We start from the raw sequence: 72,089 nt of genomic DNA on the forward strand, positions 1-72,089 counted from the left end.
AATAAGCTATTCCCCATCAACATTACGATGTTATACAATGTTATAAAATGTCCTCATCCGAGAAGTCTTTGAAATCTTCCTTTCTTTCCTTGTCTTTGAAACCATTAATTTCTTAAGTTTGTTTTGCAGTATCTATTGAAACTTGAAGCTCTCACTCTATACCCTTAAACTATTGTGTGAAGTCCACATCTTCCACTCATTCTTCCTCTGGACTTACTGCCCTTGAGAACCGATGTCTATGGTTCTCACATCCCTATACCCCTGGGCCTTGGAAGTCTTCTTCTGTTCATTTGTTTGTGCATTTATGGGTCTATGGTGGTTACCAATGATACTTTTTTAAGTAGGTCACCAGTACTATATTTTTTATAAAGGGATAACGATATTATGACTCACTCATAGGTCTTGGAGACTTTGTGTGTGGGGTCCATACTAAGTAAAAAAAGGAACTTCTGCAATGGTAAAAACACGTCTTCCTTGTTCTCTCATTCTCTGAAACTAGGCTATGAGGAGAGTACATGTGATGGTTTCCTATTGCCAGATCAGGAGATATTTTAAGTCTTCTTGCCATTTATAATCATAGGCTTTACCAATGAAGCCAAAGAAATGTAGCCAGCCTGCTGTTCATATTCACATAGTCTATAAGAGGCTTGAATATATTAAAACTGATACATCAGATCAAATGGGTAGCCTATTTAATAAATATCAGACTCAAATTCACTCATTATGTTTTCCTGTAATTTAAGAAACTTATAGGGTTTTGGAGAAGAAAAAAGAAAACTCAATATGATGAAGCCAAAAATTTATCTTTTAAGCTATTTTTGCATATCTAGGATACAAAAGTAATTCCGTGGATGATGATTGCAATACCAGTGATAATTGCACATGTTCTTGGATAGATATGTTCTTGGTTAGATCAAAGTCACTAATGATTTTAAAATAAAATGTTTCAAAACACAAAATTGCATTTTTCAAATGGCCTACATTTTTAAAAGCAGTGTAATAAGTAAGATTCAAATAAAAAACAACCTTGAAATTTTTTGTTTTTCTTAATCGATGGCAATTAAGTTTTACGACTGTTCCAGGCTTGATATGCTTCTGCTTAATTATCCTCTCCTTGCCATCCTCTCTACATGTATTATTGCTCAGAAAAAAAAAAAAAATTATGTATGTGCCATAAAAGTAATGGCTGCCTCTTACTATCTCCCACACAAAGACTGTACTAGACACATTACATATGTTATTTCACAGTAACCCCACAAAAGTTTTGTTCTTCTTATGTCCATTTCATTGTTGAAGTTTACACAAGGGTAAGTGGCAGTCCCAGGATGCAAACCCAGTTCTTTTGTATCATTAGAGACTCACTTGATTGATTTATACTTACCTCAAGAGTGGTTTATCAATAAACAGGATTAAAATGGCACAAAGATTTTTCTCCTCCTTTTCTATAGTCCCTCCTATTCTTCTTCCCATCTGGAAGATGTTTCCAGCATAAATTCCACTTCTCTGTAAACTGGAAACCCTTCCCCTCCTCAGCTGTGAACAGTACTGTCAGGAGTCCCCACGGAACTTCAAGGACACAAGCCAGCAGAAATCATTCCGCAGTTGTCAGGACAGATAAGCAATTCTCAAGTAGCTGGCTGTGTAAAATATCACTGAGGAGGTATTTCCTTAAAAGCAGATTTTTGGGGACCTGCCCTCAAGTAATTCTGTTTAGTTGAGCAAGATGAGGCCAGGAATCTGTGTCTTTAACAGCCTCCCAAGGAGATTCTCATTCACAGGCAGGTCTGAGAATTATTGGTTAAATCAAAAGCAGAATTGATAGTCAATAAGTCCTTAAGGCCAAGATTAAGAACAACTCAGCTGCACACTAGAATCACTTCAGGAGGTTGTTTTGGGTTTGGTTTTTCTTTTTTTTTTTAAATCTGATGTTCAGGCCCCACCCCAGACCAATCTCAGCAGGAATGTTTGGGGTGGCACCTCATCAGGGTTTTTCAAAGCTCCCCAGATAACTGCAAGGTGCAGCCAAAGAGAAATCCCTGGGGGGAAATCATCAGAGCCGTTTGGTTTAGTTTTCCCCCAGTTCAGTGCTCTCTCTGTGCCTTCTTCCTTTCTCTGGGCTGCAGTCATAGAGTTATCACCTGAATGATGACATATGGATATCTGTCTGCAGCTTGGGTGTAGCCCCCACAGGGAGCAGAGAACTGGGTCGGCAGCTGCCAGAGAGCCTGCCTTCCACTGGATCAGACGCTAAAGTATCCAAAGCGGAAGTGACAAACAGAAATGTATCCTAATTTCACTCCTTTGCCCAACAGATATAAACTAAGAAAAAGCATTTCCTTTCACTCATGTAAAAAAATATGTGGATGATTTTCTATTTCTAACTTACTTACACACATCCACGCACAAATGCTGAAACACACCCTCACACGCTTACTCATGGAATCTCCATTACAAACTCTTGCTTAAAACTTTGCCCCCTTGTGTATTTCAGGACTTCAGTGTGGGGAAGGAAGGTAAAAATGTTAGGAGCTCCAGGCTGGACTGGATACAAAGTAGATGGAATTAAAATCTCAAAGGTCATTGAAGCTTAGAGGTCACAGTGCCCCAAACAGAGCCAATGTGTTTACATAGTATTTCTCCACTACTCCAATTCCCAAAGGATATTGTCAATAAAAGCTTTAAGATGAGTGAGCAGGAATGATTCAGGTTCCTGGGAGAAACTAGAAAGCCAGCAGCCGACTCTGACATAGCCATAAGCACCCAGGGTCAGGCAGTCAAAAGCTAATGAGGTGAAAAAGGACTGAGGACTATGCGTCATCGACACCTGCTGGCATTTTTTTCCTGGAACAAGTTTGAATATACTTTTTATACTAAAATCTACCACTACTCCTTTTTTTTTTTTTTCTTAATGTGTTTGAATCCAGCCCAAGGTTTTCTAAATCACCTCAAGGGTTGGGAAACTTTCTTCAGTTTCTGTCATAAGAACGTAGAACAGGATAGCGGAAGTCTGACTGGTGATTGGGAAGTAGAGAAAAATTGGAAATTACCTCCAGTTTATGTCTAAGTCAATTTAAATCAGGGGATGGGCCCAAACTCAAGCAGGACAAGCTCACAGTTTTATGAGCCAATTTGAAATGAGTTTTAAAACAAATTTAGAACCCAAAAGGCAATTTAATTCAAAATTCCTCTAGGCAGAAAACCAATGGGGCTTTAAAACATGGCAAAACGCAAATAAAAGGGCATATTCAAGGGCAAAAATATTTTACAAGTTCCAGTGACAGCACAAAAATTCTATTTAAATATGAGATAATAGGAAGATGACATCGTACAGCATAAAAAAGGGGGAAATAAAGCACAAGACTGGAAATTAGCAGATCCTGATATAATTTTTGTTCTGCCAGTAACTAACAGCCTTGGGCAAGTCATATAAAATTTTCTGGGCCTGGTTCCTCATCCTTAAAAGAAAGGTGAGGAATAACTGGTATCTTTCACATTCCTAAAATGTTTGTTCTGTATCTGCTTGGAAGACTCACACTTTGGATTTTCTGAAAGGTCTACCTCATTTGATCATCATGTAAGTGAAAATCTCTTTAAAATCAAATTTGATATTCATAATTCTTCCCCCCACCATACACTAAAACCCAATCTGAACTCACCCTATTTAAATTTAGTCTATAAAATTAATAACATTGTGCCAAAAAGGCATGAAGTTTTCAGAATTGAGAAAATATTTCCAGATCGGTTAAATATTTTCTCCTGAAATGTTTTTTCCCTAACCCCTAAAATATCCTAAATAAAAAAGAAACTATGGAATCAAGTAACTATTTCTCTCTGGCAAGAAATAATAAAATTTTTAGTAGTTGCTGGATGGGATTTTCAATCAATGTTTGACAAGCATCCCATTCTCTCCCATTTTACAACTTCTTCATTCTCTGTGAATCTTTTTTCCCATCATCATCTTATCCTTAACCAACAGAAAGATTTCTTAGCCCTTGGTTTCTTCATGAGTTTGTGGTTCAGAAAATTGTATTGCCCCTTCCAGTAAGTTTTGCTCCTTTTGTCCAAATGGCCCCAATAACTGACATCCTAGAAACGCCTACCTTTATTCTTGAGAAACTCACTAACTTGCCTCATGATCTTGAAGCAAGTCTTGGAAATAAGACTTCATTCTTATCAGAAATGTTATGCCTATAGCTATATTGCCTAATGTAATAGCAACTCTCCAGTTTTAAAATAAATAAAGATACTTGATTTACCATGCAATTCATAGAAGCTAAAAGGTGAATCCTATTGTGAATCTCCATTGATTTAGAGTAAAGCACAGGGAAGCTTACCATATAATTCTGTTGTAAAATGCTATTGATTTACTGTACGATATATAGAAGCTCATGGTGTGGGTTTATCGAGAGACTCTTATTCACTGTGCAGTAGCATGAAACCAACTGAGTCACTTGATAGTGAAACCCTCTGATTTAATATGGATCCCAGAGGATTTTATTGTGTCACTCTATGGTAACAAAACTTGAAATTTCATTAATTCATTGTGAATTTCTCAGTAGCAGCCCTTCGTAGCCTGAGATATGGCTCTAACCAACCATGAACAATAGCAAACAGTGTTCTGTATGGAATTCATGAAAAAACAACCTCAGGAGAACAGTTCCTGGCATAAGATGTGTGTTGCTAATCTTCCTCCTAGGAAGAAAGATGAAAGATTTTGTTCTCACAAAAAACAGTGTTAATACCAAAGTTCATAATATAAATTTGAAAGGAGAAATAACAATGTGATCATTCGTTTTAAGATTAACTATATTTTATAAATACTTTGAGATTACTTTGAATATCTTAATTTGCCCATTTTTTTCCTATATAGAAAAGACTGTTAATTACTATTTGAACCATGTAGAACTAAATGAGGTAGCACAAAATAGATTACTAGACTGAAGATGATTTTTTTTAAAGTCTTCAGGAAAGAAAGTCTTACAAGGTTTTCAGATTTGAAAATTATATAGGAAACATAAAATGTGTAATATTATGTTTCTTGATCTCAGTGCTGTTGTTAATTCATAATATTTAATTTCTAAATTTATAGATATTCCTCACTGAGAACAATTTTTGTTTAAAAGGCTACTCTTCAGAATGAGCTTGATTTCCTTGAAATCTAATAAAATGAGCTCTTTTCAGAGAAACCCCAGTGTCAAACATTGTTTTTTGTGTGTTTTTGTCCTTTATATAAATTATTCAAATCTGCCTTTCTCTTAACCCTGCGTATTTCTTCTTTGACTTAACACGAAAATTGTACTTGGTAGTAAGCAAATGAATGAATAGTCTTGCATTTCATTCCTTTGTATTGTTCAAGAAACACAGTGTGATTTGGTATGCTAGAAAGATTCCTTTCAACTTCACAGGCAGATGAAAATCCATACTATGTGGGATTTCTTCCAGAAAGTTCCACTTGCAAAAGTCGTCTTCTTCTTACATGTGTATAAAATATAACCATGAAGAATAATGTTTGGAAGGCAGCTATGCTCACCACTATATCACCAACGCAGACCCCAAGAATAATGTTTGAAGGACCACTTGAATCTGATATACTATTATATTTTCTGTCAGTCAAAGACTACCTCTGATGGGGCACCTGGGTAGCGCAGTGGGTTAAGCCTCTGCCTGCAGCTCAGGTCATGATCCCAAGGTCCTGGGATCAAGCCCCGCATCGGGCTCTCTGCTCCGCGGGGAGCCTGCTTCCTCCTTTCTCTCTCTGCCTACTTGTCATCTCTGTCTGTCAGGTAAATAAGTAAAATCTTTTTTTTTTTTTTTTTTAAAAGGATGACTTCTGAAGTGTATTACAAGTAATAAAGTAAATTTTTAAAAACCATACACTAAGAAAACAAAGAAAGGAGAGGAGAAAAAAGAGAAAAGAGAGGAGGGAAGAGGAGGGCACTCCCATAATCCTGTCCGGGAATTATTTACAATGGGAAAGAGGAAAACAAACACAGAGGCCAGAAGACATCAGGGTTAAAGCCTAAAACTGGTCTCCATATGTGCTTCCTTTTTTTTTTTTTTTTTTAAAGAGAAATCACAAGTAGGCAGAGAAGCAAGCAGAGAGAGAGAGGGGAGGAAGCAGGCTTCCTGCAGAGCAGAGAGCCCGATGCAGGGTTCGATCCCAAGACCCTGGGATCATGACCTGAGCTGAAGGCAGAGGCCTTAACTCACTGAGCCACCCAGGCGCCCCCATATGTGCTTCCTTTATACAAACCTACCATAAATGTCTCTAAGAAAACTCCTTTTTTTAAAACATAGTCGCCAGCTGGGAAGGTCTCAAACCACAGGAACAGGGTAAAAGGAAATCCGTGTTTTCTCTGTCACAAGAAAAAATAATAATACTATGATTTGTTTGCAAATATTTACTTCATGTTTAACAAATATCAGGCACTATTTCAGGGGCTTTCCATGCATTAACTAATTTAATCCTCACGTTGACTTTTGAGATTTTATTTTGAGCCTCCTTTTACAGATGCAGAAACTGAGCACAGAAAGTTTACAAAATCTTCACAAAGATACAGAGATAATGAGAGATAGGGCTGGGACTCAAGCCAAGAGTCTAATTCCAGACTGCATCATGGAAGATTCTGCACTAGACAGTCCCAGTAGGCATAATGACTGCACTTTGCAAATCGCACATTTGTGTATGTTTTTACGTAGAGGCTTAGATCTATTGTGGATAAATACACATCTCTCTCTCTTTTTTTCGTGTGTGTGTGTGTGTGTGTGTGTGTGAGAATCTGATATGGACAATGCATTTCAGAAATTTCAGAATCTTTAATAGGAACGTGGACAAATGCAATGTATACAATGTGTTTCCTATTGTGAGTGTATATCCTGACCTAGCTGTTTCTGTCCTATGAGAAAAATGTGCTTATTATCAGAGAGAACTAAGAGGCATTGAGAGAATTAAGAGGCATTGCATAACCCCAACTAGTACCAAACAAATGCCATGTAACTTCTTGATCATGCAAGAATTTTGCCTGCTACAAATATCAGATAGCTTAACAAGGTTAAATATCCAGCCAAACTTGTATTCTTAATATCCTAAACCCAGTAAGTTGGGAGCCATTCAATCAGAGTCTATATATATATTTTTTTAAAGATTTTATTTATTTATGATAAAGAGGGAGAGAAGGAACACAGCACAGGGCAGTTGGAGAGGGACAAGCAGGCTTCCCACTGAGCAGGGAGCCCGATGCAGGGCTCCATCCCAGGACCCTGGGATCATGACCCACGCTGAAAGCAGAGGCTTAACAACTGAGCAACCCAGGTGCCCTGAGACTATTCTTCATATAGAGTCTCTCTCCATCCTTAAAGAAGGAAGTGAGGGACTGAAGTGAGATCATTCACCTGTCAAGAAGCTTTTCACTGTCTTAGCTGCAAACGTGATTAATAGTCATCACATTGGACCTAATAGCACAGCAGATAACGTACTTTTTTGAAGCGTGTAAAAGCCTTTTTAGAGTATTAAGAAGATATCCTAGGTGTGAGAACAGCTGTTTGGCTCTGTAGCAGTTTAGAATAGCAAATGTTAGCCTCAGGGGCACGAGGAACTAGAAGCAGGGGAGTAGCTTCTCAAAAGCCACAAAGACTTTGTGTATTTTCCCCTTGGATTTGGGCCTTACGGAAATCTCCCGAACTCCTGGGCAGGTCTCGCTCTTGCAGGTCAGTGCTTTTCAAACCTGAGCTTGCAGAGAGATCGCCTAAAGCGCTTATGAAAACACACATTCCTGGGCCTGAGAGCTCGCATTTCTGGAAAGCTCGGAAATGACGCTTCTGCTGTTGCAAGGATCCCTTTGAGCAGCTCTGGGCAGCACTGTTTTAGGGCGTCCCTGTAACCAACGTGATTCTCAAAGCTGCCTCACTATTTTTTTTTCCTCCTCTCTCATACCGTCAGGGAAGAGTAACAGCTCTGGGAACTGCAGGACTAGCAGAAACAATTACTGTGCCCTGACCAAAACAAAGTAGAAGGCCACCATGCAGGATGAGATCTCTTTGACTGGGTACATGAATATGAAAAATGAGTATCCCTGAAGTGAGAGTATCATTCTATCCCACTGTCTCTAGGAGCTCCAACTGTGGCAAGCGACCTTGCCAATCGAAGCCTTAGGTTGTTGTTTTGTACTAGAAAGAGAAGCCAAGAAGATTTGAAGTAGGCGGCATGTGGGGTCCAATTCAGATGCTCTCTGCAGATTTCAGTCAAGACATTTCTTTATTCTCCACTCAGCTTTAGGCTTCTGTTCATCTAAGTCTTAGCAAAATTTTCAGTTAACTGTTAGAAGACCAAGCCATATGATCATTCATTTAGTGTTTTTCTTTAAAGGGATTTTTAAAGGAACATTTTTAAAAAGAATAAATTTTTATTTATAATAAATAAATATTTATTTATTATTTATTATAACATGTATTATAATAATAAATAAATAAATAAATAAATAAATAGATAAAAAGAAACATTTTTAAAGGAATATACAAAGAAATCCGGAGATCAAGAGTCGGATGCTTTTTTCTCTTTTAGAGAGAGCATGACTTGGCGGGGGGAGGGGCAGAGGGAGAGAGAGAATCTTAAGCAGGCTCCATGCCCAATGCAGAGCCCAACATGGGACCAGACACAGGGCTCCATCACACAACCCTGAGATTCATGATGTGGGTTGAAATCAAGAGTCAGATGCTTCACCACCTGGGCTGCCTAGGCACTCCTATAGTCTTTTTAAGTTAAAAAGGTGGGCAGGAGGAGGAATTATTGTAACAGGCCTCCTGCTGTGGTGAAGGAGGATATCCTTATTTTATTAACCAAAGAAACGTGGCTCGAAGAAATTAGGTTACTTGCCCAGGATCACATGCCAAAAGCATAGAAAGAAATGGCAGACCAGCTGTGAACCAGTGTGTGGGATAGGGTGAAACCATAGCTGACTCTGCCCAGTGGACTGTGTAGGCCCATCGGGGATGGAGGACATGACAGACTCAGAAGACCCTTTAGACCAGAAAAAGGTGAAGCAATGCTAATGTGGACAGATGAGAGGGATCAGCGGGGAGGGGGAGCCCTGACTATTTTAAGAGAAGAGACCACATGTCTCACCAGGTCTCCTGGGCTTAAACTATGGATGGCAGCAAATGACCAGTAACTTGGCGTGACAAGGAGCTCTTCTAGAAGGAGACCAGTGAAGACTGAAAGAATAATAGAGGTCTGATATGGAGATTTTTAGGCCAAAGGTCATGAGTTAAATACTGGATTTTGAGTTTAAGTTGGGGGTTGGTGGGGAGGCATTCGAGTGGAAGTGCCTTTTGAGGAATCAATTTGCCAGCCATCTGCTTGTAGATGACAACGGAAGTGATGTAACTTACCATGGACAATCACTGGGTTTTTCCCATCATCCTGCAAGGATTCCCCCTTCTCTGTGCCACCCCCCCATGTTGTAATAGAGAAAACAGTCATGATTGTACACTGTCACTTCTCCCTTGCAGGCCACAGTTATCTGCATGTATGGGCACATTGGCCAAACTGAACCAGACAATTTGGAGTTGGAACTGGAAAGTTCAGCTTCAGGCAGGGGCTTATTGAACATAAGAGATAAGAATCTGGTCTGTGGTCCCAGAGCCATTCTCCATTGCACAGAGAAAGAAACACAGAAAGCCAGGCTATGGCAAGAGAGAAAGCACAATGCTGGCATGAAGAGAAACACAGATGAGAACAGCTGTCCTGGTTTATCTGCAGTGTTTTGGTCCCTGATTAGACCCATTTCTGGGACCTCACTGCATCTAAGTTTTTATGGCCCATGAGGCATACTTCTACATCTACCAGAAAAAAAACCAAAACTCCTCTTTTATTTAATCAAGTTCAATGTGGTTGCCATTACTTCAAACCAAAACTGTTAATCAATGAAAAGTAAAACTAATAATAGATAAGATGTTACAGGGACACATTTTAGAATGAGGAGAGGACTTTTGAGAGAGAGGATAAGGATCCTGAATAATAGCCAACAATAAATATCAGACAGACAGAAGTTCATAGGAGATTAAGAAGTGAGGAGAAAGAAGAAAACCTGGAGCCTCTTACAAGTCAAGAGAAAACCATTTCAACGAAAAGGCAGAGGTCAACTGTATCAAATTCTACCTGCCTTGCAGGCTTAAAACATAAAGGAGACATGGCCATCAGGTTTAACAAGAGGGAGGGAGGTCACTGTTGACGTGGGTGAGAGCAGTCCGTTGGTACGGACCTGTCAGGAGTAAATGACAACAGGAGGTAGAAAGAGCAAGGGCAGGGCACCTGAGTGGCTCAGTCCTCAGCCTTCACCTTGGGTCATGACCCTGGAGTCTCAAGATCCAGCCCCTCATGGGGCTCCCTGCTCAGCAGGGAATCTGCTTCTCCCTCTGCCCTTCACCCCACCCACATACTCTCTCTCTCTCTCTGACAAATTAATAAAATCTAAAATAATTTTTAAAAAATTTTTTTAAAAAGAGCAAGGGTATGTAACCTAATCAAAAAGTTGATTTAAAATTGGAAAGTAGGAATGGTACTTGGGATTGATTGAGTTTCTTCCCACTCCTGGGATGTGTGAGTATTACACCCATTAGAAATGTGTCAACATGTTTAAATTCTGGTGGGAAAGAAACATCAAGAATGGGCCACATACCGCTGCCTCCGGCTCGGGTCATGATCTCAGGGTCCTGGGATCGAGGCCCGCATCGGGCTCTCTGCTCAGCAGGGAGCCTGCTTCCTCCTCTCTCTCTGCCTGCCTCTCTGCCTGCTTGTGATCTCTCTCTGTCAAATAAATAAATAAAATCTTTAAAAAAAAAAAAAAAAAAAAAGAATGGGCCACATAGGTGATACAGTAAAGAAGGGTAATTGGTAGCATTGGAGTCTGAGAAGGCCAGAAGAACAGGGCCTTGAGAATATCTAAGAGATGTCTCTTACATTATTAGGTGACAAAGCAGAGGTGAAAAGCCAGTTCCCTGTCAGGGAATGAAGGAAGGGGAAGAGCCCAAAGCAGGTGCTGTTTCTTCTTTCTTCCCAGCCACACTTCTTCATGTCCTGGAGACATGGATCCTGATAACCCAGTCTATCCAGGTGAGAGAAAGATTGGAGTCAGGGACATACAAACAAGATACAGACAGACTTTAGTATTACTAGATCAATGGCGTTCTCCTCTATGCTGTTTTGTTCTCTTCTGCAACACTATCTGTCCTCAATTCATAGACATTGAAAAATACGTCTTACTCCTTCAGTGAAGTTGAAAATTCTTTGTGAGAATGAAACGTGTATTGTTCAGTTTTGCACCTTTCTCTTCAGTAATTCATGGACAAAGATCTCTCCAAAACAATTTTTTAATGAGTTAAATAGAAAGGCTGTTTAGGATCTAAGTCAATAACAATCTAAAACTGAGCCACCTTTTTTTCACTTCTGACACTTAAGTTTAATCATAAAAGGTGAGTTGGCATGTGTTTTCTAGTAATCTCAGAAAGAAAACTCTCACTTTGGGGAATTTATTTAATTTATAGATGTTTTAGAGGCTTTTATAGTCTGATTCATGGAAATGAACCTCCAAATAAGTAACAAATTATAGCTAGGTTTTTTTTTATCATTCCTTTCATAGCTTATTAAATATTAAACATTTCTTCTTTAGTCCTTTTCAGAACTATTTATTCCAAATCCATTGCAGAGTCATCCAGAATTTTAAAAACCTGGATTAATTTCAGGCATCACATAATGAAGCTAATGTTTCCATGGTTTCATATTTCTAATGGCTCTTGAATCTACCCTTCAGTGTCAGGAATATTATATCCTTCCAGTGCTCTTTTCTTCTCTCCCCCCGACCCCGATATTGAGCCTGTACTTAATATCTGTTAACCTGAATATATTCAAATGCAAGTCATGTGATTGGAAATGCATTTCTACTGTTAGTATGTCTAATACATTTTTTTTTCAATTTCCATTCATTTAAGGTCTGGTTACTTTCATGTTTAATATTAGGTTTCGTGATGAATTCCAAGCCACCGGTTCTGAATGTTTGACGGTACGCTGCCGCCCTCTAGCTTAATTTTGCAAAGTTCTCCACATATAACAATTTATTCAGCAAATCCCTTGTATATGTCCAATCCACAGACACTCATTCATTTTCAATGAATTGCATATTGGAAGTTCTTTGTACAGCTATTAATTAAAGTCATTCATTTCTTTCCTTTCCAGATAAATGTTCAGTTAATCAACTGGATCAAATTATAAAAGAAAGAGAAGTCTTAAAGGAAAAAAAGAAACCTTCTCATCATGTGCCAGATACTCAGCGGATTCTCTTTTCACCTTAATTTACACCTTTTCCCTTCAGGTGAGCTGACTGTTTTAAAAATCAATGTGCTTTCTTATCCTTTATTCCTTAAGCAGCCAGAGAGAAGTATCAAATCTTCTGTGCTCTCGGTGAATGCTGAACACTTGTCTGTCAAAGGATATTTCTGAAGATGGAACAAAATAATTTCAGTTCGAATTCTAAGGACTGTGCGAAACCTGTTATTTACGTTCAAAAAATTATAAAACTATTTAAGGCTTTGATTACTATTCTTCTTTAAGAATAGTTCTGAAATAGATGCTGTGATGACCTGATACTCCTTTGTGATGAGATCTTCTGGCCTGGGTAGAGGTATCTGCTATCTGTTACCTGAACAATTCCACATCTGGTTTGCTGGGATTTATTTGTTGTCGAACATATTGACTAAAACTTGGTGCAATGACGTTAAATTGAACCCATATTAACGAAAAGGGAAGGCACGTTTATTTAAGGGTCTACCTGCACTTTGGTGCCCCAAAGCCTTAACATTAAAATATGATGGGCAGCTTCATTTTCAGGGTTGTTCTCAGCTGGAACTGTGTAGGGAATGACATTTGGGTAGAACACAGAGACCGTGATGCTCCAAGCATGGAAGGCTGGATTGGATCCTCAGTTCTGCCAGCACTTAACTCCTGATTCTTACCTCTCTTACACCTACAACAATGAGCATACCATGCTCCTGAAATTGTAGAGACCGTCAAATGAGGCAGCAAGTACAAGAGCACCCGGATGATGCTTGGTACACGAAGCCTAATAAAATTTTGTTTAGTCGAAACCTAATATAAACATCAACTTGTTCTACTCTTCAGATTAAGACGTACTCTCTGCCTTTTATACCTTTTCCCCTTATCCAAGTTTTCCCCTTATGTACTGTCTCTGGGTCTTTTTGCAAATTCTAGCTATTTTAAGCAGAAAAATGACTTTATTAAGAGATATTAGGTAAGTCACAGAATCTGGGAGGGTCAGAAAGTCAGGTTTAGAAGCTACGCTGACTGTTGCACGAGACCCTAAGCCACTGTCACCCAAAACTGTCCCACCAACACCACCCCAGGATGCTACCACAGGAATTCTGGCCACTGCTCCCTCCTCGGATTTACCCAAAGTAGAGTCCATGAGGGTTGAATGATTGCATCTGATTGGCAGAGTCTGCACCACGACTGCAAGAAAACCTGGAAAACTGAAGTTCTAACTTCTACCTTGGGTGACAGGAGACAAAAGGTGAGGAATTCTCAAAATAAAACGAAGTTACTGAAGGATTCAGTGTGGCCAAAAAGCATGATTACTACTCCACTCTGCTCTCTGTTTTTATGATCTAATTGTTTACTCAAGAGTTCCTAGAAATGGAGAAGCTGAGGAAGTTCATCTAATGGCAGAAATTTCAGAGCTAATAACAAACCACAAATCAGGGGGCACTAGGTGGCTCAGTCGTTAAGCGTCTGCCTTTGGCTCAGGTCCTGATCCCAGGGTCCTGGGATCGAGTCCCATATCAGGCTCCCTGTTCTGCAGGAAGCCTGCTTCTCCCTCTCCCATTCCCCCTGCCTGTATTCCCTCTCTTGCTGTCTCTCTCTCCGTCTCTCTGTTAAATAAATAAAATCTTTAAACACACACACACACATCATCGACTCTCAGCTGTCCCCATTTCTACTTGCTACTCTCTCTGGGCACGAGAATATGTGTGACCGTATTATACTGTACAAACATAGAACTGTATTCTGCTTATCCCATATACATTGATTGATTGATTGGTTGGTTGGTTGATTAAACATGTATTGAATTCCAGAACATTTGCAAGGAATAAGAAATACAAACACAAATAATAATAAGATCTGTGCCCTTCATTCTTGGAACTCACATCCTACTTGGGAAATCCATCCTGCCAACTCCAGGCAATCTGAGAAACACTTTAACAGAATATGTAGGCCATTGTGTACGTATGTAATGTTTGGAGACACTTCGAATAGGAAATCCAAGATTAAAGGTATTGTCCAATAATACCTATATTGCAAACATATTGGGAAGTCTATTTTGTGAAACAGGAGACTGGAGGTGAGTCAATAAACTGTTGTACATTGCTGATAAGTTCAGACCTTACGGTGCACTTTCAATTTTTATTCATATTAAAGTTTTCAGATCTTTCATTGCCTTCAAATCATCATTTCAAGCTTCGTTATTATTCAGACACTGTAAAATGAAATTTAAGATCATGAAGTGTCCTTGAAAATAGAAACTTCTCACTATGATACTAATGTTTTAGTTTCTAGTCTTAAAACATTATAGTTTTTCATTTACATTTCTTATGTATACTCATTTAATAACCAACTTTAAATTCAGTAATCACATTTTCCCCTAAGCTTTGATTAGAACAATTATAGTAAATGAAAATAAGAAAGTAATTTCTGTAAAGAGATTCATAAAGCGTCCTTTTCAAGCCATAAAGCAGCCTTCCAAATAAATAGTTTTTTTCAGCATTAGGTCTACCAAGAAAAAAAAAAAAGAAGATTTTATTCTGCTGAAGATAAACAGATCCAAACGCTTTCATTGTCTGCTCATCTTTTTCTGAGTCTAGCCTGGTATGAAGGCTTAGCACACAAAATGTACCCAATAAATGCTGTTGAGTGAGTATCTGGCTCTCTTGCTGAGGCTAAAAAGGTAGAAGCATCAGTAGAAAGTCCCCCTTCGAGGGGCGCCTGGGTGGCTCAGTTGACTAAGTGTCTGCCTTTGGCTCAAGACATGATCAGGGTCCTGGGATCAAGCCCTATGTCAGGCTTCCTGCTCAGCAGGGAGTTTGCTTCTTCCTCGTCCCTCTCTCCCCACCTTGCCCCTGCTTGCACACCCTCCCCTCCACCGCTGGCGTTCTCTCATTCTCTCTCAAATGGATAAATAAAAAAAATTTTAAAAACTCCCCTCTGAAATAGAAAGCTTGTGAACAGATAAATGAAATAGAAAAAACAGGTGATTGAATGTTTTACATCTACACAATATTTCTTTAGCCCCCTAACTTTGGCCCATGTTTACTTTGGGTTTACCTTACAAAACAATATGCATCAGCACACAAGGGAAATCTCTGCAAAGATGGCCATACCAACTTATTGATAACACATGACTGAATATTTTCTGTCAACTCACTACGGCACAATTAACACTGAAGGTATTATTCCTAGCTACATAATTCCCACACACCGCCATCCTGAGTGTTGTGTTGTTTCAAGTTCTGCCAATAGGATGTAAGGGGGAGGGGGTTACAAACAACTTGATTAGCAGAATTTTTATAACATCTTCTATTTGTTGTGGAAAAAACAAACCAAAGCACTAGCCATGTTTCATGAAGGCCCATGCATGACCAAGTTGCCTGTATAGTTCTGTTAGGCTGGGAGACAGTACAGTTTTTTTTGTTGTTGTTGTTTTTTTTAATGTGTATGGATCCCTCTAATTCAGATTCTCTCTCAAAAAGCAGAAAGACTGGGTGCCTGGGTGGCTCAGTGGGTTAAGCCACTGCCTTCGGCTCAGGTCATGATCTCAGGGTCCTAGGATCGAGTCCCGCATTGGGCTCTCTGCTCAGCAGGGAGCCTGCTTCCTCCTCTCTCTCTCTCTGCCTGCCTCCCTGCCTACTTGTGATCTCTCTCTGTCAAATAAATAAATAACATCTTTAAAAAAAAAAAAAAAAAAGGCAGAAAGACTGAGGGGCACCTGGGTGGCTCAATCAGTTAAGTGACTGCCTCTTGATTTCGGCTCAGGTCATGATCTCCAGATCCTGAGATCAAGCCCCGCATCGTCAGGCTCCATGCCCAGCAAGAGCCTGCTGAAGACTGTCCCCCCTTCTTCTGCCCACCCTCCTGCACACGAGGGCATGTTTGCTCTCTGTCTCTCTCAAAAAGAAAAAAAAAAATATGGAAAGATTGAGGAAATGGTCTTTCCCTGTTTATTCTATCTTTATTCCTTCATCTCCAAATGCCTCAAATGTTTCCCCACACACATACATACACACACACCCAGACACACGTGCACACGCAGACACACACATGCATATACACACAGTCACAGAAGCAGGAAGGAAGGTAAGTTTTGTCACAGTAACAAAGACACAAAATCACTGTGCCTTAAAGCAGATAGTTTATTTCTCTCCCAGGTAAAAATCTGAATGTAGGCAAATCGAGTTCTGCTTCACAAGGCAGAGCTTTTTCCTTGTTACTCCACTGTAGATGGGCTCCGTTCCCAAGGGCATTACTCTAGACACAACACCTGCAGGTTAGCCAACTGGAAGGGCAAATGCAGAAGGATAGAGAAAGGGCAGGAGACAGAGCATCTGTCCTTCAAAGAAGTTTCCCAGAGCTTCCATACAACACTTCTACTTACAGCTCTTTGGCCTGACTCTAATAACACAGCCACACTCAGCCACAGTGAGAACTCAGAAATGTGATTTTATTTTCCATAGTGTGTTCCCAACTGACACATTTAGATGGTATTCCTGAGAACAGAGGGAGAATGGGTATTGGCAAATAACTAGCAAGCCGTCATGGGCTTGGTTCCTCCCAACTATCCTTCCCATGACAGAATGAATGGAATTTCATACTCAGACCACTCAGGGCAAATTCCTTTCCTTCTCCACCCACTCTGCTCTACCTTTTCCTCTACTTTTTAATCCACCAAGAACATTATTCTTATGTATCCAGACACACTTCTGCTCAGAGGAGCAAAGAGGGGAGCAATTAGTGAAGGACAGATTACTTTTCTTATTTAAGCTACTGGGTACTACGAATTCAAATAGGAGGATCTGAGCCAAGTCTAATCCTCTGCTTTTGTGTTTGCTATCTAAATTGAGACCACTGTCAGTTTTAATTGAACATAAAATCTCCTGTTTGATCCTAAGCAGGAGAATAGGGTTTTCATTTGCTAGTCAGTGGATTTTGGATTTCTTCCCCAAAGAGGCTAAACTTTAGTGATAATTACAATATTATCTCATTCAAATGAAGGTCTGGAACATTTAATATTCTTGGGGACATAGCGACCTCTGTGGGCAGCAGAACCAGTCATTTAAATATATATTTAAACTGCAAACATAGCCCTGGTTATGTAGACTGTTGTTCTCACACTTCACAAAGCACGACAGGTGCCTTTGAAATCATAGCTCTGAAGAACAGAACAAAGCATGAAGAGCCCACGTATCCCCAAGCACACACCCATTCCACCTGTGTTTTATATCTGGGGCTTTTTATGGGCTATTGTTTAAAGAAAAATTTTCATGACTTTCAAATATTTGACCTCATTGTTCTCCATCAAATTTTATTTCTTATGGATTTGTTTCTTGTGGACATTGTAGCCTTGAACTTCCCAGGACTTTCAGGAGCTAGTAAAGAAGGGTACAAAGAAGTTGATGTACTGGGAAACCTTCCGCTCACTTGTCATCGTGACATTATTTTTGAAACCTTACGTATTTAGAAAGCACAATGATTCTGGCAAATTTTGCTCCATAAAGCAGAGCTTCCTCCTTGTTATTCCATCTTGCATGAGCTCCATTCCCAGCAGCGTTCCCCTAGCCACATTCCTGGCAGGTGAGCCAATGGGAGGGGTAATGGCAGAAGGATGGGGAAAGGGCAGGTAACAGAGTGGCTGCCCTCTATTTATCTAGATTACTGATACTGTATAAGTAAGCATTTTTGTCTCCCTGGCTGTGACAATGTATGTGTATAATTGAAATTCTTTTTTTCTTTCAGTCGTTTACATTTTGCTTTGTAATTCTTAAGACTACTTTATTATTTTATGAATGTATCTGTTGCCTGAAATAACTGAATATTTCTCTCTAGGTCAACATACATAGCGGAAACGATGACTGACCAACAAGACCTGGGAAATCTGCATATTACAGCTGCACCACAACTTTATTGTTTGCTTCTACTATCAGAATCCTCTCGGCAGTCCCACTTCATCCGTCAAATATTCCATGGGGACAAAAAAGAGCGAAAGCCTATGTAGTCCTTTTGTCGTTGATTATAAAAATCCACTCTTTTCTCCCTGGGAGATCAGCTACTTAAAAAACACATCTCCAAAAGAATAGTTAAGGGTTCTAGTCTAAATAAAATATTCTAAGAATTTATTTCTCTCAGCATCTGTTTCTTCATTTTCCAGCTCGTATTTTTTCATGGCAACAAAGTAGCGAATGAAAGTTTCCCCCAGGGCCTGTCTCAGACACTGATCTTGCTCCAGTGCTACAAGAGCGTCTTCCAGTTTCAAAGGGATCTCGGCAGATTTGGCCTGACAGAAGTCCGTGCTGTCATTGGGACCGGCCAGGACACCATCACTGCTTTGAAGTCCATCCAAGCCCGCAGCAACCGTCGCCGCCAGCACCAGGTATGGATTTGCAGTCGCGGAGCCCAGTTTATTTTCTATTCGGCTGCCTTTCTCACCGTGACACTTGATATTAAAAGCACAGCTGTTGTCATTGTATCCCCATGTTGTAGGCACACTCTCCTTGAGGTCTTTACTCTCCTTGGAATATCGCTTCCGGCAGCTAACAGCAGGAGCCATCAGGCAGCTGAGAGCAGCAGAGTGCTTCAAGAGCCCTGCCAACCATTTTTTCCCAGTGATCGTGAGCTCTTCGACTCCAGAATTGCTGCAAAACATATTTTTCTTCCCCCCAACATCCCAGAGACTGTGAGACAAAATTCCTGAATTGCAGAATCCGGTCTCGATGAAAAAGCTGGCGATGTAATTATATTTCCTCGCCACTTCTTTGACACCTGTTCTGAGGGTGAATGCATTATCAGCTGCACTGATGCCAAATTCAGGCAAAAAACAGATTTCCATCTGACCGGGCCTGGTGGAGGAGGAAAAACTCTCGACATTGGCTCCAGTGTGATACAAACCATCAACGAGCTCCTGGATGAAAGGCTGGTCATGATTATTTAGCAGTGTTGAAGCAGGGAAAGAGATGGTCTTTGAATTGATAATTTCGGGCACAGCAAAAATGCAAAAATCATAGATGAAGGCGGAGAGCAGGGAAAAGCCAGCGTCCTGCAGCTGGCTCAGCTGCCTTTTGGCGATGTACCGAGGGGAAGTCAAAAGAGGCTCACCAGTCACAGTGAACGTGTCACATATCACTCTGGCAGTTCTCTCAGCCCATGGCAGAACCCGGAAGGTTGAGAGCTCCGGCATCAGGACGATGTCACTATTAAAACACGTTGCTCTTATGTGATCCACTTCATCATCCTTAGGATTCGGTATCAGTTCCAGATAACCTCGGGGCATGCAGACGCCGTGGATCACTTTTTCCTGAGGAAATTAAAGATCAGAGCAATCAGGTTTTGACCCTTGAAAGCAAAGGAAGGAAAGGGTGGGGGTGGGGAGACACATTGCTCATGAGGAAAAAAAAAATGTCTTTAACATCCATTGGTTAACATTAGCTTAATATCAAATACATTCTAAATATTTTATTTTTTTCAGATGTATTTATTTAGGGGAGCCTGGGTGGCTCAGTGGGTTAAGCCTCCACCTTCGGCTCAGGTATGATCTCAGGGTCCTGGGATCAAGCCCCTCATCAGGCTCTCTGCTCAGCAGGGAGCCTGCTTCCCTTCCTCTCTGCCTGCCTCTCTGCCTACTTGTGATCTCTGTCTATTAAATAAATAAATATAATCTTTTAAAAAAAAAAAAAAAAGATGTATTTATTTATTTGAGAGAAACAGAGAGACGGTGAGGGCCGGGGCAGAGGGAATGGGAGAGAGAGCTTCCTCAAGCAGACTCCCTGCTGATGGGGAGCCCCCCACTCAGACTTGATCCCAGGACTCTGACATCATGACCTGAGCTGAGACCAAGAGTTGCCTGCTTAACCAACTGAGCCACCCAGGGGCCCCCAAATTTAAAATATTTTAAAATAAATCCCGAGTTACTTTTATAAACAACTCTTAATATTTTTAGCCTGGAAGGCTTTATATGTTTGAGATCTGAAAATAGCAGTCATTAAATAAAAGGTACAATAATAAAGGAAATGTCTTTATAGCAAATGACAAAGGTAAAGCCTTGTGAAATTGTTTGAAATGATCATAACCTAGTCCTTTTTAAAGCACTTTTTATTTCATGGCATAGTTGCTAATATCTCAGCTAAGGTTTTATTTATGGCTTATTTTGTTGTAATCCCTATAGTTAATTGAGAATCTTCAGTCCTTCCAGGAACTTAACAGTAGTTAGTCCTAGGACACACACAACAGTCATCCTAAGGAACCTGGTCTGTCATCCAGAGGTCCCAGGTCTGCTGACAGCTGCACTCCTCTCTTCATCCACTTACCCAACCCACTAAGAATGAATACATAACAGCCTCACTGTCCCTGAAACTTGGCCTGTGAGCGTGGACCTAGATCTCCAAAGCTATGGTTCCAAAATGTGTTACCGCCTTCAAGTCAGCCACGAACTGAGTGTCAACAAGTCTGACTTCTAGGCCTAACTCTTTCATTCATCACTGGGGTGAAGTTAGGCAAATCACTGAGTGAGCAGCCTCCATGTCTGTGTAACAAACGTGTTAGGCTCGACGGTTGCTAAGGCACTTTCTAGCCATAGACCTCTTGGGGTCAGTGTATTTGGTCATTCATTTAACTTTTGCTATGTTCCAGACAACAGGGACATGATGAGGTTATAAAGGTGAGCAGACACGTTAAAACAGTTTCTAGAAATTATGTCATAGTGATATAACAAAGCTTCGTGCGTTGAAGGTTACATTAATGGTAGGGGAGAAGCTAACTGTAAGGTTTGGTTTCCATTATGTCAGTGCGTATCATGAGGTTCATAGCACATGCTAACATTCTATAAGCCAAATTGTTTCTTCTATTACCTCCAGTCCCAAAGAACATGGCTACCAAAGATAGATGCTAACAGGGACCACACTATTGATCCCTCTTCTGCCTTTGACCGTGAGCCCCCGCACTTCCTCACATCTGTACATATACTTTCAAATGTCGTTTGACTTGACTGATCAAATCTGCTTTTGCCAGTAATAAAGTTGAGAAAGTCAAGCACTATTCAGTGCCTGCTTAATTTTTTCAGTTCCCTCAATGACCTGTATACACACAAACACACACACACACACACACACACACACACAGAGGCATTGTGGAATTTCAGAGTACTTTAGTATGAAATCCTTTCGTTTGAATTTTTACTATAAGAAATAATGATATGTCCTTACTTTTCAATTTTTTAGTTTGAAAATCCATATGTTAGTTCTGTATATCCCTAAAACAAAGGGTAACATATTTTATCCAGGAGATTTCCAAGAGTTCCTGCAACTGAAATCTGTGTTTGTATTCACCTGGTTGTGAACAATAGGGAAGAACTTATTACATGTCATTCTACTAGGCCTCCACAGATTTAAACAATAGGAAAAAGTCGCACTTTGTTCTTCAAACGATTTAATCTGTATTTTTCTGAGCACTCTTTTTTACCACTGTCATTTTCTTTGTTCTTTTTTGAACATTCTGAATTCAAACGACTCTTTATTAGTAGTGAGAAATATATAAATATACATAAACATGTCTTGCTCATAACAACTAATGAAGTTATCTTCACAAGTGTTTATTAAATACAAAGTATTGGGACAACTTCACACTCTAATATAGATCACCAGGGATTCAATAAAAACTCTAGCAAAATAGCTCAAATCTCTATGATAACTGAAATTTGGATCACTGTAAAGGCCACCAAAGAATTAGTTATAAATTCTGTTGCAATACATCATGTTTTGATTAGATCAAAGATAGAAAGAATCTACATTATCTGCATATAATTTAAATAAAAACTAGTCTTTTGCTAGAACAGAGACAGTTGGTTGTAAGGTTTAATCAGCTAATGTTTGGAAGGCATTTAGCACAGTGCCAGGCATATGATAAGTTTTCTTTAAAAAGTAGATACCATCTGGGGCGCCTGGGTGGTTCAGTGGGTTGAGCCTCTGCCTTCAGCTCAGGTCATGATCTCAGGGTCCTGGGATCAAGCCCCACATCTCATCGGGCTCTCTGCTCAGCAGGGAGCCTGCTTCCCCTCTCTCTCTGCCTGCCTCTCTGCCCACTTGTGATCTCTCTCTCTGTTAAATAAATAAATTTTTAAAAAAAGGAAAAGGAAAAAAAGGAGGAGGAGGAGAAGGGGAAGGAGGAATACTGTAACTGGAAGTGAAGAATCAGAGGTGGACATCCCAACTCTGCCTGTAATTGCCTGTGTAGTTTGAGAACACCTTCCTTAACTTTTCTGGGCCTCCCTTCACTCATGTATAAATGAAGATAGGTTATGTTACCTCCTGTATTTCCCTGCATGGTCTAACAATAACAATAATTTTTAAATTGACATTTTATTTTCCACAAATAGAAAAAGTTTTAAAATTACTTTAGAAAGATTGAAATTACTTTCACTGTTATAGGCAAATTCAAATCATGGATCCACTCTTCATTTAATGAGTTCCCCATACAGAATTGTATTTATATCAGACTCATGTTGTTTATATTGTTTTGCACAGTTGAACTTATTTTTTATGTCCATTTGCAATGAATTTCACAAAATGAATTATTTAATTTTTAATTACAAATACTCATGATGTAAATATTCACTATTACCTATACCTTCACAAGTTCCAAAATGAATTCAAAGTGTTTTGTTAAAAAATAAATAGATACTCTATAATCATTAAATAAGAATAAAATAATGACTAGGTAATGAAAGGAGAAAGTGAGTTTGTATTTGCAAATTAAGACAAAAAATAAATACAGCGAATGAGAAGAAGTATGATAAGTTATATTAAAATTCTTATGGTAGACAAACTTTTTCCCTGCATAAACTCCAGAAGAAAAAAATTGATTCTAATACATTGGACATTGAATGAGATAATGGAAGGTATTTTCAATAGTATTTCTAAAAAGAATTGCAGACATTTTCTTTTTATGTCAATTTTATCAATCCCTAGCAAGTGGAGGGAGCATATTAAATTATATTCTCATTAAAGAGTTTCTTTGAGGAACTAGAATAATACTCTAAATATGTAGCTTTGAGATGCCATTAGTGGAATAAATGATTAGGATTTGACAAAAACTGAATAGCAAGCAGTTTTATATTGAGGTCTCTGGCAAGTGCCTGAGGTGTCAGTTGTGTTTTCTTATTGATTGAAAGAAATTCATATAAATTAGATTCTCGGCCTTTTCACAGGAAATTTCACATTTTCTTGTCAAAATTAACCAACATGTATTCTTACATGGATGAAGAGAAAATAATGTCTGCAAGCAGGTCTAAAGGATTTCTTAAGAGACAAATTTGGGGGGGGGGGGTCCATTTCCTTTTTTTTCATTATTATTATTAAGTAGAGTTGACATAAATATTTTATCAGTTTCAGGTGTACACCACAGTGATTTGAAAATTGTATATGTTTATACTGTGCTCACCAAGATAAGTGTATTCAACGTATATCACCATACAATGTTAATACAATATTATTGGTTCTATTCCCTTTGCTGAACTCTTCATCCCTGTGATTTAATTCTAACTGGAAGTTTTGTACCGTTCAATTGCCTTCGCCCATTCTGGAAATGACCAGTTTGTTCTCTGCATTCATGAGTCTGTTTCAGTTTGTTTGTTCATTTGTTTTGTTTTGTTTGGTTGGTTCCACATGTAAGTGAAATCATATAGTATTTGTCTTTCTTTGTCTGAATTACTTCACTTAACCTAGTACCCTCAAGTCCATCCATGTTGTCACAAATAGCAAGATCTCATCCTTTTAATGGCTGAGAAATTTTCCATTGCTTATATACACCACGTCTTCTTTATCTATTCAATTATCAATGGACATTTGGGCTGCTATCATATCTTAGCTATTATAAATAATGCTGCAATAAACATATGGGTACATATATCTTTCAAAATTGGTGTTTTCATTTTTGCAGAGTAAATACCCAGTTATAGAATTACTGGATGGTATAGTATTTCTACTTATAATTTTTTGAGAAACCCTCATCCTGTGATTTTCCATAGTGTTTCCACCAATTTACATTCCCATCAATAGTACACAAGGGTTTCCTTCTCTCCACATCCTTGCTAACACTTGCTATTTCTTGTCTTTTTGCTACCAGCCATTCTGACTAGTGTGAGGTAATACCTCATTGTCATTTTGATTTGCATTTCTCTGATGATGAGTGAAGTTGAGCATTTTTAAAAAACAAATTTGAACCTGTTAGAATTCTTTTAAAAAGTGTTTTTGAAGGTGCCCACTTTTTCTCAACATAAATGAGAAAATTACAATTTTATATTAAAGTGGTAAAAATAATCTATACCTTAGAAATAAACTTAGAGGTGGCTTAATTTTTGTACTTTCATATATCATACTGACTGATGTCCCTTCCTTCTAAGAAATGTTTCAGTGACACAATAAATCGGTCATTAAAACAAATACATGACATAAACTGGAAAAAAATTTCAGAAAGTCTCAAAACATATCCAAAAATACAATATTCTCAATATCACTCTTTTCAAGAATTTAATGATATTTATTAAGTCATCCAACAAGAATAGGATATTTTCCTATCAGAATTAGAACCTGAAAGGGATATGTTTTTTATCTAGCAAATTCTTTCTATTTAATCTTTTTTTTTTTTTTTCATTTTATATCTGCTCTTGGGTCTTCCGTTGCAATTTTCTCACGTCAACCCAAATATAATCTCCATAATTGCAATAGGAGAGAAAAGATAATTCTATGGAGGGAAACTATTCAAGGCAGAAAGACTAAAATTACCAGTCTTAATTAGTTTTATTTTTCTATTGGGTAAAAGAATTGCTATCTGGGCCCTGAAAGTGTATGTTCAGCCCCTTAGGGAGCAGTAATGTGTTTTGGGAGGGACAAGGGAAAAAAAAACAAAATAAATTACTGGTTTTCAGCTTTAATTACTGTATAGATTATAAGAAAATAAGAAAGAGTAGTAAGGACCATTTGCTTGCTCATGGTCATGAAATGACATTCACTCATAACTCTACCTGTAAAACTCACTTGGAAAAAGTGTGCAGGGATACTCTTAGATCTGGACACACCATGGAGGTCTGTTGCTTCAAATCGCACAAACTGAAGGTGATTTTTGGCCATCTCTTGTTTAATGTGCTTCATTCTAGAGGAGAGATGAGGTGTGGTCGGAATTTGAGTGCCGTCCCTGGTGTTATCTGTAGGATAGAAGATGGCCCTAAGTCATGACATCATGATGAATGGAAAAGCAAAAGGAGACTACAGAGAGTGACTCTGTCATCATGATTGTTAACAAAATCATCCTATACTCTTGTCCTTGACTTACAGGTAGAGATCTTACCTTTCTTACCCTGCCTTTACCATAGTCCCAAGAACACAGTCTCTAAACAGCCTAAGCGATTATTTATAAAGCACTTGGGGTTAAGCAAAAATTAACATTATTTGAATAAGCATAGAGCAATATCATATGCAAATACTTACTGAAAATGTCTTTGCTTATGGAAATTAGGATACATTTGCATAACGTGACAGCTTAGGCACCATACAAGTCTGTGTACAGATAACTATCACTGAAAAGACTAAGCTTCTTGCACTAACTGGTACTACTTAAAGGTTCCTGTATGATTAAAGGCAAAATTGTTTGGTTTTGTTTACCTTGTGCAGATTTGCATTTTTTTGTTTTTGTTTTGTTTGCCAAAAGGGATTTATGGCATCTGAATCTAAGACATCTACATGTCTCTGTCAAATTTAAACTTAAAAATCAGTATAAATGAGCAAACGAAATTGTTTTTCAAGGATGAGACTGTAAGAGATGAAAAATCTAGACTGAAAACCAGAAACCTAAATATATATATATTTAAGATAGACTGTAAATTCTAAAGCTTCAGAGCTAGAAGAGAGTTTGGCAATAAATCACCTAAGCCAACCAGTTTGCTAGCTTGCAAGCAAATTGCACCCAGAGAGGTGCAGTGAGGTAGTCCAAATCACTCTCAGTTCATTGTCAAAAATCGAAGTTACAAACCAAACCTCTTAACTCCCAGTGGGTGGCTCATTACCAGAAAATGAATGAATATATCCAAAGCATTTAAAAGGTCAGGCACGTAGTACACACCACAAATGTTAGCTACCGTCCAAACTTTCAGAAGAGGTAGCAGACTGTAGAGATTCAGCATAAACACCAAAGCCATCTGCCTCCCTCAGAATCCTGCCTGTGCCCTAGACACTTCCTTACTTCTCTGAGCCTGGGTTTTCTCATTGATACAATATTATCCACTTTATAGGCTTGTTGTGATGATTAAACAAGTTATTTAACAGTTCCTGGCAGACATTGAGCACCATGTAAGTGCTTCTTAAATACGTAAAGTGAACACAATTACTCTAGCCTTGGTAATGGTACCATGATCATGCCTGATATCCATCAATCTGAATATCCATCAATCTGTCACATTACTGATGCTGAGCACCTATAATTTTAAAGTGATACCTGAATATCCTTTTCTGAGATATAATTGGCTTTAAAAATAAACATAAAGATTGACAGTTTAAAAACAGAGATTAAGTAGATTTTAAGTACATGAAGCATGAGGAAAACAAATTACTGGTTCCACCTATACAAATATATTAGAGATAATGTCCTGTCACTGATACATTTGGCTACTCTGAGACTCCTGAGGCTTTATAACTACCTTCCATTTAACACAAACAATTAAGCTGTAGCAATTTCAATGTTTCATGCTAAATTAGCAGTTGCTGTCTTCCCAACCTATCCTGAAGTATTGGGTGTTCTGCTGAAGTTGAACAATTCTCTTTAAAGAAAATACAATTTATACGCATTTTAAAATATGGAAAATTTCAGACAGGCAGTATTCTAAAAATAATAAGGAATTACATACAAGCTATAAATATTTTAACAACATAAAAAAAAGTCAGTAAGCGTCTCCTACTAAAGGAACAAAGTCATTTTATTGGCTCACTAGTAATACGATCACAGACAGTCTCATTAGTTCTTTGCTTTATCTGTATCTTCTAATGTTTCTACAATAAATATGCATTCTTTTAAAATAAGGAAAATATGCGTCCACTCAAGATGGATTGTTTAGTTACTATGTACTATTTATATCAGACATATATCTAAGAAGAAGCCAGAAAAAGCCCTTTCCTCATAGAGCTTTATATTATTGAATGGAAGAGCTATAGACAATACACACACCATCAAATGCAAAGGCAGTATATTTTGCCATTGTTAAAAGTGCTGAAAATAAATAAATATAATCATCTGGAGTATTGATTCTATGAGACTTAATCACAATATAAACAGGTCTAACCTCTGATTCACTTGAAGATTGTCAAGTCGCACTATAGCTGGACAGTAAGTACATGAATTAGTTTGCTAGGGCTGCCATAATAAATACCACAGACTGGGTGACTTAAACAGAAATTTATCTTCTTACAGTTCCAGAGGGTAGAAGTCAAAGGTCTAAGTGTCAACAGTGTTGGTTTCTTCTGAGAGTTTCTCTCATTGGCTAGTAAATTGCTTTCTTCTTCACGTCATCTTCCTTCTGTGTGTGTTCTAACCTTCTCTTCATAAAAGAATACTAGTCATGCTGGATTTGGGCCCATGCTATAGACCTCATTTAACATTAATTACTTCTTTTAAAACTTACCTCCAAATACAAACACCATGTGAGGCATGACGGAATAAGACTCGAATTTAGGAGAGACACAATTCAACCCATAATAATATAGCATCCCATTTCCATTTTCTTCAGAGTTCTCATCACCACCCACCATATTGTAAAATCATGTGCTTATTTTCTGGGCTTCCCCACTCGCGTGTCAGTTCAAGGATGTCAGGAGAAAAGGAGCTCAACTTTACTCGCGGCTATATCCCCAGTACCTGCAGCCATATAGACATATCATAGATGCCCAATGACTATTTCTTTAATAAGGGGGTGTGTGGTTAAATTAATTAGTTAATACACCCTGGGTGATTTGACCTTGTCTAATTAACAAGTGGAATTGGTATCACATATTTCAGTGAGTATATTAAGTACCATCTTTCACCAAATTCTTTCACCAAATATGAGCACTCTATCCAATCTAATTTCATTTTCAAGGAATCAACTAATCTTACTGAATCATTGTCTGAATTTCTTTTCTTCCAATAAATCATACTTGTTAGTTACGATTAAACCTTTGGGTCAGACCTTCCCAGATGCACATGATGAATAGCGGGCAGATAATTGCTAGTTCAGGGACTCATTTGTTTTTCCTACAGTATGGTTCCTGGGAGGTGCTCTCCTTCCCCATGCCCTCAGAGAACCAATAAATTAAATCAGTCTGCTTTTACAGAGAAAATTTTCCTACTGTGAGTGTTTATGGGGGAAAAAAATAAGAAAACACTAACCAAAAAAAGTTAAAAGTTAAAATAAAACCTCAAAGCTCTATAGCATGGAGAAATGTTGTCTGTGTTCAAGTGACAATAGGACCCATTTCAGTCATAGAGAACAAGCCATGGTCACTTATAAAAGGCAGATTAAATAGGCATTTGAGCTTTCAGAAATATCAACTCAAAAAGAGAAAAGTGCATTCAAGAATATACTCTGCCACACACTGAGTTTATGGAATGCCTGGGATGATCCGCCAAACTCCTCTCCCAGAGCCTGCCTTCCTTCATCCACGTGGCTAGTCTGAGAGACACCCTCTTAGAGCAAGTGTGACCCCAGTCTCCAGCCATATCATGTTCGCCCAGGTGGCAGAATTACCAAGTAAAAGCAGTAACAAAAGCAAAAACAATAAAAAAAAAAAAGTGGGGAGGGGGAGCTTTTCTTTGAAAAAAAAAGTGGGGAAGGGGAGCTTTTCTTTGAAAAACAAAATTTTTTTTAAGTCAAAGTGGTATCACCAAGAAGAAAACACAATGTCAAAATTTTAACACTGATTGAGGAGTATATTTTCATATTTATCTTTAAATTCTGTATTGGTGACTTGTTTGAAGCTATCAACTTGTTGGTGCTGTGGGCCTGTAAAAAGCTTAATCTAGCCTGGGGCCAAAGGAGGAAGCTTCTGGACGAACCAAGTCAGGTTAATAATGATACCCATTATCTTAGTCACAGTCAGTCGGTGCAAAGAGAGCTCACCACATGAGTTCGTTCTTCAGATTCTTTTGATATAAAACTAAGAAATGGTCAATTTCATCTATTTTATGGCTGAGTCTATATAAAACAAGGGTCACAAATGGCAGAAGAACCAAGGTGGTCTGGAGATACTTTCTTACCAGTTGTCCCAGTGTTTGAAAACATTTCTAATAGTCAACACCTATATATCTGAAAATTTTGTACAAAAATCTTGAGTTCAAGCTTCTCTTAAAGAAACTAAATTTGGTAACCCTGGGTGGTTGTTTCTCCAGAGTGACCACTGGCTAGAGCTCTGAGGTGGCCTGAAATGGGGCATGTATCCTCTAATCCACGGATTGGCAAACGTTTTCTCTAAAGAGCCAGATAATAAATATTTGCACTTTTGTAAGCCATTTGGTATCTGTCTCATCTTCTCAACTGTGCCATTGTGACACGAAAGCAGTCATAGACAATACATAAACTTTATTTACCAAAAACAGCCAGCAGACGGAATCCGGCCTGTGGGCCTGTCGTCAACCTCTCGATAGTTTCTTACAAGCCAGCCTCATTGACTGGTTCCTTAGATGAGCCATCTCCGTCCATCATTCGCATTATTTACCTGGCCCCCGCGGCGTTTGGATTGGGAGCATCTGATGCTAGGCTGTCAGTGCTCATCTCCATTTCATGGAGAATTTCACAAAGCCAACGCACACCGAAGCGCACAGATGAGAGACGCTGTGGTAGGCACAACAGCCCACAAAGATGTTCACATCCTAAACCCTGAAACCTGTAGAATATGTCAAACTGCAGGCCCTAAGGGACTTCGCAAATGCAAATAAGGCTATAACCCTTAAAATAGGGATATATTGTCTTGGATTATCCAGAGTTCTTAAACACAGCAAACTTTCTCCAGGTGTAGGCAGAAAAGAGGTGTGAAGAGAGGAGAATTTCAAGAGGTTCCAAACATTAAGTATTTGAGGGATTGTCTTGGTCCTGAGACACCAGACCAGAGCAAGGTTTCCAGGAGCTAAGCGCCACCCCAACAGTCAGCAATCCTACAACCCCAACGAACTGGATTCTCCCAACAATCTGAGCACTCCCTAGAGTCTCTGGATAAGAACCCAGATGGCCAACACCTTGACTTCAGCCTTGCAAAATCTGAATCAAAGAAACCAGCTGAGACATCCCAGTTGACATATGGAATCCTGACAGCATTCACTTCCCAGGCTCTAGCTCCTCCTGAAGCCCTGGGTGTCATAAAGAAGTTAACCTTGCCAAAGGAGACCTCTTTACCCTTAGCTCCTGGAAGATAATCTGGAATGTCCTGCCTGACAAGAGAGCCTTAGTTTACCTGGGGCTTCTGGCCACACTAGAAAATCTAATAATGTCATTTATTCTGGGAGCTTTGAGTCATGTGATATCAGCTTGACTCCCAAGGAAGCCAGACACTGAGGTCAGCCACATGAAACCCCACTAGGGAGTCCCCCCCCCCAAAAAAAAACCCCACTCTGCACACCAAGACTCAGGCTAGCATCCCATGGTTGTCAATACTCCACATATATTGTCACATATCACTGCCAAAAGAGTGGTGCTGTCCATGACACCACTGGGAGAAGACAAATGGAAGCTCTATGCTTAGAACTTTCCTGTACTCTCCCTGCTGGGTCTCTTCCCTTGGCTGATTTTCATCTGTATTCTTTCACTGTAATAAACCATAACCTTGAGTATAAGACCTTTCAGCGACTTCTGTGAGTCCTTATAGCAAATTATCAAAACTAGGGTTAGTCTTGGGGAGTCCCCTAACTTGCAATTGGTGTCACCTGGCGGACACTGTCCTTCTAAGTTCACACGCTGCTATATTTCTGTCTTTCCAAACCTTGTTTATTCAACCCTTTCATGATGGATTCCCTTATGGAATAAATACCTCATTTTAACTAGTGTCTCTTAACTTGGATCCCAGAGATTTTTGACCAATACACTGATAGGCCAAATTGTTGTATTACTATTAATAAGCAAGAAACTTAAAATAACAAAATTTCACTTTTAGAAAAGACTAGAAAGATCATCCATGGCAACCCTTCCATTTTCTAGATGAGCAGCCTAGTAGTTAAAGAAAACTACATAGCCACTTATAAACAATAGGTGTATAAATTCTTCTGACTCCCAGATGACCATTCCTCAATCCATGCCACATTAACATTAATTTAAATACAAATTTAGGATTAGTGGCTAGAATCTCATGTCAGTTTGTTTTTGCACCCTTACCGGTATGGTTGGAGTTTGTGTTAAATTCACGACAAGGAGCACTGGCTGCAGTTTTGAGGGGTGATGGTTTTATCCCTGTTGTCTGATTCTCGGAGTCCTTGTCATCTTGTGGTCGATAGGAGTCTGCGGAGCCAGCTCCCACAACTGGTTTGCTCACATCCTCCAACTTGTGGCACACCATTTGGTTTCTGATCCTTTCTTTAATAAAGAATGGAAAAATGTTAAAACACACTGCCTTTGTTTTCAACTGTCTTTTAACATGAGAAAATAATTTATTCCTGGGCAGTGACATACCAAACGAAGGGCAGTGGGAATGACCTGCACTGGTCGTGGGCCATAAAGTGGTGTGTTGTCTGTAGAAAATTTAAACTCTGGTTGCTTTTTACCATTACCATGCACTGGCCATTCCTATTATCCCTGCCTTGGAACACCACTGTTCCTGGATTAAGTCTCTTGTTGTTTGATTATCTCCTAGTTTCAGCACTGTCTCAGAATCTACTGAGTTTAGTTGGAATTCCAACACGTGATACGAAAACTTGTTCCACATCTTTACTATGGTCTCCCAAATCCTTAGTAATGATCTTTACACTCGGTCTTGGAGCAGAAATATGCTTCCCTTCTTCCATATATGTTCCTTCTGTTGTGTTCTTTCTTTTTTTTCCCCCCTTCACCACCATCCTACTTCTGCTCCCTTTCAATTCTGAATATTTTGATTGGCTAATTTTATATATTTATGTTATACCTTGACATTTGCTATCTTTTATGTTGTCTATGTAGAAATAAATTTTAGGTCTTTGTTTTTGCTTCTCCCTTTGATGAAAAGAAAATGTTTTATGAAAAGGAGAACAAAATAGAGATTGTTATTGGCATCATATTCCTGAGAGATCATAATAGCTAAGATACCTTTTGAGTTGGATATATCCATTTCTCCTACTTCAGTTGAGAAAACATGTTTCGTGACTTTCTTTCTTGTTCTTCTTAATTTACTCATCCTGCTGGCTTCAGTCTCATTACTTTCATCTCTCGTATCCTGTAATAATTCATAGACAAAAAGGCAAATAACAGATCTTGCATGCAACTAAATTTGCATGTCAAGAAAGTATGACAATTGGAGAGCTAAGTTTTCAAGTGCATATGAAAGACTTTGAAAATGAACAAAAAAAAAAAGACTTTGATAATGAGGTAAATTTTGTCACCTTCACGTGCTCTTGAATAATTCAAAATTAAGAAGCCCAATATTCTGCTTATAGTCAGGATATTTTGCATTCCTTTTATATATAGTATAGTAGTGTCATTAAATAAATTAAGATCTTGTCCAATAAGTGAAGATTTCTATTCTTTTTTTTTTTTTTTTTTTTACTCTGGGATATTTTATATTATCAATTCCTAAAAATATTTTAACAAATCCATTTCAGCTGCAAAGTCCTTTTTTTATGAGTTCCATCTTTTTTAGAATCTCTAACCTTTTGACCAGAAGCACCAGTACCTGAAGAATTTAATTTTATTCTTTTTTCTTACCCCATCCTTAGTATATCAATATTTACTTTACTTCAAAAAAGCAGTTGCATTCATAAAATATTATTTTGCATATGTAAAACAAGTGTTATACTCAAACAGTTTTATAGCCTAGGAAAATCTAAAAGATATTTTAAAACAAAACAATCTAACTTTTAAAAATCTAGTTCTAATCCTTGACAAAATTCCCTGGTAGACAGACCTGTCAAGGACTATTCCCAGCAAGGAGCTGGGCAGTGAAGCAGGAGCGGAGAGTGAAGAGCAGAGACATCTCTGCACCAACAGTGGGCAGAATCACCCCTGACGTCCCAGAACACAAAAGCTAACACTGAAAAAAAAAAAAGAAGAAGAAGAAAAGCTGACACTGGTATTTTTATGTTTTTTTTACAAACTCTCATTGTAGTTTGAAGACAGCAGAAGAAAGGGGAAGAGGCAGGGTCAAAACTATAGTCTAAAATGTTTTGAGCTATTATCTTTTTGAAGAGCAGATTCTGAAAGACTCCATATCTTAGAGCAACTTCTAAATACTGTCCAGAGTGGTTTCTGGGGAACAGCTGTACTCATTTGTCAATACCAATTCAGCCTCCGAAAGCTAAAAGGAGAAAAAATAATTTAACTGGCATTTATGTGTAATTAGGACACTTTGTTATTATTGTTACTATGCTTAAAAAGATATATTTCATAGGACAAAATCTTTTTTTGTCATTTTAAAATCTCACATCTTAGAAAATTGTGGTCCTTTTTACTCCAAATAATTTTATATTTGGATGATGTGATACTTATTGTGAGATATAGTAGTTCATTTTTTTCAAGCAGTTTATTATTTTATTTAAATATTTTTCCAGGGGCACCTGGGTGGCTCAGTGGGTTAAGCCTCTGCCTTCAGCTCAGGTCATGGTCTCAGGGTCCTGGGATCGAGCCCCGCCTCAGGCTCTTTGCTCAGCAGGGAGCCTGCTTCCCTTTCTCTCTCTGCCTGCCTCTCTGCCTACTTGTGATCTCTCTTTCTGTGTGTGTGTCAAATAAATAAATAAAATCTTTTTTAAAAAAATAAATATTTTTCCAATACACTTCTGATAGAATTCTGAAATTGATTTGCTCACCTATTGTACATAGTTACCATTTCTAAAATGACCTTGCCAGAAATATACATTAAGTAATTGCATTTTTTGTGTCTTTACAAATACATGACTCTAACTTTATTAATAAGTCTTGTTTAAGGGTCCCTGGGTGGCGCAGTCAGTTAAGATTCTGCCTCTTGGTTTTGGCTTGGGTCTCATGGGTCCTGAGATGGAGCACAGCACTGGGCTCAGCAGGGAGTCTACTTGAAGACTCTCTCCCTCTAGTCTCCCACCTCTTGCACGCACACTTGTGCTCTCTCACTCTTTCTCAAAAAAAAAAAAGTCTTTAAAAAAGAAGAAGAAGAAGAAGAAGTCTTGTTTAGAAATGAAATACTTGGTCAGGTATATAAAAATGAAAGGAAATTAAACAGATTAACATTTGTGTTTGTTTTACCCATTGGGGATCCTCTCACATACAGATTAGAGGAATCAAATGAAACAGACTTGAAGATTTCTCTCAGCTTTAAAGTCTAACCTGTAATTGAATAACAATGTGCTAAAACTGAGCACTTTGTCAGGCACATTTCTCAGCATAACCCTAAATAGAATCTCTATTTTACAAATGAGAAAAGTGAGACCCAGAATGACTTGCCCAAGGCCACAAGCGTGAAGGAGAGATGCAGTTTACAAATAGGTCTTCTGGTTTCAAAATGTTGTTCTACTTCCTAAATGCCAGAGATTCAGAGTTTACAGGAAGTTCATTTTAATAACATTCACCTGCTTTCATAGAAACCAGATCAAAAGGGAAAGTTTAAGAAAAAAACAAAGACAATTCAAATTCACCTAGTTACTAACCTGAGATGTTCATCAATAAAAGCCCAAGAACTAAGTCATAATACATTGCCTCTGACTCTGTAATAGATGTTCAAAAGAATTTTTTTTCAAACGAAGAATACATTTAGTTCAGTCCTTTGAATTTTTTTTTATATACAAGAATGATCAAAGTATAGACACAGTTCTAACAGCGGAACCTAATTTATTGTATCCCTGAGTTACCCTGCCCCCAGTAGAATGTTTTCATTCTCCTAAATCTTTCAGTTATATTTGGTTACAACATGATAATGTTTCAGTAAAAAAGCCTACTAGCCAAGATTCACAAAGTTTGGGTTCTGACTTTTCCACTAAGTAGCAAGTACTTCTGGAGCCTTGTTCTTTTTATCTGTAGACACTGCTATAAATATAAATATACCCAGCAAATATATTCAAGTTTTATAAGTATTTTCATTACCAGGCAATACTTTATATGTCATTTAATATAACAACATCAAGAGAACATTTATAATTACCTACATTTTGCCAAAGCAGATATAGGTCCACAGAGGTTAAGTGATTTATTTAAGATCATATGACTGCCAAGGAAGAATGGGAATTCTTTAAGGAGGTTCCCACATCATTATTACCAGAATCGGAGGAAATTTCACTTCTGTTAGTTGATGGATCCGGGAAAGGCCCAAATGCCCAAGAGGATTAGTAGGATAGTCACAGAAGTTAAGAGAGTTGGGAGGAACCTTAAAGGACTCTTATCAGCACCTGTTTACTGACTAGAAAGTTTTCACCAGGGGCGCCTGGGTGGCTCAGTGGGTTAAGCTGCTGCCTTCGGCTCATGTCATGATCTTAGGGTCCTGGGATCGAGTCCCGCATCGGGCTCTCTGCTCAGCAGAGAGCCTGCTTTCCTCTCTCTCTCTCTCTCTCTCTCTCTACCTGCCTCTCTGCCTACTTGTGATCTCTGTCAAATAAATAAATAAAATCTTTAAAAAAAAAATTTTTTTTTCACCATTTCTCACGCATTCAGTAATATAGTTCCAATTTACAAATCTCTTGCTTGCATCATTATGTTGGACAAGCAGTGCCTTATGTATAGCAAGTACTAAACAAATGTTCATCCTGATTATTATTACCTAAGCACCATGCATTACTGGGGATCTCTGTTGGGGACATACCTCATTCTAGGTTACCACATGGGCCCCTGACTCATGGGCGATGACTCTTACTGAGTCAGGACCTAATCCTTTACCTGAACAGCTCTAGATTCTGAACAATAAACTAGGAGAACCTCTCAGAGAGGTTAGGGTATATCAAGCAGTCTGAGGGTTCTCAGAGAGGGTACTGTGACCGATATGCTCATGCTCGGACCCTAGTATTATTATTAAACAGGCACAGTATTTTATAAAGAGTCTTTACACAGCCAGGGAAACTATGGCAAGCTTAAAAAGAAGAAGGGACACTTAAGCTGAAGATAGAGGTGAAGTAAACCAGGTTGGAAGAACCGGAAGCATAAGCACAGTTATGCAATTTTATTTTGATAGCATGGCATAAATATGCAAATCTAATTCATGCTTAATTTAGACAATCTCAAAATTCTACTACAGCAGGTTGATCCCGACTTGATTTGACATTTCCAACAGAGAAGCTTTTCCTGCTTCAGAAATGTTTCTGCTCTTACTCCATTAGATGACTCCTTTGTCTCATACATGGGCCTGGCCTTAAAGAATGTTTCATATCACAAGAATTTTCATTATTCAAGTTTTTCTCATCACATTGTTTCTTTTGAAAGTTATTTTATGGTTTAATACAAGTTTGTCATTTTGCAATTCAACGCAGTGGTTTGATCAAATTAACTAAAAAAGGCTTCATCTAAAGGGATCCTTCCAACTATTAAATTTAGACCCTAATTTGACCTAATAAGTTTCCTTTCAATGTATTAACTGGTGTTATTCAGAATCTAAATATCACTGATTTTATTCATTTGTTTTTAATTTTCTCTAACAGCTACCTTTTTACTATCAATACTTTAAAAACCTTTGTTTTGACCTCCGTATGTTGGCTACAGTCTGAAATATAATCATTAAAGCATTTACCAAACACTCGGATTGGGTGCTTGACAGAGAAGGCAACCCAAAAAAATCTCATAAAGTTTTAACCTCTGTTAGAAATAATGGTAAAAAAATGATCAATGATTATCAGGTGTAAAAGAATATGAACGTGCCTTCAGTTTCCCTAATGTGTGCTCTTCAAAGAAAAATGGAGGAAAATGTATTCAAATATTTACAGAAGAGATCCTTGAAAGAACACATCGCAAACTCCCATCGACTAATCTAAAAATATCCATACCTGTTAACTACTAGTTCTACTTCTGGCAATTTGTTCTAAGACTATAATACAAAATATATAAAGTTGTATGCATGTCCAATACCGCCTTTGTTATAGTAAAAACTTGAAAGCAGCACACATTGAAGTGGGAAGGGCTAAATGCATTGTGGTAATTGTGTCCAATGAATTCACCATTTAAAAATGAGTGATTCCATTGCCTATCCATGTCACCTGGATTACCAGGATGGTTACACCAAACTGTCCTCCCTCTGTTCCCCACTTCTCCCCATCCTCCAGACTACTGCCCACGGTGCTTCTCTAAATCACAGTTTGGGTCTTATAATTTCTCTGCTTGGGATGCTTCCACCATTTTGCATCACCTTCAGGAAAAATTCAAATTAGTATTCTCTGAGGCCCTGCCAAGGCCAGTCTCACCAATCCCTGCACACTTTCATGCACAAACTTCATCTCCATCCATGCAAAACTAGTGTGCAAGAAGACCCACACCCTTCTTCTTTCCTAGGATCTTATCAGTTTTCTAGTCTGTCCCAGGGAAACAGTTATCTACTCCTCTGGTCACAGCTCAAAATTAACCCCTTAGACAATTTGCTATAGCCACTCCATTCAAAGAAGTTCAATATTCTCAAATTCCCAGTGAAAGTAGATCCCTTATTGAATTTTGTAATCTATTCAAAATACCTCATAATTATTGTCTTCTTCATCACAAGTGATGAACGTTTAGCCTCCTCCAAGAGATCTTACTTAGTGCTTTGTAAAATAATTCTCAGAATCCTTATCATTAACTCTTCATTTGTATACTTTTTTCTCTACGCCAAAAGGCAGTGATTACTTTAACCTAAGAACTATGGTTCCTTAAGTGCCAAGAATGTATTTAGGCATCCTTCTAGAATTAGGAATCATTGCAGCCCAAAATACAAGGAACTACTTACAGCCCCAATATCCACTTGGGCAATGTAGAATAGAGATGAGGTTGATCTGACTATGGTTACGGCTCTGGGGATGGAGAAATGAGCTTACTACAGATAGATTTGGGAGGTGGATTTGGAAGTTCGGTGATTGACTTGATATAGGAAGTGCAAGAGACAGAGGGTCAAAGGTGACAGTCAGGTGTCTGACTAGGGAACCCAGAAAGAGGAGGAGACCTGAGGGAAGAGTTGCTGGCTTCTGTTCTAAGTACTTTGAACCTACAATAACTATATCATCTGAAGTCATCCAGCAAGCAGTGGCCATATGGGTCAGAATCCAAAAGATGATATGAAAAGAAAAAAGCACAACCCTGAAAGTGGTTGGAATCATTAAGAGAAAGAGCAAAGCTTGAGAAAATAAGAGGACTGAGACAGAAACAATAATGTGTGCTAAGTAAACATAGGAATGGAATCCCAAAAAAGCAGTCAGAGAAAAAATGACCAGAAGGTGAAAGAAAAAGTTGGACAGAGTGGTTTCACTGATAGCAAAGATAAAACCTGCATTAAAAGAAGGAAACACCAATAGGCCTGCTACTGAAATTACAAACAAGGTTGCTATTAAGACTAGTCCGTTGTGTTTTGCAACCCAGGTCCCTAGGGGCATTGGAAAAGGCAGGTTCGGTGAATGTGAGCAGCAGCCAGATGGCTGTGAGTTGAGGAGAAACGAGAGGTGCTTAGTCCAGGGTCGGCATCTGATAAGCACGCTAGAATTGTTCTCTACAGTCAACGGAGACAGTCAGGATATACAGCTGAAAAGTAAGAAGAGATGGAGACAAACACAACGACCCCTGGAAAAGTGCACAGGGGTCTGCCCAAGAAAAATTTATGTTGGTTTTAGGAAGATCAGACTTACACATGTTTAAATGCTCAGTGAAAGGAGTTAATAGAGGTGTTGAAAAGAAAAAGGTTTTTAAAAAGGTCCTTGAAAGGGTAGAAAAGACGGAAACTAGAATTGAAATGAAGGGATTCACTTTAATGTACCCTCCTCCACAAGAGGAAGAAAAAAAGAGGGAATATTAGAAGGAGAGAAGAGGAAAATTAAGGAGGAAAGGAAAATTAGGTGAAGGAGATGACGGAAAGAATTTCAGATGACAGAACAAAGCCTCAGGACAATTAAGTTTACCTAGTAAGTGGCAGAATCTGAAAGTGAAACTAATTTTAAACCCTTGATCTTTCTTATCTATTCTTAGCCAGTTGCAGAACTTCCAATTTTCTCTGCTAGGAGATGCTCAGACAGTTTACATATGGAAGACTAAATATTTAAAGAGAATGCAAATGGCTTGCCATCGTCATAGCAGAGAATGTTAAAAAAAAAAAAAAAAAAAACTCAAAGAACAAAACTGTTCAGTGCCCCCACAGAAACTGGAGATTTTTAAGTTATAGTGGCATCAAATCTGCACAGGTAAACTATTTTTCTTCCAGCAAAGCTCTTTCAGAGAAGTGAAAAACACAGGATAGAGGTTTTGTAAGGATACAAACTTAGGAAGACAATGGCAAAAATAAGTTGAAGATACTTGCAAGAAAGACTAAAATAATGAGATATGGAATCCAAGATAGATGGAATAGAAAACGAGATCAAGAAAGACCGACAAGGGATTGGAGATCCCTAGAAGGTAGCATTTTAGATGTATCATTGAGCTAAATATATTGGTTAGAATAAACTTGGAATCAAGAAATACTTTCTAATAAATGAAAGGCAACCAATGTTGAAATATAAGACCAGAAGGAAATTTTGACTCACATCTCTCCTTCATAAATGATTCAGAATGAAATATCTTTGACTGTCCAATAAAACCTGATAATAATTCAGTAGGCTGAACACTTTCCCAGACAAAATATTACATGGACCCCCTCAGTTTTGTGAGGAGCTGAGAGAAGAGAAGCTCTGCTGGTGACAAGCTGCTCCACAAGGACTCTGTCCCTTTACCCCATTAATTCCACCTTTCTTTGAAGATTTTTTCACTGTATTTATTCTCAAAGCCACACCTATCTTCAAGGTTATGATTACTCCCTTTAAGACATAAACAAAATCTTATTTCCTATGCTTCTTCATAGCATAACTAAAACATGTGATATTTCAAAAAAAGTTTTTAAACACTAAGGAAAATATAAACTAAAATTTAAAAGAACCAAAACGACAAAATATTTGCTATTATCTTAGTAGTTAAATATGTTTTCTTTGATTCTGTCCTGTTTCTTGTCTTACTCAAGACACCAGACCAAAGTATTCTCCTTTTCAGTTCTCTGGTTCACCAACAAGATAAATAAGCATCATTTGGAAAATTTATTTGAAAACTTGGAGCACTTCTTTATAGCCTAGTAAGTGATTCACTCCTTCAACCAAGCTGTTTCTGCAAAGTCACCTGAGTCTTACATTAAATTAGAGTCCCTGAGATCACTAAGGACAAGGACCCAAATGACCACCCTTTCCCAACTTAAAAAAATGAAACACTCTTAGGGAGACATTAATCACAGCTCTACTTATCCCTAACACTGGACCTTCATCTGTATATTTGTAAAGCATTTTAATCCTTAAACTCTATTGCATTTTAGGAGATTCCCTCTGAATACATGGAATCTCTGGGGATTTTATTGTAATTTGTTCCTTATTACAAATGTAATATTCTTCGTTATAAAAATTCAAAGGTCAGAAGCTCATAAAGTAAAATGGAAAACTTAAAAAACAATACGAGTCCTCTGTTTCCTCTAACCTTTATATTTTTGACAAGCAAATATTTTCAGAAAGAGTTGTTTCTACTATTCCAAATAATTCTTATAATGGTTCATTTTATAATATAAGTTCTTTAATAATTGTTCCTAGTAATGATTTAATGTGTCAGTATTGATTGGGACTAGCCACATATTGAAATACACCAAAAAGAGAAATTGAAGAGAGTAGGAATAGTACATTCATACCCATTGTTGACAAGTGACCTACTGGGGCCACCCTTTGTATGAAATTCATTCATTTACTCAGCAAGTACTTAGTGAATATCTAAAACAGGCCAGGTATAGGTCTGGATGCTCTATAAGAAATAAAGATGAGCTACTTGTTGTTTCATTGAACATAAAAACAATATATAATAAAAAGTGGTATAGGTATACTATATGAATAAGGAAAGTACTAGTGGAACCATCTTCCTGAGGAAGCAGCTAAGTCTCTCAAAGTTGCAGTAACTCCTTTGACTTCACACCTAGAAAGTAGCAGGAGCCAAATGTGTACTTGGAAACACTTCTTTTGTTTTTTCATCCTACATACAAAGTTTAGAGTCAACAAAATATTGAAAACTAAAAATATTGCCTAGAAAGTAAATATTGAGCATTTTTATATAAAAGACAGAGGAAAATCAAGTGGGGTTTTTTTGTGTGTTTTTTTTAACTTCACAATTCAACATAGAGTTCAGTAGCATACCTGTCTTTTGAGGTAAAATTAAGCACAGAACGTAAACACAGATAAATTTCTTGGAAGTTACATAGAATCAGAATTTTACTTAATATCATGGCTAAAAATGGAATGGGCTATTTGGATATGTGTCAAGTTTCTCATCCTCGAACATATTTGTGGAAGGGATAGAAGGATTAGATAATCAAATGTCGGAAATGACCCAGAGAGTTTCCATTTCTTCCACCACATATGCTCACCACTTTTGCAATAAAATAACCTAGATCCAAATTAGTAGGTTAGATGGAACATTGTTCCACCTATATAACCACCTCTACCCACGAATTATAGAGAAACAAAGCTCTGAATCTCACTTCTATTCCCAGCAAGACGGCAAAATATGCAACAGCAGCAGCAAGCCTGGAGCAAATCTCGCTTCTGGGAGTAAGGCAATGCAAAATCTGCAACAGAACATTCCATATGAGACAAGTGTACTTAGCCGATAGTTTCAGAGAGGGAAAAATGACTTTATAAACATCTAACACCATGTCATTTTCACAATATGAAGCTAAATAATAAACAGAGCTAAAATAATAAAGGATCAAGAATTTGGCTATTACCTGAACTTGGTGCTAGCACTGGCTTTCTTTTTTACTGAAAAAGAGATCTCTGTATTTTCCAGAGAAATGAAGGTTTTCTCTCAAAAATATCTGTGTAAATAAGATCAAAGTATTTTTTTGAAGACTTTGTGATGGGCAGAAAAGCAACAAATATGCTTCAAAAGTGAGAGAAGATTTGTAGAAAAATTTAAATATACGTGTAGTATATATTTATGGTGATGATTTCTATAATATGGTATGAAATAAGATCCAAGAACATTATAGAACTGTCAGCAAAGATACCAGCTAATAGGCTGCTGCAGATAAAAATATTGGGCCCATAAAACGGGTGCCTGGGTGGCTCAGTGGGTTAAGCCTCTGCCCTCAGCTCAGGTCATGAATTCAGGGTCCTGGGACTGAACCCCGCATTGGGTTCTGCTCAGTGGGGAGCCTACTCTCACCCCACCCCCGCTTGCCTCTCTGCCTACTTGTGATCTCTCTCTCTTGTCAAATAAATAAATAAAAATCTTTAAAAAAGAAATTGGGTCTCATCAAAAAGAATATTTTAAATGTGACAGCAGAAGGTGTTCCATCTTTTAAAAAAAATATGATGTGCTTAGGGCTAAGAATACTAAATATAGTTCTAGTTACTGTCCCCAGGAAAACATTAATGGGCTAGAAGTGGATCAATATGTATTTATTTGTATAAATGTACACCACCTAGAATAGTTATTACCATACAGAAAGGCAAATAAAATTCTACTGTGTAAAAGAAGGTGCAAAACTCTACAAGGCTATAAAAATGAAAACTTAGGGGAGAGATTACTGGTATCCACAACATAATGAAGTATATATGACAAGAAACTCTAACTTAATCACTATGTTCTAAGCAATGAACACACATTAATTCATTTAATCTCTCCACAAAATCTCTTGCGGTCAGTACTATTAATGTCCAAATGAAGCACAGAGAAATCCAATGATTTGTCCCATCTCACCCAGCCAGTAGGTAGTAGAGCCAAGACTAAAATACAGGCATTCTGGTTTCAAGGAAAATACTCTTAACCACTGCACATGAATGAAGCACAGACCTAATTTTTAACATCAAGAGAGGCGCTTAAAGGGAGATAGATTTGAGGTAAATAAAAACAAATATAAAATAAAATAAAATAAAAACCTTGGAATCTAAAAACAAAACTGAATTTTAAGAGACCAAACACATTTAAAATATAAAAATAGAATCAGGAGGTCTTTATAGAGTTCCACAGACAAGCATAAAGCAGGAACCATTTGGGTAAGCTGAGGTAGGAAAAACCCTAGCCTTGAGTCCTACTTCTAGAAAGTCAGTCCCAGCCTCCCACAGAGCTGCACTTAACAACACAGCGCAAATGCGTACGCGCGCGCGCACACACACGTACACACACACAGATGATACAGGCTATAGAGCAGAATGAACCTCTGGTCTCACCCAGATGGAATCTGTTCTTCCTGCAATATGGAAACATCACCTCTATGCATCTTCCTGTGCAGATGTTTTCCTTTGCGTCTACCTCCCAGATACTGAGGCACGAGCACCAGCCCCAGGGCAGAGAACAGATCTTCCCCAAATCTCTTGGTGACTCACATAGAGTCAGCTCAATACCACACACAAGGCTTTACTGATAAATAGATTTTAATTATCACGATGTGCTGCCATTTCCTTCAATTTGCGACTTCATACATGCATAGGGTCTACTTTGGGGAATACGAATGTGGTTTTGATCTATTTTCTCTTTACTACGGCTAAGAATTTGGCTGAATCCATGACTTTATGACATTGTTTTGAATAGAGAATCTCAGTAAAATATTCTTTAGGGAAATGCCAAATCTAAGACTAGGAACTATTCATTTTCACTGAAGCTTCTACCGAGGAATTTGTTCAGGTTGGGGGAGTAATCACCCTGGGATATTTTTTCAACCATACAACCTGCCCTTTGGATTCATCAAGCCTTTGCTCAGCTGCTGCGTTTTTTGCAGTTAACCTCATGCTGCTGCTGCTCACGTTACCAGAGCATCTGGCATGGAACAAAACCATTATCCTTTCCAGATATTAGTTAACTAGAAATGGAATGTCACACACCACCTCCCTCCCACCTCCCATAGTCTTTCCCTTCCTGAGAATACAACCCTACACAGGGCAGCACAGGGGCTATTCAATGGAGAGTTGGGTCAATCAAGACTCACTTTTATTATATCTCTTAAATATAATGTTCCATCCCAGTTATCAAGGAACTTCTTCCCAAGAGACAGGGTTTGTCTCTTGCTGTGAAAATTGTGTCCTTTCAAATCATACTGCTAGTTTTTCTACTCTCCCATCAACATTGGTCTAGACTGGTCTTGGGAGATTGTGACTCTTAAAGATTTTCACAAAATCTGGGTCACCTGGAATCCTTGGCTAAAACTATAGGAGGTGGAGATAGGAAACACAATTTTGACATAGGCTCACCAGTAGTAAAACCTAGACCAAGAAGACTTTGAATAGTTAGACACCAGTATCTCAAGACGGTACTAATGTACAGGGGCACCTGGGTGCTCAGTGGGTTAAGACTCTGCCTTCAGCTCAGGTCATGATCCCAGGGTCCTGGGATTGAGCCCCGCATCCGGCTCTCTGCTCAGTGGGGAGTCTGCTTCCCTTCCTCTCTCTCTGCCTGCCTCTCAGCCTACTTGTGATCTCTGTCAAATAAAGAAATAAAATCTAAAAAAAAAAAAAAAAGTACTAATGTACATACTAGTTACTTTCTCTAAGCCATCATTTGAAGCTACAAATTTACTTTCAGATAAATTCGTTCTATGAAACAAACACGTCTGTCATTTGATACCTCTGACAATGACAGGACACTGCTTGCTGAGCCACAGCTATTCCCAGTGAGTCCCTTCTTTACCTACTGTTACCCAGTTTCCTTATGGAAAGTACATCTGTTGTCTCCATCTCAAAGCCTGCTGCCCATACTCATTATACATAGCAGTGACCCATTCTTCCTTAATCTTCTAGATGTCTTCTCCACTAGATGGAGGGGTAGGGATCAGGTCTGTTCTCTTTCTGCCACTATTTTAAACACAGGGTGTTGGTCTACCACTGTGCTTTGCACATAATAGTTTTGCTTCTTGTATTTTATTTTCTTAATTTCATCTAAAGAAAACCCACATCCTCCCAGATTTGACCACAGCGTGCCTCACAGTCTGCATTTCAGTCTTGCAGAATGATCTGCCAGAAATATAAGAGTAGATGTTGGGTACATACACATTAAAACTAGGAAGAAATGCTACATGTTGACAACTGAGTGTTTTAATATATTCAAGAGCAGATGAGAGGCTATCACTATTTAAAATGCCGTGAGTTTCAATTATAATTTGAAAATGGGTTCTCACCTTTAGCCACTTAACCTCAAACCATTTTTAATACAGTGAGACAAAAGCTTTGAGAAAAACAAAGATCATGCTCTTGATAACAACCAAAATAGGCATAAAAGAATTTTATAGCATCCTTATGCTTCTGAAACCCAGTGCCTAATGAAGTTATTTTCAATGGTCTTTCAAACTAAGTGAGCTGTTCTAACGCAAATTCTGGATTTCACTTTTATTATATTTATAAACTCAATGCTTAGTAGAGTTTCTTCGCAAACTTCTCCAAAGCAGACATAAAGCAAGTATAATCATGCTGTCCTTATTCATACTGGCACTCAAATAGTTGACACAGAATAATAAAAAGCTTTGCTGTCAGTATTTTGGTAAATAACATTTTAACTATTAACTTCATACCTCCTGCAGAAGGTCCCCTTCATCATTCATCTCACACTTTTTTATTTAAGTCGACTTTGGAAACCACAATATCCCCAACAAATGCATTCAACATGTATTTATATGTATACCTGAACCAAACACTGCGGATGATGAATTCCATGGAGGCTCTTTCCAGAGGGGTCTGGCACGTAATAAAAGATAAACACTGGACTCTGATGTGTCACGCCCAAGGCACAGTATGCTGGAAATGCACTAGAAGAGTCAAATGACAAATGCTCATTTATGCCTGAATCCCTACAAACAAAGGACATTACAATGCTTAAAACTGTGTTGATTTTGACTTTTTCTCCAACATACTGCATTTTGTTATGTAACAATTGTATTCTAGAATGAATCTATTGTTAGACTTAGATGATGACACATTTATTAGACAACTATGCAATCACGGTCCACAGACAAAACACAAATGGAAAAATACAACTGTCAGTGACCCAGATTTGTACCAATGGCAAAGATCCGCTCATTTGTAATTCGCATTTTTCTTTTCCTTTTTTTTTCCTAGGGTTCCTTCTTGCCTCTAAATTAATTCTGGTCCTTCGTTACATAATCACAGCCATCTCTCTTTAGCCTTTCTAATTCTACAAATATTAGTCTCTGACAAAACCCAGGCCCTCCCAGCTGGCCACCAGGATCATAGAACCATCTACAGGTTGCCCCACGTGGTCCCAGGAACAACCTCAACTCAGTTGGAAGGAACAGGGAATGCTTTCTAAAAGAAAATTTGAAATTATGCTTCTGCTGCCTTCAATTGTCACTTGGAATTGGTGGGGGAGGGTAGAGGGTTTTTCTAAATAAAATCAAATCCTCTCTAAGTATTTTCCATGTATGAGTGTACACTCTCCATAGCTGATCACGTCCACCCTGGACTTTGCCCAGCTTAGCACTCCAGCCCATCAGCCAGGCCTGATTCTCTTGTTCTATTTCCACAGTTGCATAGTTATTATTTTTGTTTGTTGTAATCAACTCCACTCTTTCCTTTGTATCTTTGCTCATCTTTCCCCCGTCTCCATCTTTGGGTCTCTTTTTTACCTTACAAATTTCAGTATCTTCTCAGTTCACCCTCTGTGTCTACCTCTAATCAAACCATAATACAGAATTAAACACACTGTTTACAGTACTGCTATACTTCTGAGAAATTTTGTTCTTTGTTCTTAATTACAAAACTTAGTATCTAAAAAGCTTTTTGTTTCTCTCTTAAAAATTAAAAAATCAAATTGGACCTGTTTAATTACTTTCAGTTGATTTTTTGTAATTTCATCCAAATCTAAATGTTGATTTTCTTTAAAAAGTTCAATAAATCAGGACAAAGTAAAAAAAGTATATAGCTGAAGTTTTCAGGTAATCAATATTATTTATATAAAATACAACACCCTACATACCGTCTTTACCCATAACCATACCCTCTTTCTTTAACCTCCTTAATTCATAATTCCCATTCTAATTCCCCTTCTAATAAGCAAGATAAAATTAAAATTTTGTTGTATCATAAAACAGGGAGTTGGTACATTTCTGAAAAATAAGGCAGATCAATAGCTAAGTCTAACTAAGTTGTTAGAACTCCTTTATTATTCATTTGTAAGAGTTTTCATGTCACATGCAGAGCAGTTTTATCTGCACAATAATGGCATGAGCTGCACACCATAAGTCAGTGAGATCTCAATTCAGAGATTCTAATTTCTGGTGACAACTTATTCATTGAGCATCTATCCAATTCTGTTGTACTCACTAGACTTCTACCACATCATCTCCACTCTCCCAGTCAAATAGTTTTTTTTTTTTTAATTTTTTATTTTTTACAAACATCTATTTTTATCCCCAGGGGTACAGGTCTGTGAATCGCCAGGTTTACACACTTCACAGGACTCACCAAAGCACATACACTCCCCAATGTCCATAACCCCACCCCCCTTCTCCCAAACCCCCTTCCCCCAGCAACCCTCAGTTTGTTTTGTAAGATTAAGAGTCACTTATGGTTTGTCTCCCACCCAGTCCCATCCAGTCAAATAGTTTTTAGACATTCCTCACTCAAAACCTCAAGATAAGCTACTTGAACAAGTCCCCTCCACGATTTCTTCCACCAGTCTAATTTTATATTTACTAAAATTAATTGTAGTTATTTTCAAAATTACTTACCCAAATTGCACTAGTTATTGCAAATGCGCAGTTTAATTAAAACTTACTCAAAGGAAGATGCTTCACATTGCTTCAAAACTAAGACGAATGCTTTAGAAGGACTTGAAAATTGTATGTCTTATTAGTTTTCTATGTTTTAACAAAAATACCATTGACTAGGTAGTTTATAAATGATAGAAATATATTTCTTACAGTTCAAGAGGCTAGGAAGTCCAAGATCAAGACACCAGCAGATTCAGTGTCTGGTAAAATAGCAGTCTTTTCAGTGTGCCCTCACATAGAGCTTTCTGGAGTCTCCTTCCCAAGGGTACAAATCCCATTCATGAAAAATTCAGTAAATAGCAGTACATGTCTAATAAAAATTCTGTTTAAGTAATATGCCTGTAAAAAGTTAAGATAATTTATTAAAGTATTCTATAAGATAAATTATAAGATAATTTATTAAAGAATTTTCTTTTGGTTTGTCTTAAGATCTTAATCACTAAATTAAAAAAATCTTATATTATTCTTACATGATGCACTATTATAACAGTTTATATGAGAGACAATATGAGATTCAAATCAATGAATGTATTGATCCAAAACAAAGTATTGATCCAGAAGCAATAGATTGGTTGATAAGTGTATAATTGCATGACTTAGGTTAAAAGAATGTCTTTAAATAAGTACTCCTTTTTAGGATACTTTACTTCAGCTGACTTTCCTGGTTAACCAACCAATTTTTTACTTGATTGTTTAAGATAATTTTTACTTGATTGTTTAAGATAAAGATAACTTTATAACTTTTTATCTTTATCTTTATAAACTTTTCTTTAAAAAGTGGATGAGACCCTTTGGAGAGAGATATCAGATGTAATACTTGCATTTACTTTTGTTTGTTCAAAAAGAAAAAGAAAATCTAACCAAAGGTCATAAGCGAAAAAGAAAATAGAAATGGGGACAACAGAAAAAAGATATGAGTGGTAGAAAGCACATGGACAAATTGTAACAAACTTTTAACAAACCTCCAAAAGCTAATCCTAAGTAATCAATGAAAAAAGTCAAGAAACAATGCAAAGTGCATTGTAGAACTTTTCAGAAAGAAAAAAAAAAAGCAAGGAAATGAAAGAATAAGAACAAAGGGACTAAAAAAAGAAGAAGAAATGACCACTCTAGGAGGTTTGACATATGAATAATAAGAGTTTCAGAAAAAGGAAATAGAGAAAAATAGAGGGGAAGGTATCTTCAAAAATAATCATTTCCCAGAATTGAAGGGTATGAGTTTCCAGAATGAAAGGGTACACTGGAAAATTAGCTAAATGGATTAAAATTCATACAGATCAAGGCTCGTTATAAAATTTCAAAACTCTAACACATACAATGTATTTCTTCATACAAGACACCCCAGACTTCTTAATAGCAGCACTGGAAGCTGGGAAACAATGAAGACAAGACTTCAAAATTCTGTGGAAAAATACCTAACCCATAGTCCTATACTGAGTCAAAACTATTGATTGAATGAGCAAAATAGAGATATGTTTCACATACCACTCATATACCCTTTCTCGGAAAACTAATGATGCATATGATTTTCCAAAACAGGAAACCAATACGGAAGAAAACTCGAACTCCAAGTAACAGCAGATCCAGCATGGGGGAGAATAAAGGGAAACTGATAAAGTAAAATCTCAGAATGACACCTGAATACCAAGAGTAAAGTACTGTCAGATATCTTCACAACAAAGGCTCAAGAAATAATTTTCAAAAAGGACAAATTCATTAAAAACCTCTTGTGTCTGAATGGGGAATAATTTAAACTGAATTTTTAATGTATACATAGAATCCTTACACATAAGCAACCGGGGGGGGAGACAATTAATAACCTCACAGAAAAGAAAAAATGATATGGGCCAGAAAAAATAATGTTGTAATAATACCACATGGCTCAACTGTGGACAGCTTTACATATTCATGGTAATGTAAATACTAAATATTGATCCTAATAACATTTCAGTGTTTTATTACAACAACTGTGGAATTGGAAGTGTGCATGTATATTTAGGGAGGATCAAGGAAAGAGAGCTAAATGCTCGTTTATCCAATGTGAGAAGTCCATAGTTAATGCCAAAAAATTAAAGATGAGTAAATAGTAAGATAAGTGCAATTTTTAGAGATACTGAGTTAAAACAAAAAGATCTAGCAAAAGAAATTGGGACTTGACATCTTGACATCCCACAGAAGTGGGATGAGGAACTGTTTGACTCTTTAAACCATGGCATATGTGTCTTTAATAAACTGAAAATTAGTGTGTTGGGGGAGATGAATTGCTAATATTCTCTCTTCAAAAAGCAGTTCTTGCAATTGTGTTTACTTGATTTTTTTCTTTCTTTCTTTCTTTTTCTTTGGTGGGGGAGGGGGGTTAAGAGGTCTTATGTAATTTCTTTATGTCCAGTTAGTCACTTTATCTTTTTGCATAACTTTATAGAGTGTTTATCATATCATGGAATATTTTGCCTGACTTTATATCTCCCACCTAAGCTGTGAATTCTAGAGGGTTTCGATTCTATTTTGTAACTCGAGCACCTGGAACACTGCCTATTTCATAATAAGAGATCAATATACTTTTGTTGAATGAATGAATGGGGTATGAGAAACACTGAATTTACTACCTACGGAAAAAAAATACCACACTTCTGTTATGAGAATTAAGTATATATCACCAAAAAACCGTCTCTTATGCTTTTCTAAATCAAAATTTTACGATGACTTAGTCTCAAGTGAGAACCTCCATTCTCCAGTCTTTCACTGTAACTACTGAAGTTATCATGAGTGCTTCATTTCCATTAGATAAAGGAAAAACATCCGTTGTCAGACATCTTCCCCAGAAGTGACAATTTGTATTCATGATTATGATTATGTTTTAGGTAAAGTCAAAGCCCTTCATAAAATTTACATGCCAAACACTTGAGTGTTCTCTGACCAGGTTGCTACTTTAGAAAATAACGTATATTATTTCAGGTTTATTGAGAATCATTATAGCGGTGTTCAGTTAAGGACGATTCACAAACTGAATGCAACATTCCCACCACATTGCCTCCTAGATAGTAGACAGAATTAAGGATAAGCTGTACCTTCTAGTTAAATCTAGATGACTTATGAATAATTTTTTTCTACAAATTAGAATTGTAATCTATGTACAAAATATTTTTTAAAATAAAGATATTAGACTCTAATAGGACACAATCTCGTTTAAAAATTTGACTTCCATTGTGTGCTGGCTGTTATGAAAGATGGTAGGTGATAATCTAAATGGTATATATCTCGAGTCCATGGGTGTATTTTATGCTATTATCACAAACAAATTTCCGATAGCATCATACATTTTAAAGTAATATGTCTTTAATTAGGCAAATATACTTTAGAAAAAAAAATTAAAAAAAAAAACCTTCCAAGGATACCTTTTTCATTGGCCCACTAATTGAGCTTCTTCAATGAAAGCCTTTTTGCCTAGATAGTGGGTTTCAATCTCTTTACTTTGGAACTGTGATCTAGACGAAGCTGGAGTATCCACATGCTTCCTCTACTCTAGTTGTAAAAGCTTGTAATTATGACAAAACCTTTAGGAATTTTACAAATGTTTAACACTGTTGCAATATTATAAGAGATAAAATAAGTACCCTTACATAGTTCTCTGTGTGTACAGGTGAACGTCTAAGTGCTTCACAGATACTAACTCATTTGATCTCCCCAAAATTAATGAGGTACTATTATTACTCCCATTTTACAGATGAAGTAACTGAGGCACAGAAATCTCACGTATCTTGCTGAAGCCCCGCAGCTTAGGTGGCATGGCCAGGATCTGAACTCTAATAGCCTGACCGCAAAATCCACACTCTTAACCACAAAGGCAAGATGGGAAGGCACTCAAGCTTAAAAGAACACAGAACCCAAGAAAGCATAAATATATGCATATATATAAACTGAGGAAACTCTAATTACCTTTGTCCCTTTGCAATTATGCAAGCCTATCAGGAGCCACAGAGGTTAAAGGAAACTCTGCTGGTATCCCCTATTTCACTCACACATGTTCATGTGTATATATTTAAAGTCACGTTAGGAAATTCTCAGGGTTTTGCACGTCCATTTATTCACCCCCTTATTTGATACAGCCCAGCACCTGCGTGGTGAAGAGCTGCCATCACAGGCAACTCCGTAGGCAGCTACCATGATCACTTGTTGTGCTTGGAAAAATGGTATATAGCCAAATCTGTGATATTAGCATGAGATACATTAAAGGTCTTACTGTTGTAAAAATCAGTGTCCCAGAAACCAAATGTTAAGAAAGGGTTGAAGAGATAGATGGGAAGAAACAGTGAATTGTTCTAAGTCCATATTCAACACTTCTCATTCACAAGCACTTGTTCAATACCTACTATATTCAGGGACTGCATCAGGCAAATGACTACAGACCCTGAGCCATGAATCCACGATTCAAGTCTTTCCGCTGCCTGTCTTCTGAGACTACATATGGGAAGACTGTTCAACGCGAGCACTTCTCTTGCCAAAAAGAGGTAATCTAATTGAGTGGATCAAGAGGACAGTGGCTAAAATGATTAACGGAATGATGGGATTCATTGTATGAGAACAGATTGCAGCAGCTCAAGTTTACTAAGTACCACCAAGGGGAAACAGTGGGCTGTTTACCACTAAGTTACTGCCTTCTGATGAATTATTTAGCAGGACTGGAAGAGAAAAGGATGCAAATTGAGTACAAGATTAAACCCATTCTTTCACTGAAGAAGAAAAGCGGGAGAAAATGAAACCACAAAAATTCTGGTTTTATTTCATGTTTATATGTATTATATGTTACAAAATAATGCATGAGAACCCAAAGTTCCCAGCACTGACTGTTAAAGAAATAGGATAAAACATGTCCAAAGTGACTAAGGGCCTAACTGATTTGTGAGAATAATAAATGAATACGAAGGAGAGAATTTTTCTTTCTACACATCTCCCCTCAGACAAAAATCATAGTTTTGGGTCAGCGGGAGGCCTTGACAACAGGGACAGAAGGATACTCCCACTTTTTCTTTCTCCAGATTTGTGCTCATTCTAGAAGCTGGTTGGGTTTGCTCCTCGTTCACATGTACCCAGTTGTGACGGACAAGCAGAGAACCTGCCATTGACACCCTCAGTTGCGGAGAGTGTGACCAAACATTGTGAAGAGTAATATTTGGGTTCTCTCAGTAGTTCTGGAACTCCTGATCACAACAGCTTCTGGTAATTCCCTCCACCTACCCAAACGTCTCCTCTCCCCAGTTCTGCCCAGAAACAGCACATTTTCTAAGGAAACAGGAGCTCTGTTTACAGGATTGAGATTTTAAGTCTATCATTAAAAAAATACTTTGGGAGGGCTGAGTAGGGGATCAGTGATTTCATGAATAAGCAGAAACACACATGGGGTGGGGGGCTTCTGGGGGGCTCAGTCAGTTAGGCAGCTAACTCTTGATTTTGGCTCAGTTCATGATCTTAGAGTCCTGGGATTGGGCCCCACACTGTGTCCACATCTACACTCAGCCCGAGTCTGCTTGAAGATCTCTCCCTCCCTCTCCCTCTGCCCCTTCCCTGGCTTATACTCTCTCTCTCTCTTCCTCCCCCTCTCTCTCTCTTCTCTCTTCCTCAAATAAATAAATAAGTCTTAAAACACACACAGGAAGGGAATGGGGGATTTTTGTTGTTGCTTTTTCATGTGTTCTGGAAAGGGAATTTCTCCTATCATCTGACCCTTCTACAAATTCCATTAAGTAATAAGTACAAAACAATGCTACTCCCTGAAAAAAGGACCTGACAACTACATACAGTTGATAACGTAAAAAACTAGTTCAAAATCATTTTAATACAGCATTCTCAATTATTATTCATATATTTAGCCAAACTCTATAAAGTTAAATCAAGTGAATCATGAATGTAGGAGGAGCATGAAATCTGAGTCCCAAAGCGCATAAGGAGCTTGCAGTCACATGTAATGAGTTAAAAATTACCCCAAAACAGCCAGAGCTCTATTTAAAAAAACAAGGGGAGTGTCACAGAATACACTGTTATGACACCATTAATTTAATAACTTTGCTAGTTGGTGTTATCCATGTTTTCTTCTCTTACTAATGGGAGAGTGCTCATATACTGGGACAGTGCTCAGAAATGATTAGAAATTCCATGACCTTTCATTTATGTAAATATGTCAATCAGCATTTACCATATTTAAAAATAGAATAATAATGAACCTAGTATATGTTAAGATAAATAATATATTTTATTCTCCAAAGCATAAACATGTAACAGAAACTTGACACCATTTTACATTTTTGCAAATCTTTTTAATATCTAGAAGTCAAAAATCACTAGAAACTCATCTTGGCTTTTGCATTCATTCCGTTGCTGTACCGTATGCCATGCAGCCTCTGGGCAACTCCACTGTACGTTGTGAGAGAATGAGTGTGAAAAAAACAAATAACATCTGAGGATGGAAATAACTTTGACTTCATAGTCTCCTCAAAGGGTCTGGGGGCTCCTGGGAGCCCCTGGACCACACTGAGAACTCCTGTTGTAGTGGAACAGCCAGCAGATTAAAGACCCGAGTTCCAGATGAAGCCTTGTTCCTTAAAGGCACATCACCTAATTTTCTTGATCTCGGTTCCTTTGCAAAATGAGGATGGGGTAAGATGATTTCTCAGATCCTTCCCAACTCTAATATTCCATGATTATGTAATACAATAAAGAAAAAGAGACCCACCCAGGGTACCCTACATTTATTTGAGGGGGGGAGTACCCTACACTTATTTATGCTCCCTGTGGTATATTCCAAGTTTTATATAAGCCCTTCACTTCCGGGCTGTAATTGTTGTGCTGGAAAACTGACCTCACACATTAATTCCAACTAAGCATCTAGCATGACTGGCCCAGGTAAGAATTGTAAAGTTTCTGTGTGTAGAGTATCGGGAATAATAAAACAGAATAAAAATTTAAATGATGGCATTCCTAAACACAAGGTGGTATCTAAAACAAATATAGAACATTGGAAAAACTGGTGAAATACAAGTAAATTCTCTAATTAATAGTATTGTGCCAAAATTAATTTTTTTAGTTTTGGTAAATGTTCTATGGTTACATAAAATACAAACTTAGGAAGAATGTAAAAGAGCCTACTGGAACTCTGTACTATTTTTGAAACTTTTTTGTAAGTTTAAAATTGTCTCAAAAAATAAGCAAGATGGCATTGAGGGCACTGTGATATTACTGTAACTGAGCTGAGGGGGAGGGGTAGAGAGGACCTTCCCAACCCTCCAGAGCAGCTGTCAGCTTCTCAGGCCCTCACTGTCTCCTAATCATTTTTTCAGAATCCAAAAGAGAAAGGAAGTAGCCCAGATATCTCAGAACATGATGTGAGACCCCATATAGGAATTAAACTTTAAGAAAAAAAAAAGATTAAAACTGGGGCAATTTAAATGTTGTCATCAGGGAATATTAAAAGTACAAATATTCAGTTTGCTTCTTGCTTGATCAATTCAATTAGATTCTTAATAAGCATTGTTCACTCATAGCCCATTATGGATATCAGTGCTGTTTTGTTTCATTTCGGTTACTGCCCAGAATCTAGAACCCGTCCTGTGTTGGGAAAAAGACCTATTTGAGAGTCTTCGTGGAAACAATAGAATAATTCTCACTACAGAGGCTGAAAATATCAGATTCTCACATTTCTTACCCTACAGTTAACCTTCATGCACCTCATCTAGGGACAGGGATTTGTCCTCTACTCAGCCAATCAAGCAGAGCCGCTAGGATTTTCAGTCAAAAGCTACTGGGCGATGGAGCAGGGACAGGGAAGACTTCTTCTTGGACATGATAGCAGCAGCTGAAAGATCCAGTTTCCGGAGGCAGAAGGGGCAGGATTTGGTGTCCCATGAGTGATTCAGGGACAAGCCACATCACCCAGTGCTCAGTGGTGCAAATACCCTTGTAGGGTCAAGTTGGTGCCATTCTTCCAGCTATAGCCTGTTTCTCTCCATTTCCTGGGGCCAGTATCATCTCCCTTGGTGACTCGGAAAGCTGTCTGATGTCTTTACAAGTTTGTTTTCTGTTTAAACGTATCAGAGTTGACTTCCATTACTAAGTACCCTACCTGATACATACTCATTTAGACAACTCTAGAATTCATTCACTCCGAAGTACAGAGTTACTGTGGTAGGCAGAATTCTAAAGATGGGCCCCCCAAGATTTCCATCATCAGGTTATTCAATTGAATACTAATCTAGGTACTGCTATAAAGAAATTTTGTTAATGCAATTAAAATTCCAAATCACAGATTTTTAAGATATGGAGATTATCCAAATGGGTAATCGAATCCCATCAGCCCTTTAAAAGCAGAGAATTTTCTCTGGCCAGCAGCAGAAGGGAAAGTCAGAATGGAAAGCACCAGAAAGATTCAAGACACCATTCATTGCTCACTGATGATAGAAGAGACCACTTGACAAGCAATGTGAGCTGCCCCCAGATGAGCTCTAGCAAGAAGATGGGAGCCTGAATCCTACAAGTGAAAGTCAAATTTAGCCAAAAATTCTAAAAGAGCTTGGAAGTAGATTCTTCTCCAAAGCCTCCATTTGAGGGCCCAGCCTGGCTGACATGCTGGTGTTGGCGTGTGTCTCCTTAAAAGCAGAGAGTCCAGCCAAAAGCATTTTGACCTCTCACTTACAGAACTATGAGATAATTATAGACATTGTTTTAGTCTCTAAAATTTGTGGTAATTTAGTATACAGCAGTAGAAAACAAATATAGCTACGAAAAAAGGACGAAGGATTCTGAGTGACTCGAACTTCTCAACAGAAAAGCTATAATGTAGAAGAAAATGGAATGGTGCTTTTGAAGTTCTGAGGGAAAGAAATCTAAAATCTCCTATCCAGTCAGACTATGGAGAACGTGTGATGATGTACTAAGACATTCAAAAAACATAGCATTCTTCATTTTCGTCCTTCTGTCTCAAAAGACTATCCGAGAATGTACTCTACCACAATGAAAGTAAACTAAAAGTAAGAAACAATGTAGTTCAGAAACAGAGGATCTCAAAGATGGGCAGGGGAACAGAGTTCCCAAATGTACCCATGACCCAAAGGGAAACCGTTTCAGATGGAAGCACATCTGAAGATCTGGGAGACAATCTTCAAAAGGATGAGCCTTGTAAGAATATCTGGTGGGTCTGAATGTATTAAGAGATTCAGACTATTGATTGAGTGTAGGGTTAATTTAATAATTAGCTCACAGAGAGATAAGCAAACGAAAGAAGTAAACTGTAATTCACCCCAGTGAAAACAAAGAGTTGTGGTAAAGGAAAAATGATGATAGTATAATATTTGGCTAAGCAATCAATAACACTCGCATTCATGATAATACAAAAACACATAATACTATAAACTTACCAATGTGATTATATTAGAAAGAAGACTAAAAGTACACACTACTGTCAGTATTCTGATTCAAAGTCCTGCGTGTTCATCAAAACCCACGATGGGCCTCTGTAGCAACTGGCTTAAAGGGAATCCAACCATCATCTGTAACTTTGCTTCTATGAGAAAATATATTCCAGATCCTAATCAAGAAACTTGCAAATAAACTTTTGGAACATATACCATTATCCCACAAAAATAAAGACAACCCTTTAAAGAGTTATTATATCAGCAGTCAAGAGATGAAACCTAGGCTCATCCCTCTTTCCTCTTTCTTTCCTCTTTAACATGTTTTAATAAGGTGGGGCGGGGCGGTTAGCTAAGTTGTAAGGTTTTGAATGTTGTTCAAATATGCAATTTTAGAGTGCAATAGCATTCTTCATCATCGTCCTTCTTTCTCAAGAGACTAGCCGAAAATGTACTTTACCCCAATGAAAGTGAACTAAAAGTAAGAAATGATGTAGTTCAGAAGCAGAGAATCTCAAACATGGGCAGGGGTACAGAATTTCCCAAATGTACCCAAGGCCCAAAGGGAAACCGCTTCAGATGGAAGCACATCTGAAACTGCTTCAGTTTATTCTGTAATCCATTTTTCCATAAGTTCATTCACTTTTTTCATTCATAAACTAATTCTTTTTTTCCAAAATATCTTATTCCAGTATGTCCTAAAAGGGATCTCTAAACCAAGGTACCATTTTTTACAGCTGATGAGTTATATGCTTTATGAAATAAAATTAGATAATTATGCCAAAGTCCTTTGAAAATGCAGAAAGTTACCAAGTATATATCTGTTCTGTTCTTATTTTTAATTAATCATAACTGGAAATGTGCAAGCTGCATCTCAGAATGACTAATAATGTTTCTGAAACTCACTTAAATAAATTTTTAAACTCATTTAAAAATCCAGAATAATCGCTGAGTCACGCATGACTCATACAACAGAGCCCACTAGTCAAGGAATGACTTGTAGAGAAATATTACCGATATTAGATAATGGTTAACTCTGTGTGAATGAGAAAATAAGATCTGTTTCTGATTCTTGAAAGTTTTCTTAAATTTAAACAAAAAAATTTTTTTCTCTAGTTAAAAAAAAAATAGAAGGAAACATAAATGAGTTGATCTTTCACTATTAGGTAAGCATTTGAAGAATACAGTTTAACTCTGGAGTCAATGACCTTGAAATACAGATGTTCTTGAAAGAACAGATTATCAGTCCAAACTGCCAAAGATGTGGAAATGTAATTAAGCTTTTACAGTGAAGATGTATGAATTTTTGACCCCTTCTGGTTTCTATTTTAATTTTTAGTTAATGGTTCAACAAACATTTTGCAACATAAATCCTCTACAAGGTACTATCCAGTGTGGTAAGGAGACAAAGATGAACCAAATCCAGATCTGGCCTGGAAGAATTCACCATTCCTGGGAACAACAAGGCATTTATTACTTACCTTAATTCAAGGTGGAACACTACATAAAAAATAAAGTAAAATAATAAAGCAAAGGCATGTGAAGGGGAAGAGGTTAATGCAAAGCTTTTTGAAGAGTTGGTTTTGGGATGCAGCCTTTAAACAACATTTGATATTTGTAAAGATAAGGGTAAGGAAAAGAGGGAGACGCCAAGGCTTACTGAGCTTACCCTACACAGGACAAACAGGGTGACTTCTCGATTTAATGATGTGTGAAGGGAGGTAGAGAGAAACAGGTGGCACAGACCTTGATTTTCAATGACCTTACTTACATGCCATGAAAGACCTTCAGAATGTTGCTTGTTTTATTATCAATTTAAGCAAGATATTAAATTTAATCAGAACTGTGCTTTAGAAAGATTCATTGAGGGTCCTACTTTGTAATGTGAATTTATGGAGTATTAAGGCAGAGACTGGAGATTAGAGGCCAAATTAGAAAATCCTTGTAGCTGCACAGATGACAAGCATGGTCAGCAAAATTCTGAAAAGGCCCCCAAATTCCCAGCCCTTGGTGTGCCAACACCTTCTCCCAGTTATTCAGTCAAACATTAATCAAGGTGTTGCTGTGAAGGGACTTGGGGATGGAATAAGTTCCCAAATCAGCTGACCTTAAGGTAAAGAAATCCAGGAATGCCTCATCAAATCACATGAGTCCCTTCAATTTATCTGTGTCAAGAAATCAGAGATGGTGGCTCAGTGGGTTAAGCCTCTGCCTTCCTCTCAGGTCATGATCTCAGGGTCCTAAGATTGAGCCCTGCATCTGGCTCTCTGCTCAGCAGGGAGCCTGCTTCCCTTCCTCTCTCTGCCTGCCTTTCTGCCTACTTGTGGTCTCTGTCAGTCAAATAAATAAATAAAATCTTTAAAAAAAAAAAAAAAGAAAAAAAGAAAGAAATCAGAGACAGGGAAGTTAGAGAAAGTCAAAGCATGAGAGGGGTTTAACAAGGCAACATTTTTCCATTACTTGCATTGAAGTTGGAGGGGAATTCATATGGCAAGGAAGATCAGTAGCCTCTGGGAACTCATATTGGCCCCAATGGTCAACAGCCAGAAAAGAAATGGGGACTTCAGTCATAACAATGAAAAGGAACTGAATTCTGTCCCTGATCTGAATAAATTTGGAAGTGTATTGTTCCCTAGAGTCTCCCCACAAAAACTCAGTCTGGCCAATGTCTTGATTGATACCTTCAGCCCAAAATACACTCCCATCTTGTCAAGATGTCTGACCTACAGAAGTGGTGATATCATACATTTGTGTTATTTTAAGCCTCTAAGTTTTTTGTAAATTGTTAACAGTAAGAGAAATATTACAAGTAGGAGCACCTGGGTGGCTCAGTCAGTCAAGCATCTGCCTTCAGCTCCGGTCATGACCCCGGGGTCCTGGGATGGAGCCCCATGGTGGGCTTCCTGTTCAGCAGGGAGTCTGCTTCTCCCTTTAAGCCTCCTCTGTCTCATGCGCTCTCTCTCTCTCTTAGTCAAATAAATAGACAAAATCTTAAAAAAAAAAAAAAAAAGAAAAGAAATAGTACAAGTAATGAAATGTAGTACTTTATACCATTTTAAAAGATCTGTTCTTCACTAACCAAGCATTAAGCACATACTTAGGGAGGGTAGCATTTTGGGACCCGCTTCTCCAGATCAGATTCAAAGGATAATAATAATTTCAGTAAATTTCAGTTATTAGAGACTTGCTCTAAGATTTGGAGGTGAATGGCATGATTTTTTTTAAAACACTTTAAAATTAATCACTCAACAGGCAAAAGTTGAAAAAGACTTCAGTACCTACCATGTAAATTAACTAGTTCATAAGGAATAATAAGTGAATAAGCTTAAGAGTTAAGAGAATTGAATTTATAGTTATTTTGGCCATGTAGTATTCAATGAGTAAGTTGAGTTCCTTTGGTCTTACTTTATATGTAAAATGGAAAAATTTTTTGTACTAATTACTTCACAGTATTGTTACTAGGACCAAATTTATTAAAATAAAACAAAAAATTATATGTTGTAAAACAGTTCACAGATTTTAATTATGATTATTATTGGGTCTAGAACAGTTATTTGTCTGCAAGCCATAGATTATCTCAGTGCATCTAAATTAGATTGAAATAGAGTTGCAAAGATTTAAAAATTTTTACTTTATTTCTAGTTTGAATCAACGCCACACTTAAAATAAGGCTACACACACCTCATAAAACTATGGAGTAAATATTGGTTGGTAGACTAATTGGCATTTTATCCTTATAAAAAGACCTTGTCAGAGACATCTAAATATGTTTACAGGGGGAAAAGCAGATATTTGCCTTATAAATATCCTAAATTTGAGTCTTAAAACTAAGAGGAATCCCATAATCTTGATTTCTTTGAATTTGATTGGCAACTAATGTATTTTTCATATGGGGTTTCAATTGCACATACTATATATATTTTCAAACCTAAAAATCATTTCTATATACTAGGGAAGATTTAAGGAAAAAATCATGTCACTTCCTCAGGATTTCCCAGTATGTCAAGGGAAGAATTTCTTCTGATTATTTTGTAGAGTATGTAAAAGTAAGTCATTCAATAAAGCATTTTAAAAGTAGAAGGAACTGAGATAAATGGTCTTTGTAGAAAAAGAAATGCAGTTAGAAGGAAGAGTATAGTTATGTAAAGTGAATTACACGGGTATGTTTCCAGGCAAACAGTAGGTGGCAACATTTACACAGTCTTCTTTTTGAAATGCTTGTATAACACCAAGATAAAACAAGCTAATGATTCATGAAATACGGGACTTTCCAAAACTCGTGTATTAAAAGGGCTATTTATGCACGAACATGTTCTTTGTTTTTATTCTTTCTATTTTAGAATATTATGCTGCTGCCTTATCAGAAAGACTTCACTGAAATCATTAATCTTAATGCTTTATTTGTGAGGCATATTAGATTGTTCATCTAAACGAAGGGATAGAATTTTTTCCCCCTCAGGCTTTGGTCAGATGAGGTGGTTGAGTTAGACAAGGGTGAAGATTAGGGGAAACACGATGCTTTATTTTACATTTAAGAAAAGAAAGAAAGAAAGAAAGAAAGAAAGAAAGAAAGCCAGCCAGCCGTAGCGTGAGCTCAATAACTAGAGTTTGCAGCAAATTATTACAGGAGGCACATCTAGGGGCCAAGGGAGGGCAGAAGCTGCGTCAAGTTTCCTTTTCTCTTTTGAGCACATCTGATTCTGTTGGTAACACTGAAGGCCGAAGGCTTGTGACCCTGTGTGCGGTTCTCACAGATGAGTTTCCAAACGTAAGAAGCCATTTTTAGGAGGTGAGAGGCGGAAGTCACTGACCTTTGAGGCTTAGGGGTTATTTTTTATTTTCCAGAATGATGAGATTTGTTACTGAGCATTTTCCTGGTGGGAAATCAGAGGGCAGCCCTAAGAGGTGAGCAGAGGTGCTGCTTTGTAACAGCAGAGGTCAGTAACAGCAAAGGGGAAGGAAATGGAGCAATCCGGCCAGAAATTTTGTCACTTTCTTTGAGTTGCACAATCAACAGGCAAGAGGCTGACAACACACAGGATATCCTAATCCTAATACCCAACAGTCTCCTGGACAGCCAATGTCTCCATCCTGGTCCTACGGCCTTCCTGGACATGCTCAGAAATATTTCAGACTCTCCCTACCAAAGAATTAGTTTCTACCACAGAGTATTTTTTTTTTTTAGAGAGAACCATAATAGAATATGAAGTAAAACTTTCCACTCTACTCTTTTACAGTTATTGAAACTTTTTCCTACCTCTCCAATCCTGAACTTGGACTTATCTTCAGATAAGAAAAAACAACAGCAAAGAAAAGGATAGGAAAAAAAATAAAATATTTTATCCTTACATTTGGCAAATACTTACTGAGTGCCAAGGACTGTTCTAAGTACTTGGGGTACAATATAAACAAAATACATCACGTCTCTTTCCTCATGGAACTTGGAATCTAGCGGGGCCAGGCAGAATAAATAAATTTATTTAAACAAATAAATGGTATATGTCAAGTGGTATATTCATTTCCTAGAGCTGCCACAACAAAATGCCACACAATAGACGAGTTCAAACAACCAACATTATTGTCTCACAGTTCTGGAGGCTAGAAATCCAAGATAGAGTTCTCTGCAAGGCCATGCTCCCTCCAAAACCTGGAGGGACACTCCCTTGCCTTTCCTAGCTTCTGGTGGTTTCCCAGCAACCCTTGGCTCTTCTTGGACTGTAGGTACATCACCTCCATCCTCTGTCTTCACAGAGGTGATCTCTTCCTGTCTCTTCACATACTCTTCTTTCTGTCCGTGTCTATGTCTGTGTCCAAACTGCTCCTTTTTGAAAGGACACCAGTCTTTTCAGACTAAGACCCACCCTAATAATCTCATCTTAACTTGGCTACAACTACAAAGACCCTATTAACAAATAAGCTTGCAATGGGGGATGCTAGGAGTTACATTTTGGTGGAGACACAATTCAGCTCATAACCTATATGATGAAAAAAATAAAAAAGGAAAGGAAAGAGAAAGTAGTAAAGGGAGGGGAGGCATGTTTGGAAAAGGTGGTCATGGAAAATGACATTTGAATAAAGTGAGATCTGAACAAAGAAGTGAGAAATTGGAGCGTGCAGGGAACTAAAAGAAGAGATATCTGCTCCTGAAAAAAAAAAAAAAAAACAGGATTTTAAGTGCCAAAATTGTAATGTGACCAGTTGTCTTCATTCTTTAAAATATGTTCATGATTATAAAAGAAAGGTCTATGCATATTACAACCATAAATCATTCTTTTTAGCTCTGAACAAGTTGATGGTTTTCAGTTAACTTACCTTTAGCAAGAATAGAGGAGATATAGATTGATTATAGGCTTACATGATTTTTCTTTTTTTTTTTTTTTTAAGATTTTATTTATTTATTTGACAGAGAGAGATCACAAGTAGACAGAGAGGCAGGCAGAGAGAGAGAGAGGGAAGCAGGCTCCCTGCTGAGCAGAGAGCCCGATGCGGGCCTCGATCCCAGGACCCTGAGATCATGACCTGAGCCGAAGGCAGTGGCTTAACCCACTGAGCCACCCAGGCGCCCTACATGATTTTTCTTTAAACAAATATTTATTTTGCTGCAAATATTCATTTTGCACACTTTCGGGTCCTGGGGACAAAGCAGTGAACAAAACTGTAACACTCTGCCTTCAATGAGTTTACATTTCAATAAAGGGGAGATCAAGTTTGACTTTTTTATCCTTTCTCTGCCCAGTGGGAATTTGAAGAAACCTACCCCTGTAAGAATAACTTGCATCTTAACAGAAACCCAGAATCATAGGATCTCATTAGGACCCATAAAATTTATCTGGTCCAAGTATTCATCAGATAGTGATTCTTTGATAAGATTCTCCTTAAAATGGCTCGAATTGTATGCCAACACCTTTAGCAACAGAAGCTCACAATCCCTCCAACTTTACCATCAACTAGAATTTCTCTCACCCTCTAGCCCTCTACTCCCCAAACAGAATTGTTGCTTTTCCTGGGAAACGCCAGGCTCTTCACTTGCTGTTCTCCAGATACATTCTTGGCTAGCTGCTTCAGCTCCTTCAAATATTTATTAAAATGTCACCTTCTCAGTAAGTCTTTCTTGGCTACCCCATTTAAAAATAACCACCACCACCCCCGCCATGTTGCTACCTCACTGTCTTTATTCCCTTTCTTTGCGTTATTTTTTCTCCAAAACTTGTATCATCATCTAATTTTTTAAACTCATTTATTTTATTGTCTGTCTCCCCCATTGGTATGTAAGCTTCATAAAGGCAAAAATTTATATCTGTTTTAATTTACTGCCATGTCCTCTGGAATGAGAAGCACGCCTTGCACAAAACAACTGCAAAATGAATGTTTGTTTAAGGAACGATCATTTAAAGGATTAGCAGCCCCTCTATTTGTGCTAAGGGAGAGTCAAGTGACAGCTATCAGCTTGTTGCAGGGGGGCCATATCTGAATTAACAATGAGCACTCTCTTCAATTACAGTTGTGGAAAATTCAGAGACATTCCTTCAAATCGGTGTTGCTCATATTTCTCTTTATAAAGGGTGAGGGTGTGTCTTTAAATCTTAATAAAGAAAGGAAGCTCAGTTCAAGTAAGCTATTTCATGATGAACTAATTCATACACAGATAAAGCTTGGAGAGATTGACCAAGGGAGGTCTTACAGTGATTTCACCAAACACCCAGCGTGATCTGTAGATGGAATAAGTCATGTGACTTGCATGCGTACATGCTGCTTCTTAAAATGTCGGTAGAGGTCCACTATGATGAGTTAGTGCATATGGAAGAAACTGTTTGGCATTAGCTTGACCACATTTCTATGTAGATATAATTGTAAATATTACATATTAGCTGGAAATGATGCTAGGTGACTTGAAATTTATTCTGACAATGAAAAGGCTCCTATTATGGAAGAACTTAGTCCACGTCAGGCTGGGCTCTAAGTAGAACAGTGGTTCTTGACACTATTCACAAACTAGAATCACCTGGGAAGATTTGCAGACACTGGTGCCTAGTTCTCCCTCCAAGAGGTAGGGTAGGGCCAAGCATTTTCTTAAGCTTCCAAGGTGATTCTAATGCGCATGTAGGTAGAGACCCAATACAGTAAAGAACTATTTTCTGGGAAATGACCAAGGTACTGTTAGACTTGTAAGTTGAGTTTACAGAATTGTTCCAAGAAGCACACTGTCTTAATAGGAATAGGGTCTTCAGAAAGGTTCAAGAAAAAGAAGCAAAAGTCATGTTTCTCTTCCAGGTATTTACAACACAGAGATTTATAGGCATTATCATTTATGAGAGTGGAAATGCAATTATTTCAGTCTGTGACAAAGATATTTGAACTGTGTATGACATTGCCCTCAAGTGAGAAATCGCACTGCAGGGGTGCCTGGGTGGCTCAGTCAGTTAAGCATCCAACTTTTGATTTCAGCTCAGGTCATGGTCTAAGGGTTGTGAGATCCAGCCCTGTGTAGGACTTGGGCTGGGCATGGATCCTGTTTAAGATTTTTCTCTCTCCCTCTTCTTTTGTCCCTATCCCCTCTTCCTCTTGGAAGAAAGAAAGAAAGAAAGAAAGAAAGAAAGAAAGAAAGAAAGAAAGAAAGAAAGAAAGAGAGAGAGAGAGAGAGAGAGAGAGACAGAAAGAAAGAAAGAAAGAAAGAAAGAAAGAAAGAAAGAAAGAAAGAGAAAAGAAGGAAGGAAGGAAGAGAAAGAAATCACATTGCAAAGCTGGAACAAACTGCACTGGGTACCCTAAGGTAGATTCCAGAAGAGAGTAACGAACAAGATGTGCTGGCACGGTATCCCAGGCACAGGCACAGAAGTCAAACCAACATGGGTTCGTTGTCTAATTCTGTCATTTAGCAGGTGTGAACATTCAGGATTTAACTTCTTTATCAAATAAAGATAACAAGACCTACCTCAGAAGGACTTGTGAGCAAGGCCATGTGACCAGTAGAATCTCACAGGGTCCCACACTCAGATGGGCCTTTTGCTTGCAGTTTTATTGCTTTGTGGTCACTGTCTTAAAATTCTTGATAATTTTATCTTTGATTTTTTTTTTTTTTTTTTTTTTTGGTAAGTGAGGTCTTACAGGACAAGGCACTAGATGCTTAGAGCCTGGGTTCGCATAGGGTCCTGCATACCCATCTTCCCTGGAAGACTTTTTCAAGGATGCTCTCCTCACTCACCAGCAACAACTGTGGCCCCCAACACCACTTGGGCCTGGGCATGGTTTGGGGTCTGATTAAAATGCCCTGCTTGCCAAGTCACGGGGCAGAGCCCTGGGCTTTTCTAAGGGTCTACACTTGCCCCGCAAGTAACTCCATGCCGGGGGAGTAAGTTACTAAATAACTAATACACAAGTCTATCACAGGTAGGGAAACAAACCTGGGAAAAGAAGAAAAAGCATTCTTCCTGCTTTTTGAACAAGGAGCCTACATTTTCATTTTGCATTGAGCCCTGAAAATTACATAAGCTGCTTGTGAACCATAGATTTGTATCATAGATAATTTCTGTGCATACATCAGAAAGAAAACATGAGACAAATAGATTAGCTCTGTCAGAATGGAAAGCCTAGCCACTTTCTCAAAAAAGCTCATTGTCTTCATCTCTGTCAATGTGTTGTTCCCTTTCAACAATGCAAGTGGTTAATTATTGATGGACATGTCTCTATCCAGTTTTATCTAAGAACTTTGAGGATAATCTAGAACATGTTTTGGATGCTTTTCTTCTGACAGTTTCTATTTTCTAGATGCTTTGGAACAGGACTAAGGTGGGGTTCGTGACACAGCAATTAAATTCATTGGACCTCATCATGCAAGAACCAAACTAAACCACTGAACACAAGATTTGCTTTGTAAAACAATGGAAATGACATTTTCCTCTAGGGAGACTTCCATCCAGAATACTAAGAAGTTTCTACTCTGCAAATGATTTGAGACTTTGAGTTACTTTAAAGTCTTTTTATTAGAAATAGGACATAAGTAAAAAAAAAAAAAATCAATGTAATCTCCTTTAGAGCCATCTGGTTTTGATTTTTCTGCTGTACCTCCTTGAGAACTCAAAAAAGCCAAAAAGAGAAGGAAGTAATTGTTCTCTGTTCACTGCAGCTGCCAAAATAGTCACCATTTTTTTTTCCTACAGTCACCTGTAAATGAGAACCAGCACTCAAAACAATACATGTTTTATTAATTTAAAGGCATAGTAGCCAAATATGTAATGATTTGGATTGCTATGAGCCAATGATAATGACACTTGGTCCTTTTAGGTTCTAGTAGTTGGGCAATGTAATTTCTCATGTCCAGGGTAATAGTAACAAAAGCAAAATAGTAGTGCTGTTAAAGAGTAGTTATGTTAGATTACTGCTTATTCCTAGTTCCAATTTTTATAGCACCAAACACATTTTCCCCTTAATCTTTCCTTTTGTAGAATAAATACAGTATTTCCAAGTTTTATCATTTTTCAAGATAAAGCTCTTTAATCTATGCTTACGGTCATCAATGTCTGCAGAATCCTCCCCAACCTTCATCTTCGAGTTGTTGACTTCAGGAATGATGTGTACATAATTCATATGGATGAATAGGCAATTTTGTGACTGAAATTCTGTGGTTATGCTACTACTCCTGTTACAGTTTTCATGCAAAAGAGATACTGGGAATAAAACAGAATCTTCTATTAAGTCTCATTTCATCTTGAGAACCAAATTGGGTGACTATCTAATCCCTATTTTGTCTAGAGGTTATGTGACTTCCCTAAAGTCACACCTTAAATATAAATAGCAATGATGAGATTTGAACCTAAGCAGTCCGGATCCTGTATTCTCAAACACGGTGCAGTGCTCTCCCCACAGTGTCTGATTCTTTATTCCATAGACCCTACTTTATACCTGTTTGTCTTGCCCATATTCCCTTGCTGCCTTCTAGCAGGGCTTGAATTCTCTGTGTATTGTCTCTCCGATATACTCCTCAAAGGCAGGGAAAAAGCTTTCTCTTTCTGTTTTACTTATCCAAAGGGCTTATTACTAAAGACAGACCACAGAGCATTTCTGGAGAAACTCCCTTGAGGCTCTCAACAGAGAGTAATGCAAATAACAAAACACCCAAGAGTAATATTACCTAGGAAACATCAAAAATATTCCCCATCCTCACTTTTCTTAATCAATACTTTCTATTTATTCAGGCCCAAGCTTATGAAGGGTGAAGATTGTCTTGATGAAGAGCAAGCCTTCTGGCTACTAAAGCTGACATCTAGAAAAATCACAAGGCTTGGGTTCAATATTCTGCACTCTAACTCCCTAAATAGACTCAAGTAAATGGCAATGGATACGCTCAACCTTTTCGGAGCTTCTAAAAAACATCCAACCATTGCATTTCTCTTTAGTTCCTTTTCTAATTATCGGACTGCATTTTACTTGAGCCCAGTAGAATTTTAAATATGAGAAAAGAACATTAATGAATAGGCTTAAAATGAAGAGGAAAATGGGAAATTGGTATTTGATTTGATTTTTTTTTTTATCAAGTCATCTACTTTCAGTGATTGAGTCAGTTTGCTAGCTGGAACAAGATTTCTGGGTGAATGACTTTCACTAAAATATACAGGGTGCATTTTAACAATGGTATACGTTCACAAATGACCACTATTTTTATCCCAACATCACTCAGCAGAGGGAAGTGGTGTTCCTGGATTACCAAACCCAGAATAAAACAGAAACAAAAGAAAAATACATTATGTGGCATGCCTTCTTTCAGCTTTTCCAATCTGGAACAGACCACTCCCATTTTAAGAAAATTACTTAGAGTGCAAAGGATACTTCAAAAAGAAACAGACAGATATGTCCTGATCCTCCTTGACATTATAGTAATCAAATTTTAGATTAATTTTCTTCTTACACAGAAGCAAAAGATAGCATGGGAACAGCCTGTCTTCCTCTGGCTTTTAGTAAACATTTGCCACTTAGTATTCGGGAGCCAGTTGGATTTTTTTTTTTTTAAATCTCTGGCAATCGAAACAATATCTTCGATAAATTATGGCAAGCCAACAGGGAGAGAGCAACTCAGGAAGGGTGCTCTGGTCCCAGCAGCCAAGCAGGCAGGAGAGCAGAGATGGAGAACCGTAATCCATGTGCCCTGAAGGCAAATATAAGCAGCCGTACAGTGGTTGCCCCACTGTCTCGCCACTCTGCCTTCTGCCCTAGCCCTCCAAGCTTAGCCCCAGCTGGGTGAGTTTGTTCATTCAGCCGTTCTTTCAACAGATATTTACTGAGCGCTCACCCTGTGGCTGGCATTAGTCTTCATATGAGGAATATATAGTCATCAAAACATATATGGTTAGACACGGGACAGAAGAATAAGCAGAGAATTCATAGTGTGATGAGCGGAGGGGAAATTCAAGTGGCTATAGAAAGGGCATCGGATGCAGACTTGAAAGATCAAAAGAAGTTTCCCAGAGGAAGTGATGTCCTGATTGAGGAAAGGAGGACGAAAACTTAGACAAATGAAGAACTGGAAGAGCAATCAAGAAAGGAGCTAGCATCAGAGGATCAAGGATCAGAGGTGGGCAAGTTCAAGAAACTTGAAATTCGATCTGGCTGAAGCCTTGAATGTAAGGAAGAGGACAAACCATGAAATGAGAAGGGTTAGCAAGTTCTATGTATTGGCCAGGATTATCTAAGTTATACTCAAGTAACAAATACCCAAATATCAAATGATGATGTGACACAGTAACAGTCACGTCTCATTCACGATCTATGTCCAGTGTAAGCTGGGAGCAAGTCAGAAGTGGTGCAGTCGGGTGCACCGTCACTTTGGGGGTCTAAGATGATGGCCACCTGTCGTCTTGTAGCTGCAATACCAGGAACAGTGGGCTTTCTTCGTCACCCCAACAGGGAAAGAGATGCCCAAATGTCTTTTATGTATTTCAGCCTGGAAGAGACACCAATCACATATACCCATGGCTTGCTGGCTAGCACAACTTTACATGTCTCCTGCCCCGACTACACCAAATCTGCAGTTTTTTCCCATTATATAAACGTGGGTGTCTCAACGCATTGCTCTAAAAAGAAAGTTTTCCAAGAACCAGAGACCCCATACTGTTGAGTTTCTGTGCCACGTTGCACATTTGTAGGCACCCAGCTAACACCTCAAAAATCCAGATTAAAAAGCAATAAAATCAAACTGAATGGGTTTTCTGGAGAGAGGTGACTCTGCAAATGCATATCACAAGGAAAGAAATAGCATTCCTCCCTAGAGCACAAAACTATTTTTACATTCAAGCTGCTCTCTTTGGGTAGAGACGTCGTAAGCATCACCAACCTGAATCTGCCATGTGTGACAGGTGGAATCTTACATGATTGACTCAAGAAGAGTTACTTTCTAAATACATTTTTTTCCATTCTCATAGGAAAGTTACATGGAAGCATTTTTATTTGTCATGTTGTAAGTTGGCCAACAAGGTAATACTGTGCATCATCGTTGCATCAAGATGAAAAATTGTTGTTTTCTTTTTTTCCCACTAAATACATGTGCCCCTGATCCTCATTCTACAGGTTGCAAGCTTTTTTTCCTTTTACATAGGTGGTTTTGTTTTAAGTCTCATACAGGTTTAAATATTTTCTGGAACTTTACATCAACACAGAAACTATTTAGAATTGGTCCTCACTTCACAGAGGGAAAGCATGGGAATTTTTTTTTTTTTTTCCAGTTGAGAAGCTAAGAAGTGGCTATTAAAAGTGATGGGTATTTAGCCTGTGTAGTAACAGTGAGACATCCCAATATAAAATCTTTTTTTTCTTTCCCGTCATAAAGATATGCTCAATGCTGATAACCTTAGAAAACACCACATCAAAAGGGATGACACTGAAATCAATTTTTAGGTCCGCTATGGCATATCGGTTCACAACTCTATTCCAATGCCCCGTGCCACTTTCAGATGATGGAGAGCTCTAGATTAAAACACACATGGAGCTTGGTGTCCATGTGTGTCCTAGCTTCCACTAAGCAGATATACCCACACAGATTTGGAAGATGCAAAGAGGTTGTGTCTACACCTCTATTTCTTGCTGTCAGGCACAGCCCTGCTGGCATTGATTTTTCTGTTAGTAGTGCTAACAGAGGTACAGTGAGTGTTCCCTGCCTTCGTGGCTGCACCATTTTGCTGGCATCGATCTCCGCTGAGTTCGTCTAGTCCTGGAGCCAGTGATCATGGCGGCAGTTTTCAGATCATGGCAGACAAAGCAGCCAACTTAGCAAGTCTAGGAGTCATTTTTGGA

At 38.0% G+C, this 72,089-nt stretch overlaps 1 protein-coding gene across 10 annotated transcripts; it reads right to left on the bottom strand.

Moving 5' to 3' along the window:
• Positions 1 to 16,458: 16,458 nt before the first annotated feature.
• On the bottom strand, positions 16,459 to 58,106 carry LGSN (lengsin, lens protein with glutamine synthetase domain). Of its 10 annotated transcripts, XM_032340357.1 has the most exons (7): positions 57,816 to 58,106; positions 46,305 to 46,428; positions 33,424 to 33,549; positions 32,610 to 32,736; positions 31,707 to 31,904; positions 25,360 to 25,526; positions 16,459 to 19,628 (listed from the first exon to the last, which is right to left on the bottom strand). In XM_032340357.1, the coding sequence occupies exons 4-7, from the start codon at positions 32,695 to 32,697 to the stop codon at positions 18,429 to 18,431; spliced, it is 1,653 nt and encodes a 550-aa protein (XP_032196248.1). In that variant the 5' UTR covers positions 32,698 to 32,736; positions 33,424 to 33,549; positions 46,305 to 46,428; positions 57,816 to 58,106; the 3' UTR covers positions 16,459 to 18,428. The 10 variants fall into 10 exon arrangements, with proteins under 10 accessions (XP_032196248.1, XP_032196251.1, XP_032196246.1 ...); XM_032340360.1 differs by lacking the exon at positions 46,305 to 46,428; XM_032340355.1 differs by lacking the exon at positions 33,424 to 33,549.
• Between the last annotated feature and the right edge of the window lie 13,983 nt (positions 58,107 to 72,089).

This window comes from Mustela erminea, chromosome 4, assembly GCF_009829155.1.
Source record: "Mustela erminea isolate mMusErm1 chromosome 4, mMusErm1.Pri, whole genome shotgun sequence".
Lineage (NCBI taxonomy): Eukaryota > Metazoa > Chordata > Mammalia > Carnivora > Mustelidae > Mustela > Mustela erminea.

Excerpts from the sequence above, each read along its gene's own strand:
- LGSN (XM_032340353.1), bottom strand. The coding sequence starts at position 46,487 with ATGTCCTTTGTTTGTAGGGATTCAGGCATAAATGAGCATTTGTCATTT. Across the intron at positions 31,905-32,609 it reads GGATATATCCAACTCAAAAG|AAAGGATCAGAAACCAAATG; the intron begins GTATCTTAGCTA and ends TCTTTATTAAAG. Across the intron at positions 25,527-31,706 it reads CACAAACTCCAACCATACCG|ATAACACCAGGGACGGCACT; the intron begins GTAAGGGTGCAA and ends TCTATCCTACAG.